Here is a 64267-nt window from a genome sequence, read left to right as displayed (position 1 = left end):
CTTTTATTTTCATTTGCATTGGACTCAAAAAGAAAAGCCTGGGGAAACGAGACGTATTTTCTAGTCTGGAGTGGGAGTGAACTACAGTGCAGAGGGGCGTCGCTCGAAATTTGGTGACGTCAGTGCTGTTTTCTACCAGGGAGGGGAGGAGAGGGGTCAGGCACTCAGATCGGTGAACCAATAAGATCCAACGCCGTGATCCTGCCACCACCCGCCCCTCTATACCAGAAATCACCGTGGCTGCATGGCCAGGCTAGCCTACTAGTAGCCTGGGCAGAATTCCATTTCGTGTTTTTGATCCGGTCTGGAGCGGATGGTAACTTTCGTCATGTTGTAGTCAATGATTTGTAGTCATCTGGCAGGAAACCACAAGGACTATGAATGGGTACTTTCTTAGTCCGCCTTGTGGTTTCCTGCCTGATGACTACAAATCTGACTACATCATGACGTAAATTACCATCCGCTCCAGACCGGTTCACACAGCGATTTTGGAACACAGACCAGGCTTTCCTCCGAGGTGGAAAGCCTGGTGATGCAATACATTTCAGACCCTATACGGTCCATTTGGTTCCATTTGTACACTCTCAGTGTGACAGAGCTGTTATGGTCATTCAGGACTATCTGTGTTTCTGGTTAAATGTAATTTTGACAAAAATGTCCACTAAAAGTCAACATGACGATGACCCTTGGTCAAGGCCGATATGGAAGTGATTCTCAAACACGATCATGCAATGTCAAGGACATTGTTAATGTATTTTACCACGGACCCCCATCTGAAATTATTATGTGCCAGAGGGAACGCCATGAGATCAGAAGTGTGTTGTTAAAAAAATCAAACAATCTACAAGCTCACAATGCATTGCATCACAATGAGTTGTGAGCTTGTGGATTGGCTATTTTCAAATAGCCGAAGTATATAGGGTTAAAGTGGTTGAACTGATTTACGATGCTAGCCTGTATTAGGTCATTTTGCTGGGGACCCCCTGGAACCTCATTAAGGACCAGCTGGGGGTCCACGGACCGGACTTTGAGAACCACTATAGAACACATAGCTACTACTTGAAATCATGACACATCAACTGCCAAATCTCTGACCATATATATGTTTTAACACTTATTAGGCCTATACATCTTTCAAATAAATAATGCCAAAATAAATTTCATTAATTTAATACTGGTTCGGGGTATTCTGCGATGCACAATGGGCGTGGTAGGCTACACTACACACAGTAAAGGTATACCCATCAATTATGTCGCATAACTTCAGCACCTCGCCTGTTTATTGGACGCTTGGCATCACCCAATGACATTTAAAATGCATATTTCGCATACATCATCAGCAAGCGAAAGGTTGCCTCCAGTATAAATTTCAATATCAGACGTATGCGTATCATCATCACAAAATGCTGTCTGGTCACTGTCAGACTCAGAACAGAACACATCTGGCTTCTTATCGCTCGATCGGCGGCTGACATAATAAACCCACACATTGGTGTAGTGTGTATAGACTAATTAATGAAATTCTTCAATCAGTCAAAATGTCTACCAATTAACCGAGATGAGAGCACGCTGACAGGCAGCTCAGCAGTGCTTTAATGCAATGATACATTTGTGACACGCTGTGCCTTGACTTGACTTGACTGAAAGCAACATAAACAATGCAGAAATTGAATTGTGGTTTCATTCAACGGATGATGTAGCTATATAGCCTAGCCTAGAATATATCATCAATTCTATTTCTATATGTCTGTTAGAGTCCTGACCAAGCAACAAAGATGAGGGTGATGATGGTAAATGAAGGTGGTTTATAGCCCAGCTGCTAGCTATAGCGGCAGACAGACAGCAGTGATTTCAATGAGCTCGCCTCTCAACATCTCAAGTCACCGCAGCAGGATGATCGGATTCGGGATGATGATGGTGCATGGTGGTGGTGATGATGAGAGAAGCCATCGGTATTATAATACCCACCATCGCTACGTTTGATCTCCACATAGATGCCGGTGAGGATTTTCCCAAAAATAGCAGCGGCCATGGTCTGTCGGACACTGATGTATCGTCACGTTTATACGTGCAATAAAAATGAAAAAGAAAAGAAAAAAGAAAAAGTGGTAAATCTCAGGGTGGGCGGAGGTTGTGTGATTATATTTTCCCTCACAATTGTTCCAAGTTGCAGCCGCAGAAAGGGATAGGTCAGAGGGAGAGAGAGACATAGATTGTCTATGGATGGAGAGGGAGAGAGAGGGGGGGGCTGGGCTGGGTGTAGTGTAGTCTAGTGCGTCTGCGCAGAAGACTCGCCCTTTATGCTGCTGCTTTCTCTTATAGCTATTACTTCGTCGTACGACGGGGTCGCGGGCCGAAAATGGCAGATCTACAAGCTCACAACGCGGGGCGGTGGCGATGCATTGTGAGCTTGTAGATCTGCTATTTTCGACCAGATCAAGCCTCGACCCCGTCCTCTCCTAACTGTCCTGTGTGTGAGAACTAATCATCATCCCCAGACACTGAGACAGTGACATTAATTATACTGTCATTGGCTACACACTGTATGCTGATGTGTTAGAATTAGATCATAGCTGTCATTCTCAGACCACTTCTAAGAGTTTTATTTCACTGATTTGTGTCTGTTAGTTGCTTCTCATTTACAGTAGGCCTACTGTATGTTGCATCATAGATAAAGTTTGTTCCCATGCAGTTGCCAAAATGCCAACAGAAGTTTTATTTTTTCATAGTGATTTCTCAAGTAGGTTTAAGTAATGTAACAGTATAACAGAAGGTGGTGGTAACCGTGGTAATGGATGCCAAGTTGCCAACTGTCCATGGAACTCAAAAATCTGAAGTGATGCATGACCCACAGCCATGAAATAGAGAGTTACAACACTTCCATAGACTTCATAATTCAAACAACCAACTTTACAGTTGATTTGGAATTTGTTTCGGTGTGCTCCGAGATAAGACAATAATACTGCAGAATCTGCTATTATGAACATAGTCGATCTACAAGAAAGATCACAACTAGCACAAATAACTATAGCCTATTTGTAGATCTGCTATTTTCTAAATGATTTCGCCTATAATGACAGTAGGGATGCCAGGGTTACTGTGGTAAATGGGTGCACCGTGCAAGCCAATTAAGGTGCATGAAGCACACAGCCTACAGGTCAAGACACCATTCCCGGAAACATCCCACTTCTCCCGCGTCGCCAGTCTAGCCAGATATCTAATCCCCCAATTTAAACCCAGGTGGTTGGCGTTTGGTCTTCAGGCAGAGACTCTGCCATTCTGCACTTGCTACAGCATCATGATCACATTTTTTTAAACAATATAATTATTGCATTTTCTTTCTTTCTTTCTTTTTACAAACAAACAACAGAACAATACATAAGACATCAGACAATACAATTACTTAAAAAAACAAAAAACAAAATAGTAGTACATACATAAATACAGTATAATAAGGGCACTTAGACTGGTAACAACAACCACATAATCCTTATGGCCATGATCACATAATTACGGCGATATTGCCATAACTGTCTGTCAATGATTGTTCAGTGCAAGTGCACAGGGGTGAATGTGATGCATGCTGGAGGGGCGGGCAAGTAATTAAGGAAGTGAAACATGAAGAAGCAAACCCGTTACAAATGTTTCCCACTGTGGAAAGCTTTGTGATGCGAAGTTGGTTAATAGCTTAGTGACTCGTAGTGGATTAGTGTACGACAATGTACTGATGATGTACGCTCTGACTTCGGTGCGCTCCAGGGGCATGCACAGATACACAAGGTATAGTGCTAGAGCATCTGCCCTTTTGCCCTCTGGACAGCAATGTGCCTTTTGAAAGTTAGTTTTTTGTACTGTTTGTTCATTATTATTTTTTGTACAGTGTACACTGTACAGTATATGTGGCCCATCATGGTGACATCGACCAATTCTGGATTAAAAGCTGCTAATATATTATTTATGCCCCAAAATCTATAAATCTCACAAAGGCAGCCGGCGGTGGGCTTTATTCACTTGAGCACCTACCACTCAAGATGTCTGTGCACTGGCGCTATCCTCTTAGATCGACATCACATCATATAAACAAAGGTCTCACACACAATTGCAAGAGTGAGTTTTAACTCTTTTTATCAGTGTGACACACTGATGAAAGCTGGATATCCGAAACGTTTGTCATTTATATGTAAAAAAACGAGAAAATAAAAAGAGTGAAAACTCACTCTTGCCATTGTGTGTGACCCTACCTTTGTTTATATGATGTCGATCTACAAGCTCACAACACATTGTGACATCTTTTGAGCTTGTAGATATTCTATTTTCAGAAAATGTACTTTTGAAAGTAAGTTTTCACACATAATGACATGCCCAAAATAGGGACACCGGGTTGAAATAAGTTAACAGGTTGATGTTTTACTAACAGCTTAGAGATTCAACATATACTGTATGTGTTTCTCTTAACTGTGCATTTTCACTGAGTATGTTTAACCAATAAAATAACACGTCCATTCTACCAAGTAACCCATTCCATGATTTTCTTTCATTTCGCTGAACCAAGCAGATGGAATCTACCACAGAACTCCTGCACACTGCCAGGGAGAGGCATGGGACAGGGCCGTACCTTCATCAGGAAAAAGGGAGAGACATCCTGAAAACCCTGGATTTTTTTTTAAATGAAGAATTTGAACGTTTCCAGTGGCATCTCTCTAGGAATGTGATGTCCGAGTTTGAAGCAATTCCAAAGAGCCACCTGGAGAACAAGAGCCGGTATGAAACGGCGGATGTGATGGTGGCTTTTCACACTGATGACACAGCTGTGAAAGTTGTAGTGGAGATCCTGAAGAAGTTGAGTCAACATGATGAAATATACTGTCAAACATGACATGTCATCCTGTGCATCTCTACCACAGACCTCCTCCTGTGCAGCCTGGAGGAGTTGGGAGGTGAAGATTTTGAACGTTTCCGGCAGCAGCTCTCAGATTTTTTCTTTTTGTTTTTTACAAATATAGATGTAAATTGAGAAACAAATACAAAAAACTAAAACACACAAAACACAAACTCCAAATCAAGACAAAGCAAAGACAAAATAATAAAAACAATATATAAAATATATATATAAAAAATAAAAAACTCCAATATTGTCAATATACGCTCTCTCCGAAATTGTTGATCGTTTTTATTATATCTTTATTATGCTATAAAAAATGTTCTTCCCAAATAGTGGGCTACAATAAATAAGAAATAACAATGAATAACATGCATTTTGTATTCTGTGATCATATAGCTTTTATGTTATCGATTTGAATAAGGTTAACAACAATAAATGGGGCCATAAAAATGTGTCCACGACCCACAAATGGGTACCGACCCACTGTTTGAGAAACAGTGGAGTTAATACTACTGCCACAGCAAAGCGGTAGGTGGCAGTAATTCACCTCAATCAATCTCCGTCAAGAGGGGAGAGAGAAGAAGTAGTGTGACTTGTCTTGTAGTCAGAGAGGCGTGCTCATTCTCCAACTATCACAAGTACTCTTCATTTAATTAATAACAACGCTTACCCGAACGGGAAAGTTCTATTCGTGTGGTGAGAGGCACGCGTCTTCCTTATAAACACAGTGCTTTTCGAGAGGTGGGTATCTGGGCAATTGTTATGTTTCTTTTTGATGAATACAAATGATTATGTTGTGTGCTAGCTAGCTAGGATAATGCTGTGTGTGTGTTGCTAACGTAACGTTTAACTGTCAGCTTAACTAATGAATGAATTATGAATGAATGAAGCCATGAAATCACACTCTGACCAAGGCGTCAACACAGTACGGATGGTGTTAATATAAATACAATGACTCTGCGTGGCAATCCCTTGAATTAAGGCAGCTATGACCGCATGTGTTAGCTGTATGGTGCTATAATATGAAGCCTAAAACAGTGTTCCCTGCAGTAGTAGCATATGGCATATTTTCACATGGCTTTGTGGTTTCACAGTAAAATCCCAGGTGTTCCTTTTAACTACTGAGTGTACAAGCCCGAAGGGGTCATTTTGTACAGTCGATATGAGTCAAGAGTAACAATGACTAAGAAAGGAGGTGATGTCTAAAATGTCATTGTCAAGGAATAAATGGAAGCAGGCAACGTCATGATTGTGCATAGGCCTTTGGTTTGGGGCAATCAAGATAAATAAATGCCATCATGCTGCCATAACTGCTGAATAAGATGTGAAATATATGGAAATTGTATCTGAGCAAACTAGACTGGTTGATCACAATGACACAAATGTCACACCTGCCCAGCGTCCATATATGGAGCTGGTCTGTTCTGACCTCACAACACTCCATATTTGGGCATGCCTGACACAGAACTCCACAAGCTGGCCTGTCCTGTCATCCCAACACTCCATATTTGGGCATGGCTGACACAGAACTCCATATATAGGAATAAAGGGACACAGAGACAGACACATACAGAAATCTGACATCATTCTGACGTTAAAAGGAACACAGACATAATATCTAAGTGGGGCATGGATTTCCAACTTGCATCATTCCTAGTAGGCCAGTGCCCAACGAGCATCGCCTTAGAGGCCCCGCGGGCACCTCTCTAGTTAATTAAATTAGAAAAACTGTTACCATCTTTGAAATAGGCTGCCCATTTGATTTGTATATGGACCCTTGTTTTACATCCAAACTTATGAAATTGGTGGAACGTAATATGGCCTATTGGCCTTGGGATATAATTGTCAACTCATTGTCCTTGTATTTGGGAGTCTGGGCCATGTTCACAAACTTGTGCTCAGGGGCCTGCAATTGGCAGGATTGCAAATGCAAAAAAAGGTTGGCTAAATACTGTTCTGTCTCGGCTATTATGGGATATAGAGATTATGGGCTTGCTGGAAAAGCTGGAAAAGTTTGTTCAAAAAACAAACAAACTAAATCTGTCTAGTGTGAAGTAGCAGTTTTGTCATCAATGAGCTATCTTTTTTTCCTCTGAGCATGTGCAGCAGTTGACTACCGTAATAGCCTTCTGATCAGTGTTTGGATCTAATGTGCAGAGCCTTTTGTGCAGATCTAAATAAAGGTTTGTGTGTGTGTGTGTGTGTGTGTGTGTGACAGTTCTTATGGCTGCTACTGAGATGGAGTCGAGTAATCCAGAAAACAAAGCAGACCACCATCACCACCAACCCCATCGAGATGATTCCAAGTATCCATTGAAAGTTCTGTACTGTGGAGGTAATGATAATAATGCTTTCACACAATACAGCCTCTGGCCAAATTATTTATTGCACGTTTCAACAACCTTATGATCAATACGTATCATGATACAATATGTATCACGATACGTGTTGATTTAGAATAATGACCGTGTGTCCTTCTAAATTTACCTTTGCAGAGTCCTAGACCACCGATTGCTGATGGTTTGACAAATATATTGTCACTTTCCAAATCAATTTGAAAAAAAAAAACTTTGTTTAACATTTAAACAAAAAGCAAGGACAAATACATGTTTTGATGGATAAATGCAAAAACATTATAATCATGTATATCGTAACTGTCGGGCAGCAACTGATGCTGATGTTAAAGCTGTGTCACACAGCATTTCCTGCCGTATTGATATGGTACGACTACGATATGATTATCGTGCAGGAATACGATGAGATTAATTGAACCCACCCCTAGTTTCTGCCTACTTATGAACATTTTCACTGGATCTGTTTACTGTCATGTGTTTAATCATGATATTTTCTGCCCCTTTTCTAGTGTGCTCCTTGCCTACGGAGGTACGTTTCCAACTTGTAACCGATTTTAATGGGTTAAATTATTACTCTTTTGCAGTGGTTGTGTAAACACAAATATTCAATGCCATTGACAATGAATGGCCAGTTTTGAGTGTTTATGCAAACTCAAACATTCAATGCCTTGACAATGAAATGCCAGTTTTGAGTGTTTGTGTAAACACAATAATTTACATTGTGCGAAGACAAAAGTGAGGACACAAATTGTGATTGGCTGGAATGAGATGATAATGGGTTTTTTTTTAATGTATTTTATTTCCAAGTTGTTTATACACATTTCTATCCCCTATGTTGAATTTAATCACTTGACTAAGGGAGGAGTGATCAGTTCCTCTCCCTTTGGTCTGCTGAAAGGCGGATTTTCAGGCCTGTTTTAAGGGATGCCAGTGATTTGCATTTTTTAGGGATGCCACCAGATGTATCGGTAGGTGGACATCTCCAATAATCTGGTGACGAGAGGGACTACCTGGCTGTATGTAACGTTTACCTTTTCTGCTCTGTCTCCAGTACTGTGAGTACATGCCCGAACCTGCCAAATGTAGGCAGTGGCTTGAGAAGAACTTCCCAGATGTATTCGCTAGGATGAGTGTAGGTGAGTTGAGCTCTGTTCGATATTCTATCCACATATTAAAAGAGCCATGGAAACCTAGTCCGGTTTTCTAGTTTGTTTTATGCTTCATGTTAAAAGCTACAGATGGGTAAAACATGGTAGTTTTATAGCACACGGGCCCCTTTTCCACCTTGGCTGAACCTGTTCGGTTCTTTTTCCCCACCTAATATTGAACCAGTTCAGAGTATTTCCACTGAAAATTAACCCCATTTTGGGGTTCTGTACAAGTGTACAGTATTCAAAAATTGAAAAACTTTGATACTGCTATATAAATATTTGAAGTTTTTCAGAAAACTTAGGTCAGGCTTTAGAATGCCTTTTTAGAATCAGCCTCAGGCCTAAATGGGTTCTAAAGTTGGTTCGGAACTGGAACCAAAGCATTAAGTTTCCAAAAATCTAGAACGGAATAGTTCTAGAACCAAAGTTATTTTGGTGGAAAAGGGGCCTCTGTGTTGTAAGCAATGCAGGTCTAACTGGTGATTTAGGGGTGTCAGTACTTCTGTAGTTTGTAACCTAAACAGGAATACTGTACAAAGTACAACATCAGACTTTCATGCTCCTTCATTCCCCCCCCCCCCCCCCCCCCCACAATATTTTCTAAAGAAAACTTTTTTGTATTGATATTTTTATTAGAAGTTAGGCATCAGTATATATATACCTCATATATATATACAATATTGCTATTTAGAATACATGAAATGACAGCCTTTTATAACAATTCCGATTAAATTGCCTTGCCACTCCCTTACATTTTCAATTTTTTAAATCCATAAATAAACAAACAAACATAGGCATCAGAAAGTAATAAAATACAAAGTGCAGAAAGAACATACAAATATATATTTTTTGAAATAAATAAATAAAAACATAAAAAAATAAGAACGCAAAGAGAAGAAAGAGGGGAATGTACTGTATAGATGGAAGGGTAGAGGGGGGAGAGAGAAGAGGGGGGGGGGCAATCACTCAATGAGTAGGGATTAGTTGGTGATTAAAGAATAACAATAAAGGATCCCATTTCTTTTGGAACGTAGAGAGATTACCTCTGGTAGAATATCTGATTTTCTCCAATTTAAAAAAAATGACATTACTTCTCTCAGCCATTGGGTACTAGAGGGTGGTCTAGTAGTTTTCTCTAGTTTTTGTGTGGCTGCAGCAATAATGCAGTAGATGGCGCTGTAGTGACCCCTCGTTGCATGTTGTATTCTGTCCTACTGGCCCTGAAGGAAACGCACCCAAGCAGGAAACTGCTAGTGGAGAGGTTCCCCCTGCTGGCGAAGAGGAAGAGAAGAAGAAACAGAAAAGAGGTCTGTTGCCCTAAATCTGTTTTCAGATTTGTTTAGGTTTTAAAACAATGTATCAATGTTATGTGTTAAAATGTACCCCTTAAGCACTTAACCACTTAAAGGACAACTTAGTTTTTTTTTTCAACCAAGGTTCATGTTTTAGGCTGTTAATAAAGTAAAAGATTAGTGTTAATATGTTTTCATTTGCTGCTTTCTCTCGTTTTAGCGATTTTAGCTATTTTTGACAGGGTGGCGAGGGCATTCGAACAAGTGGCTAAATTTGTATTGTTTTACAAATAATGACTTTTCTTATTTACTATAGTTCTACTAGACCACAAAAGATCATGGGATCTACTGAATCTGAAGGGGGAGGTGACTAACTGACATATTGAGTCTACAACACACAGTATGGCACGCCCCTACTACCTCCCCCTTCACATTCAGTAGATCCCGGATTCTTTTGTTGCCAGATGTAGTAGGACTATAGTAAATAATAATAAAGAAATCTCTATTCAATTTAGTAAAAAGATACATATGTAGCCACTTGTACAATTGCCCCAGCCATCTATGAAAAATTGCTAAAATTTGTGTGACACAAGGCATGTTTCCATAAAGCCCTGGTTTTGTGCAATAAGGCTAAAGAATCCTGAATGGCTGGCTGTTGGAAAAAACACACTTTATTATAGGCTATTATTTAATATTGCTGTGTTCAGGCGATCCCAATAATCTGGGTAGAATCCTGTAGCGTGTGATGCTATCAGATCAAGTAGTGTTTTACCACCTTAACAGAACGCCAAACTTCATGAACTTATTTTAAATCTCCCAAGAAGTGCATTTTATCAGTGGATGGAAGCGGAGGACAATGTGCTTTTCTTTTTTCGACTTCGTCTTAATGGAAACATACCTACAGTCGTAAAATTGTGCTTATTATGGTTAATATTTGTCCTAAATGTATTCTCAAAGGAATAATAAAATGAGTTTGGTATGAAGCTGCCTTTTGTCACTATTATAATAATTAACGTAGTAATATTTAGTAGCCTAACAGTCGGTGTTCTCTGTCCTTCAGGAGGCAGAGGCCAGATTAAACAGAAAAAGAAGACCGTGCCTCAAAAAGTTTCAATAGCGAAAATCCCAAGAGCCAAGAAGAAATATGTCACACGGGTCTGTGGTTTGAATACATTTGGTAAGTGTGAACTTTAGTGGCTTTGGATGTTCTCTCTGTATTTTATGTCCGTCATCAGCCGTTATCATGACGATGACGACATTGTCCGGTGTGGCGTAGGCCACGTTGTCTGACTATTACTATCTTAACGGCTAAATCTAACCTCAGTCTTAACCGGCCATGTAAGTTTCACGACGTTTTAGCTTCAGCAGCAGTAATTTCACTTCCACATTTCCTAGTTGCCTATTCACTCGCGGTAGGAAGTATGTGGAACTGCCTACTGGCTGCATTCAATGGTCTTGATAAGGACATACTGGTGATTATCGCTTGATAACATTTGATGCAGGTGGTAGACAGCCACTGAGTAAAGTCAATATTATTATTATTGTAATGTTTTTCTTTTTGCACATCAGATATTGACCTTAAAGAGGCGCAGAGATTCTTTGCCCAGAAGTTCTCATGTGGTGCCTCAGTCACAGCGGAGGATGAAATCATTATTCAGGGAGACTTTACAGATGACATTATTGATGTCATTCAAGAGAAGTGGCCGGAGGTATGTTATTTGTGAAATAATGTTCAAAGTAAGGTAAAAAACTCTTCTATTGCAGTGGTTCTCAACCTGTGGGTTGGGACCCCCAGGAGGTCCTGATTTTTGGAGGGTCCCCAGATAAAGAAAGACCATTGCTGCCTCAAAAGTAACCAACAAACTATTGCTATACTATAAAAACTGGTCAAACTTAAGAAAGATATTATATGGATATTATAAGATATAAGAAATATGTTGCGAGGTGTTGTGAGCTTGTAGATCAGCTATTTTCAGATTTTTCTACCATTCCAAGTGCTTGTCAGGGTCGTGGGGTCCCCAGTTCAAATATAATTATTTGGGAGGTCGACCGCCTGAAAAGTTTGAGAACCACTGTTCTATTGTATCGACTAGCTTTATTGTCTGCATGTAGGGCATTATGGAACAACAAGTATCCAATGAGTAACTATCTGGCCTTCCACATTGAATGCACATTAGCGGCAATTTGCATTCAGCTTGTGCAAACAGAGAGCCAAGCGGCAAAAACAATATACCTGTATATTGCAGATATTCAAGCAATTGTATACCAGCCATTTATATATAGTATCTACTACGAACAGCCGATAGCCTAAGCCTACATTGTTATAGTGTAATGAGAGTTTTACACAAAAACACAAAAGTAGACTTGCAATAATCAGATAAACTGCTTTACTGTGCTGCAGTAGTGAAACTAAAAAGTTTGCTTTGTACAAATCTCTTCTTTGATGGAGGAGACATTCTTGTTGCGTGCAGAACACCACAGAAGCAGTTAGTAGACTAATGGAGCCATACTGCTAGCTGTGTTGCTTAGGTGCGTCTTCTCTGCTATCTAGAGGTGCCTTTTATAAATCTAGGGGGACACGTTCTAGCGTGCATGCGCGTGCACCATTCAGTACCTGCGTGTGCACATCAAAAACAATTTGGTACCACGGCGTGATATCAAAGGCACTTGCCGCTAGTGTGCAAGTAGGTTTCACATTCGCTATTTGTTATGACAAAGTAAATTTATATAGGCACATACTGTGGCTAAACTGAATTAAATAATGGAAAATGTAGGTATTTACTGTAAAACCTTATTTTATCACACTTTTGTGTATACAATTTCAACAAAGGTTTAAAATTATATACACAGGAACATAACACAATATACTGATATGTCTTTCTCTTAGGTGGATGATGAAAGCATTGATGATTTGGGAGAAGTCAAGAAGTGAAGACAACTATGCACTTTTACTGAAAAAAATGATTTGACATGTAACAGCAACAACTTGGCCAAATGCACACACATCAATGTTAAAAGTTGTTTTATATCTATTTTATTTACTGTATATAAAACTGTGGATGTGGCCACGTACTTGGCATTTTAGTTATTGGTGGCTGCTTTCTCTCTCATTTGCCAAAGGTGTGGTGATGTGAATTCCTCTCAAACGCTGTTCAATAAAGTTGACTGTAGCCTAATAAATTTAATTCTCCTTCACCAGTTAATGCAAATCCCTTTTTCCTAGTCTTTTTTCTTTTATGCACACATTTATTTTTCACTGAATCTAGAGGGATTTTCTGAGCAGTTGCTACAGATTTGTTTTTTCAGCACTAAGTATTATTTCATCTCATCTGAGTCACTTTTTTGACCCAGCAAGTTAATAGTTTTTTCAGTGACTCCTCCATCCCACTCTATACCTGTGTATTCCCAAACACAATATTGTTGCTGTCAAACAGAAACTGCTTATTTCCCTATTTAACTCTTCATGCCCCCTTCCCTTAAATTAATCATACTACAGTGTCACACACAAATAGATCATCTGGCTCAAAACGGGTGCAGTACTTAGTTTAGACAGTTTTTGGTTTAGACTAGTCATTGGTTAGACCAGTCATTAGTCCTACAACTACAACCCATCTCAAACCCTCACCCTAAACCTAACCTCCCATGGGGCAGCACACCTAAACTTAACCTTAACCAATGACTAGTCTAAACTAAGTATGCACCCCCTCAAAACGTCTCCTTGGCCTTGCAACTCGTTTTAAGCTTGCAGATCTATTTTTATTTTATTTGAATCCTGAAAATGGCTTGAATGTGATGTTTCCACTGACTCGACAGTAACAATATTCTATAATGAAGGCACTGAACATCTGAATTTTTGAAGAATGAAAAAACATTGCATGGATGTATCCTCAATGATGTATCCCACGGTCATCAGGGTTTCGGCTCTTGCAACATCATATCCCGCACTCAGGTGACACAGCCGGGGTGGTTGGGTAGTCCTGATTTACGTCCCAGTAGCTACTGTACCCACGATCAGTCCCATAAGGGAAAGACAGGGCTACACAGTCCGCCGCTCCTGAACTACTCTGCCGGGACTGGGAGGTCTGGCACGAGGCTCTGGGTTGACTCCTGTCCGGGCCGATCCTACGTCTCACCAGGTGCAGCCAGGACCTGTGTGTTGCACCAGACTCCCAGTACCAGACACTTCATTCAGGAGTGGTGGATTATTGAGCCACAATGGTTCCGCAGGCTCCAGGGGCCGACGGTGGTGCTGCAGGCTCTGCTTGCGGCGTGAATGGCCCTCCTAAAGGCCTGTTTGGGCTGTTGGGCCTCCTCCTCACGGAAGACACCGTCTGGGCACCAATCCAGACTACCCGGTTGTCAACTTGTTACATAGTCTATTCCTATAGAGTCACTAAATGGAACAATTAAGAACGAAAAAACATTGCATGGATGCACCTGGTCCTCAGTGATGTATCCCAAGGTCATCGGGGTTTCGGGTCTCGCAACATCATACCCCTCATTCAGGTGACCCAGCCGGGCGATCAAGTCCCGACTTACATCCCAGTAAGATAAGATAGTTCTGTCTTTAGAAGGTAAAATAGGCTACCTGTTTTTATATTCATTGTTGATAAAAATGTACATGTATTCTAAATGTTTGTAGACGTCTGCATATATCAATCTGTACACTCACTCATTGATATAGGCTAATATAATATATATTCATATATTGACTAATGTATAGCGATGCCATGGATGTACATTCATATATTCATGTGTTAATAGCATTGTATGTAGTCATAGCATACAATGGGGGGACCATAGAGAAGATGGCCAAAGACAGATGCAAGTGGAGGAACTTTGTTGCTGCCCTATGCGCCAGCTGGCGTAATGGGGATAAGTAATGTAGTCATATCACGTCATAGTACATATGTATAGCATAGTAGTATATATGTATAGTTTCATTATATGGATATTCCACTGTTACTTTCTTAGCTTACGCATGTTTCATGATAAATGCTTTTATGTGATTTTTTGATCTTGCTTAACGTAAATCGCTCTGGATTAAGAGCGTCTGCTAAATGCCTAAATTGTAAATTGTTAATATTTATTGATAGATTGTACATTTCACTCATAGGCCTATACCGTATGCACTTGGATATCTGATCCAGTGCATACGGTATAGGCCTATCTATAGGATCAGCATTTCAGTATTTTATTTGTATCTTTATTTGTTCTTTATGTTGGTTTGGATCTTGACTTTTACATGTTACCTCTGCTGTGTTTCACTGCTGATGTTGCTATGATGATCATCAATAGGTTTAGAGTAAATCAGCTCTTTTAACACTTAAAAACGGTTGACCTGTAGCCTAACTGGCTATAAAGCACTGGTTCCCAAACACTGTTATACAGGCCTGTAACTCTCCAGAGCCCTTGTATATGTGTCCATTTGGTTCCGTTTTTGTAGCATTACCCACAGTACTACAAATTCGATTGATGTTATTGGTCATGGTCAATTTCCATCTGCTTGTGTGTTTGAATTGAAAGAAAACATGACCAATTTAATTTGTCAATATAATTTTGCGCGTGTGGGGAGAGCCAGAGCCATAGAAGTATGACAGGGAGAGCGTCTCTCCCGAAACGACACAGAAACGACGTAGTAAATACCACCTACGTCACGGTCAGCATGACGTCATGGTTCTGTCATGTCAGACAGTCTAGCAGCCAGGGCTGGGCAGCGCGAGGGCTGGAGGAGGCTATACAGTGTTGTCATCTGTTCTACTTCTGTCTGTCTGGTAAAAGATGCAAAGCTCACCGCGACCGCCGTCACATCATCCACCGCGTCGATAACCAACCGAAGAATCAGACATCTTCCCTAAACCAAGTAAGAGACTAATGGGTTTAGTTCACCTTGTCCTGTGGTTCGTCATGTAACTCTACATTCTTTAACATCAGCTATATGCTATCTCTGCTAATCTCTAGCTAGCGGTCTGTCTGTATTGATATAAACAGGTACTTGTCTTGGACCAAACATTTGTAGACTTTTTGGACAGCTAGAAATCAATTCAACATCAAATTCAGATATGGCAGTAACATCCCTTAATTATGTGTGATACACTCATTTAGAGGTTTGTTTTTGCAGTCAATAGCTAAACGCCCAGTCTGCTGAGAAAGGGCAATCTCATCTGTTATATCAGCCACATTTAAGTAAAAAATAACAGCACAAACACAGCTTTATTTCCCAGTCGGTGATGTGTTATGTGGTGGTGCATGTTGTGACAGCTCGAGCTCAGGGTGTTTGTTTTGGTCTGGCTGGGTGGAGAGGAGAGGGGAGGTGAGCACTCACAGCTGACAAAACATCTTACATTCAAATCACGGGTAAAACGAACCTATAAGTGTTGATCTGTGAAAATAATAAATATAATTGTGTGCTGCAATTTCTATGTGCTGGATATAGTTTGTTTTCCACCTGCAGACAAGTATTTCTTCCTTCTGTTCTGTATAGTGCCACCTATCCATGGCATTTATTTCCTTATGTGTATTGGTATTTGTGTATCGTTGCTGTCGGGTAGAAACCTTGTATCTCTATATTTCAGATGTGATTGTTCTTTTGTAAATAATTATAATGCCTTATTACTTCAGTGGTTTTCAACCAGTGGTCCTTGAGGGGGTTCCAGGTGGTCCCCAGCTAAGTGATGGAGAGTTGGTAACCAAATGGATGCTTATGGATCTCTTGAGAGCGTAACATTCTTTTTACACTCAAGAGTTGAATTATTGTTAAACCTCTGCATTACTTCATTTACATTCATTACAAGTCTACACAATTGGAGCACGTAGAATAATTGTTTTTTGATCAACGTTTACCTGCTATCTCTCCAATGACATGACACCACACATCAATACAGCATAGCATTGTGTCTTTAGTTTTGGGTCTGAGAGGCAAAATCTCATGAAATGGTCGCCCGTGGCTCAAATGCCGAATAATAATGGACCTTGATATGTAAATAGTTGAAAACCACTGCCCTACTTCATCGTATGTTGTAAATCAATCGGCTATTTTCACAATTTTAAAGTAGCTGTTTCCACCCGACAGCTACGATATTTGATTTGACTGTGCGTGTGTGTGTGTGTTATTTGACCTGGTCTGTGTTCCTTTCCTCTCTATACGTATTCTTTCTTCCACATTCTAACTTATGTTGAGAGCTTGCACCATAAATCATTTCACTCACCCTTTCACACCTGTAATCATGTGGTGTGACAATAAAGTTGATTCTGATTCTAATCTCACTGCGAGAGTGTACAAAATGTAAACCAAATGGACTCTCGGAGTGAGATTAACACAGGATTTTACTGTGTGTGGAGGCTTAGCTATCTATCTAACAGAGCGTCATGCAATATGTAGACCGACATACTGTATCCTGCAGCTATGTCTTTAAGCACAGTATTGAAACACATGTAAATGTACAGTACATCCAGTGAAATCATAATTAGCAGGCTTGAGATCAGTGCTCTGTAGTTCCCGTGACCTAAAAGAGAGAATTGATGGCCCCCGACCCCGGGACCCAAACTAGTTAAAATAGCAGATCTAGAAGCTCACAACGCGTCGCTTCGTAGCGTGTTGTGCTTTGTGAGCTTGTGGATTGGCTATTTCTTTTTTTACTACTAATTAAACATTTGTTTTCTAATTTATAGAATTTCTTCATGAAATGTGTTTTGGAAATGTTTTTGAAATAATAAAAACATTGTAGGAAACCAAAAATAAAGGGAACCATAAAAATGTGAACCACAAATGGGTCCCGAACCCAGTGTTTGGAAACCATGTGCTTTTCTCGCTTTTTAGCCAGTTCAGAAGTACAGGATAATGAAATATGATGAATATGAAATAAATGAATAATATATATTGTGGTGGTATTAAGTATGAATAGGACAAAGTATAGGTTCACTGACAGACAATGTTGTGGATTTAGGGTAGAGGAATCCATCCTCATATTTAGAGCTTTGGTAAATCTACCCACTCTTCCAGTTCCAGCCACAACTGGGTCAAGGGTTGGGAACTTGGGGTTAAGTTCCTATGTGTACCATTGCATCATGTCCAGGGGGTGTACTTGTCTTGTACATCGAGCTGCCTCACCCAACGAAAACAGGAAACAGGATACGGGCTCCTGACCATGAGGCTACTTACCTGGCATAGGAATTTAGGAAAATGACACTAATCTAAAAAAGAGTGCACACATGCAAATACATTTTCCATTGCGTTTGTATTGTTTAGTCTATAGTCTGTACAGCTGGGTTGACATTAACTAAACGAAACAAGTTCAAACTTGTTATCATCGATTCATATTGTATGAATGAATAATTCATTTTCCTTTTCTCTCTGTCGATCCACTGTCATTTGGAGTTTTCACAGCTGTTGTGTGTACAGAATAAAGTAATACTGTAAACTAATACTGTAATCCCTTAGCTACCTTCCATCAAGCTGGGGCACTGTCTGGAAGTGGGGAAGACTTTAGGTCCCCCACATTGAGGAGGTTGTACCCCCCGGAGTGCCCCACCACCCCGCCTGCACAGGAGGACCAACCATGAGTGTTACAGCCAAGCCCAGTGGACTCAAACCCCCCAGCAAGATAGGACGCCCTGCTGTGGCGCCCGCAAGAACATCCCCCTCGTCTGGTAAGGACGAGATAGGACGCCCTGCTGTGGCGCCCGCAAGAACATCCCCCTCCTCTGGTAAGCAGCACAACTTATTACAATAAATAACAGCATCTTTATTTGTATGGTCTTGCTTATGTAACAATATAATAATACACATGTACTGAGTTTTAATTGAACTCTGATAGGGTGCAAATTTAACCAAATGAATCCTATGGGTCGCTGTAGCTTGTAGATGTAGCTTTTTTCATGAATAGGCACATGAAAACAGTGGAACGTTATGCAACTTTTAAAGGTGCAATCTTGCCCAGGCGGTAGCGTAACCGTCTGGGCACCCGACTGGTAATCCAGTCGCAGTGTGCCGCGGGTTCGACTCCCGAGCCCGACACGGCCTTTACTGCATGTCTTCCCCCATCTCTCTCCCGTTTCTTGTCAGCCTACTGTCTGTCCCTTAAAAAAAACAATAAAAGGCGTAAGCCGCAAAAAAAAAAAAAGGTGCAATCTGGATCAATAAAATCAATACAATAGTATGTTAATCTGTATGGTAAGAGTATGTTAATACAATATAACTAGCACCTCTGCAATGGTTGATACCGGTCTCCCTACTCTTCTGTTGAGACATTTAGACCCTGTTGTCAGGTAAGATACCTAGAAGAAATAATATTCTGAAGTCTAAAGCACAATATCTGCACTGTGCAAGCAGGGATTGCCGCTTAGGTGAGTGACAGATGTCAGGTCTCCCATGTGGGGGATCAGAGTTTGAACCCTGCTGGGTAGAACATAAAGCGTACGACGAGGAAAAGGGCCAACATTGTATCCTGGTGTTACTCGACACTTAATTTAAATAATACATTATTAAAGGAGGTAGAAGTGATATTCGCTTGTTAAAAATATGTGGTAAATAGCTCTATATTCAGATGGTAATCATGTTTGTTCAGTATATCATGTGTCTCCTCTTATGTCGAGCTCTTTTAGTAAACAAAAAATAAATGTTCATGTCACGAATCAGGATAGCAATTGTATTAATTCAGGAGAGACTGAGAGACCCCTGTTACTGAACAACACTCCGAGTCTATAACAATGGTTGCTATTAGAATATAGAGCTTAGACATTGACCTTGCTTATAATTAAAGCTTAATTATATATATATATATATACAGTATATATATATATATATAATTATTTTTTTAATACACTTACATTTATACTATACATAATGTTTCTTCAGGTACTCCAAAGCCAGTCCCTCCTGACAAGCCCTCAGAGGGGTCGTCGTCTCCCACCACCCAGGACGGAACGGGGGACTTCCAAGCGGGAGAGAGGGTGTGGGTCAACGGCAACAAGCCCGGGTACGTTCAGTTCGTCGGCGGCACGCAGTTCGCCCCCGGGCAGTGGGCGGGCATCGTGTTGGACGAGGCCATCGGGAAGAACGATGGCTCGGTGGCCGGGGTCCGCTATTTCCAGTGCGAGGACGGGAGGGGCATATTCACGAGACCCTCCAAACTGACGAGGAGCGAGCTTCCGGAGAAGGAGGCGAACGGGGAACAGGCGAGTCCGCCCAAAGCAGACACAGCACCACCTCCTCCTGAGTCTACACCTGCTGCACCTGCCTCCACTGGTAAATGTAAATTATCAACTTGTATTGCACGCTAACCTCAAAATAAAGATTAAAGGGGGTGGAAGAAGTGATGTATTGATGTTAATCACATGAAACCTACACAGTAGTATTTCATAGGGCGTGCAAGATAGATTTCAGCCGTCACATTTATTGACGTCGGAACGAAATTAAGGAAGGATCAGCTGTTTGCGATCACTTTATAAATGCCGTGGCGACGTGGGTGTACTACGAAACCTACACTCGAATTTGGGGCAGATTTTACACTCAATTGATAAATGAGGGCCAATGTCCCTGGTATCACCCTTAGATTTCCATATACTGTATGGAGCTGACCTGCTCTGACATTCCATATGTTGATCTGACCTCATCAAACCCTGTACACTCAAGACATGGTCCTTATATGGCCAGTGAATTCATTCCATGTTGTCCTGACTCCCCATGCCAAAGCGCCAGCGCTCGCCCGGCAGTCTGCCATCAACGAGGCGGATGCGTGAATGCGACGCTTCTCGCCCTCAGGCATCTTACTGGTATATCATATAAATAATTAAATATTATTATGTTTCAAAGGATCAGAATCAAAGGTTTTATGATCATGATTCACCAGGACCCTGGATGGCTTGATTCTAGGCTTAGAATAATTGATATCAATAGTTTTTAAATCTTGCACTGGAGATTTTTCAGTGGAAGTAGAAAACCACGCCCACTGCTATGCCCTATTGTAATGGAGTAAAGTACAATATTTGCCTCTGAGATGTAGTGGAGTAGAAGTAAAAGTACAGACAATTGGAAATACTCCAGTAAAGTAAAAGTACCTCAAAATGTTACGCAAGTACAGTACTTACTAGTGTAATTAGTTAGTTAGTTTTCACCACTGCTAAACAGTACTGTATATGTGCAGCCAGGTACAGTATATTAAGGTTGTATTCTTGCTTCAGCACAGGGTGGTACTGGCATCAAGACGAGTGGCACACTTACCAGAACCCTCACAGCCAGTGAGTCAGTGTCCAACCTTTCCGAGACGGACTCGGCCAAGAAGAACCGACGCGAGTTGAAGCTTGGAGACCGTGTTCTGGTAAGGGTTGTGTTAAGGATCTGCTAAGTGTCATTGTTTACACCTGTTATTAATCACAGGTGGGGATGAAGCTGCTGAATTTGGAGCATCACATCACTGAAAGCGCAACTGTACTTACTACTTGCTGCATCAGTGTATGATGTAAAGTTTGTCAGCAGCTCATGTCCACAGGGATATCTGCATGCATCAAGATTGTATGACTGATCATACTTTACACAGTGACTGCATGCACTAGAAAATGTAGCTAGATACTTAGTTTGAGGTGGGATTGAGATATCTGTCACTACCTGCTGCATTATATTAATGTGACAAATAATTTATACAAGAAGTGATGTTTGCTACCACTTGACTCCCAGCTTCCCTATTCAGGGTGCGAACATTCGGTAAAAATTGCAGTTCTAAAAGCTTGTACATCTGCAATTTTATGTAAATTAGAGGGAAAAAACAGAGGGGATCTGGGGGACCCCGGTCAACTCTGTATATACAGGGGTAAAGGGGAAAACAGGAATGCACAGAAATAATTTATGCAAAATAGAGTAAAACTAGGACGGAAGAACTCTTGTCACAATGGCCTCTTTCTTACCACGGTACAAGTCCTTCAATTGTGTGCAAGAAGGTCATTAGATTATACCTTGTATTGAGTACATCCTGAGTTGCTGTGGCTCTCGAGCATGTGTGCATCTGCAGAGTGCAGACACAAACAGACTCTTGCGCCTACTCAGACTCGGCAAGTATAATCAAGCCTTTATACATTGCTTCTGGTTCATAGAGCTGCAGTAATTTTTGAGTGGTGCAACCACTCCTATAGACAGCTATGTGTGTCTCTGGCTGGGTGGCTGGCTGTGTCACTGTTGCGCAGCCTAACACACACACACACACACACACACACATTTTTACTGTATATACTGTATGATGATTTGGGGTGTACAGTACAGTACAGTAGAGGGCCCACCTGGGGACCCCCACGCGGTATCTCTGTCATTTCTTAAACATTTCGGACGCATGGCGGCTCGGGGAGTCTGGATGTTCCAGGGACCCCCCGGGGACCCCCACACAGAGTTGCACCACTCACTTCACACGGGTGTGATTTTATTTGACATATAGTTTCTCTCTCTCTCTTTCTCTCTCTGCATGTGTAGGTGGGCGGCACCAAGGCAGGTGTGGTACGGTTTCTGGGTGAGACAGACTTCGCTAAGGGAGACTGGTGCGGAGTGGAGCTGGATGAACCCCTTGGCAAGAACGATGGAGCTGTAGCAGGGACCAGGTAAGACATGAACCTCTGCCTCCGATCTGAAGTATACACAGTAAAGGTGGTTGCACACTGGTGCGTTCCTTCGCTGCGTTTTGCAGATCCGAAAGTAGTAGCTATCACTAGCTTTCAGCTTGTAACCAACACCCCACTAGACAGCTGCGGTAAACGGATAAAATTGACCCCGGTCCAAAAACTTCATACGGACGAAAAAACGCACTAGTGTGAAAACAGCCTTAAATCCCAGTGTTGTATCTGCAATCAATGAGATTCATGTCCAGGGTGATAACCAACATTTGGTCCCATTTGGACCATTTGTTTCCTATTTGGAAACAAATAGTCCCGTTAGAGTCCCATTTGGTCCCATTTGTACACTCTTCAGAGTTAAAATAACATGAAGGATTTTACAAATGGCATCCACTCAATTCTGGAACTGGTGTAAAGTACAAAGCTCCTAAACTAGCAGCTGGTTAGTTTGATTTGAAGTACAGAGACTAGAGCAGTGGTTCCCAAACCTTTTAGCTCAAGACCTAAAAGAGAAATGAGACTTTTGCTTGGGACCCAAACTAGTGAAAATAGCAGATCTACAAGCTTTCGCTTTGCGCTGCATTGTGAGCTTGTAGATCAGCTATTTTCACTACTTTTGAATTATATATTTTTAATTTATGGAATTTCTTAGATTTGTTTGTTTGTGTTTGTTCTTTCATTTAAAAAATGGGTCCCGATCCACTGTTTGGGAACCCTAACCCTTACCCCTGGACTACAGAGTGTCCTGTTGGTTTCCTCCTCCTCAGGTACTTCCAGTGTCTACCTCGGTATGGACTGTTCGCTCCGGTGCACAAGGTGACGCGCATCGGCTTCCCGTGCACCACCCCCACCAAGACCAAGAGCTCCTCCCGACGGAGGTCTGCGCTGAGGAGGAGCCCCAGCGCCTCCTCCATGAGCTCCATCAGCTCCGTCACCTCGTCTGTCGGCGGAAAACCCAGCCGAGCCGGCCTGGTGAGACACAGTCTAGTGTTGATTTTAACTAGGGGTGGGACGATTCACTTACCTCCCAAGTTGATACCATATACATTTACATATAAATAAATACAAATCGATTCTGAACTTTGCGATTCGATTTTAATATCATGGCATTAAAAATGTTATGTATATTGATGTTTTTGTTGCTGTGGGCTTTAAAAATCACATCATAATGTGCACAGTTGTTGAATTACTAGAATTTTCGACCTCTGGGTCTAACGCAAAAATACATAAATAGAAAATGGCATTAGTGTTACACTAAAAACTCAGTTTCCCAGGCCATCATGCACCTGTAACCCAACGTACACCTTTGTAATAGTTCAACAGCGGCACTTAAGTTGAAGTAGGTCACCCAGCTGTTCGTACTGCAAACATTCATACGGAGATTACGGACACACGCGACCAGTCATTGGAGCTGTTGGCATCAAAGACGGTTGTCAGGGAATGAGTAAATTATGGAAGGAGGTCACAGTTGTGTGTGTGTGTGCACGTGTGTCCAGCTGACGGAGACGTCTGCACGCTACGCCCGTAAGATCTCGGGCACCACGGCACTGCAGGAGGCGCTGAAGGAGAAGCAGCAGCACATCGAGCAGCTGCTGGCCGAGAGGGACCAGGAGCGCCACGAGGTGGCCAAGGCCAACAGCCACGTGGGGGAGGTGACGCAGGAGCTGGCCCTGCTCAGGACGGGACAGGACCAGGTGAGTGAGAAGAACGCATGCATTTAGTAAAGCAGTGGTTTTCACGGACCACCAGTTGATGAGATTTAGCCTCGCAGACCCAAAACTAGAAAAAGTGCCCCTCGGGGCACAGGTCTCCACCAGGCCAGGTCAGGTTGTGGCCTCCTGGTGGCGCTATAATAGGCCAATGTGAAAATATTTTATATTGTGTGTGTGTGTGTGTGTGTGTGTGTGTGTGTGTCTGTGTGTCTGTGTGTGTGTGTGTGTCAGTATGCCATAGATATGGAGGCCAAGCTGGATCAGCTGCGTGTTCTGGTGGAGACCGCAGACCGAGACAAGGTGGAGCTACTCAACCAGCTGGAGGAGGAGAAGAGGTGGGTGGTGTTGGTATTATTTTAAGCTGAACAAATGAAACCATACAGTATGTACAAGTAAGACGCGCAAACGCGTGAAGCAAACGCAGCTTGTGTGTGTGTGGTTGTGTGTGCGTGTGTGTGTGTGTGTGTGTGTGTGTGCGCGTGTGCGTGTGTGTGTGTGTGTGTGTGTGTGTGTGTGTGTGTGTGTGTGTGTGCTACAGCTGCGCCCTGTGTGTGTGTGTGCTACAGCTGCGCCCTCTGGTGGCGGGCGGGTGGTGTAACAGTGGGACAGACACACACACAGACACACACACAGACATTCAGCCCTTGCTGTCATAGTAAGTGGCTCACTGCGTTCGCAATTACGAGATACCATATGACAGCTAACAGCTAACATGATTATTGTCTCCACCAGGCCGAAGGCATGTGGGGAGAGTATGTTTTGCACTCCGTCCGTCCGTGTGTCCGTCCGTGTGTCCGTCCGTCCGTCCGTGTGTCCGTGAGCAGCTAATTAACCCGGTCGATGCCAAATTTTGCACACACACTCCCTGGATGCCAACGATGAACCTCTGCCCCAAACTTTCCAGAACGGCCTGTTATAGCGCCACCAGGAGGCCGCTTTGTGCAAAACAAGTTTTTGCACAGTACACCTACAGATTTTGTCCAAACATCACGCAAATTGGTACACAGTCTCTCTAGAGCCATTCAACGAAACCGGTCTTTCAGATTTCTCACACTCCATCCTGATTGGTTAAGATTGGCTTCCAAAGTTCACAGGAGTGCTCAGTTTCAAATAAAATGCTGCAAATCATCAACACATCGCGTGATTTCCGTGAAATTGTGCACCCACATTCCCACTAGGCCGAGGACGAAATGCCACATGAACAATTTCAACTCAGACTCAAGGTGGCGCTATAACTGGCCGAAAAGTGTTTTACCTCTAACTGCACGGATCTGTGGATAACTTTGTATGCCAACTCCCTAGAGGCCAAGGAAAAACCTTTGCCTGGAATTTTTCACATCTGCTCTTTATAGCGCCACCAGGAGGCCGACATATGTAAAACACATTTTCTATTATTACTCCTTCAGATTTTATCCAAATTTCACGCAAATCGGTATACACTATCTCCATAGTCATGTGATCAACACGGAGCAGCACCATTTCCCATCTTCCATCCTGATTGGCTAAGATTGGCTTCCAAAGCTCACACGATTCGTCCATTTCGAAAAAAGGCCACAAATCACAAACACAGTGTGCAATTTCCGTTAAATTATACACGCACATTTTCACTAGGCCGAGGACGACATGCCACAATTTTTTCCTCAAAATCAGCCTCACGGTGGCGCTATAACAGGCCAATTCCTGTTTTTAGCTATAACTGCATCGATCTGTATACAACTTATGTATGCACACATGGAAAAACATTGTACCTGCATCCCTCCAACACGAACCTCCGGCCCAAATCTTCCTCAACAGCCTGTTATAGCGCCACCATGAGGCCACAACCTGACCTGCCCTGGTGGAGACCTGTGCCGATTGGCACTTTGTCTAGTTTGGTCTGCAGTAGGGATGGGTCCGATTAATCGATTATCGTTGATAGGACCCGAAATCGATTATGAAAATTAATAATCGATAATCGTTTTTTTTTTAATGAAAATCTGTTGGAAAGGCAATATTGTCATCCAAACAGGACAGGGCTATAGGCCTACCAAAGTGTGCCTGGGATGTGTCTGTGTAGCTGCATGCGAGGAGTGTGAGTGGAGATTGATTCCAATCAATATACAGGTTTGGAGGATTTAGCAGGTGTTGGGAATTTACCTAATCAGGCCTAGGCTGGGGTTGCTATGGTGATCAATTGGATCAACAGTGGTCCAGGGACCACCAGTGGTCCCATTTAAAAGATGGAGTTAGTAACCAAATGGACCCTTATTAACTCTCAAGAGTTACAATTATTGTTAATCAACTACATCAGGGGCTCCCAAACTTTTTTGACTTAGGTACCCCTTGGGGGGAAGATTTCTTTTATTTGTAGGGTTCATTAAAAAAAAAAAAAAAAGAAAAAAGAAAAAAAAAAAAGTTAAAAAAAATCCCCCCCCCCCCAAACGATTAATCGATTAATCGTTAATATTGAATTATACAAATCGATTTTCATTTTGGACACATTTACACATCCCTAGTCTGCAGTTGTCTGTGCTTTGTCATAAAAAATGTAATGAGAAAAAAACGAAAAAAACAAACATTATCTTTTGGGGGTCCGTAGCAGAATGGATGGCATCCATGGCCAAATACATACAAATGTGGGGGTCCTTCTTGGCACGGAAAGGTTTGAGAACCACCAATATAGCATGTTCGTATGGCTTTTCTACGTGCTCCCGGTGAATCTCCTCCATGTCAGGTGAAAGAAGCGGCCAGACAGTGACTTCATACTGTATGTATCGGTGTAGAGTCTGTAGACACATGCTCACCCACAGCCTCCTTCATGACAAACTGTAGGGGTCAGCGGTGACAGGGACTACAAGTGTGTGGGGCAACTTATAACAACTAAGGGCAAAAAAATAACTTATTTCCCAAATAGATGACAATTAAACAGATTTATATGGACCTACTGTAAAGGTGATTGCACACGTGTTTTTGGAAAACCGACGGAAAAACGCAGCTAAAAATCCAAAAACGCGTCAAGTGTGCAGGGACCTTAAGTGATTATGTTTGGGTTAATCCTGACCTAAGTTTTCTGAGAAAATATTTATTCCAAAATTTCAAAAAATATATGTTGTTGTACATAGCAACAAGAACCCCAAAAGGGGTTCACGTCTTGAAAGGTAAAAACCCCAAAAGGGCTTCCTGTCCTAAATGGGCTAAATCTAAAAGTATTTTGTTAATGTTAAAACGCTACATTATGATGGTAACAATTGTTCAGTAACAGTCTCCTGACTGGAGAGACAGGAAGACCCCTCTTACTGGACAAACACTCCATAGCAATGATCGCTATTTGTATTTAACACTTATTTCAACAAAAGACGTGCTCACTGCACCTTTTTTCACAGGAAAGTGGAGGACCTGCAGTTCCGTGTGGAAGAGGCTTGCATCACCAAAGGTGACCTTGAGGTAACCAATGTTATATTCTTATTTTTTAGTCTCTCTCTCTCTCCCGTAATCTCTCTCATCTCTCTCTCTCTCTCTCCCTCCCGCTGGTTTCTCTCTTCGTCTAAAATAGTAGTGACTTGACATCACGTCGGCTCCCTGTTATCTGTCTCTCTCTCTCGCTCTCTCTCCTTCTGCAGGCTGCTTTGAAATGTTAACTGGCTCCTACTGCTGCTGTTCATAATCGTAGCACACTGATTATGCCTTATCATAAATAATGATAATGATGACGACCTTTTTTTTTAACTTACTTCTTAACTCATTCCTGAGAGCTAAGGCTTTATCGAAATACCGTATGCTGGTCAAGCTTTTAGTATCTCCTGCGATTGCTATGTTTATAAAGCGATCCTTAATTAAGCCCGATTTATACTTTGACGTACAACTATGGCGTGTGCCGAAAATAGCCCACTTGTGAGCTTAAAGATCGGTTATTTTCGGCACGGGATGGTGTCGCACGACAGGGTATAAATTAGGAGACTCTCAATAGCACTGTCATTCATTCTCAGGCCATCTGGTTGTCCCCTCGCATTTCCACTACACTGCCTCAAGTGTTTGTATGCTTTTTATCTCATCCTCCCTGTCTGTGCTGTTTGTGTCACCCTGACCTGTCACCCTTTTTAAATACTTTAAATACTGCTGTTGTATCATCCATCTGTGGCTACCCCTTCCGGCATTGGAATAGAAGATAATTGACAGTTTAACGATTTAGGGAATTAGCCAGAGTGTGATATCTGAGTAAATGACTTGAACCCTAATCAGTGAACGACAGGGTCCCATAAGTAAGAAAACAATGTACGTAGCGCTTCAAAGAAACTAGAATACCAGGTAAACATCCAACTTAGCAGCATCTGTCTTAACCAGTGGTTTTCAACCCTTTTCGTATCCATTATTTATTTGGCATTTGAGCAACGGACCACCATTTGATGAGATTTAGCCTCTCAGACCCAAAACTTTGAATATTTTCGCCAAGACTTTGCCATAGGAGAGAGATAATGTTGATCAAAATAACAATTCTTCTACATTATCTAATTGTGTAGACTTCTTGTAAATTAAGAAATGCAGATGTTTAACAACAATTTAACTCTTCCAAATGGACCTGTAATGGTTACGTGTCCATTTGGTTTCATTTTACACCCTCAAGAGTTAAATATCTTATCTACTGTATAAGGGTCCATTTGGTTACCACATCTCCATCATTTAGCTGGGGACCACCTGGGAATCCCTCAAGCCTCATGGACCACTCGTTGAAAGCCACTGCTCAAATCATCTAAATAAGCAAACAATAATCTAAATAACATGACATATTTGAACAAGTTACCAACATACAATATATCTTTGGGGCCCTCCCAAGGGCTCATCATGACCAGCTCAGTTGGCAGTTGCCAGCAGCTGGGTGAAGCTGAAACATTAACATCTATCAAAGAAGGAGAAAATGAATGTCAATAAGACAGACAATGATGTAATTGTAATTGAAGGCCGTAAAATGGAGAGAATTGTGAGCCGAAAAGTGAAATGATAAAGAAAAAGCAGCTACAAAGAGTCACCAGACTAAGTAATACTACCGTGAATAACTTTAGAATGAGTTTGGTTTGGATTGGGCCTCTTGTAGGGTTTAATTAATACTCATCCCTATTCCACTGTCCCCGGATAACAGTGCCACTACACAGTACAACATACAGTTCATTACATATGCAATACATACATTATGTCTGTTTCCATACTTCCTCATCTTCTATCTTACATTGACCACATTCACATGGCGGCTATTTTTCTCTTACGTCATACAGGGGGGTGGTGCGTGTGTCTTTCCCACCCCTTGAGTCTTGCTAAGGATATTAAATTTTCAAACATGGTTGAACGTGTACTAACTACTACTTGTGTGCCCTCCAGACAGTTTTTAAGGTGCTTGGTTCAGTATTTAGATATTTGATATTCATTTGTTCAGACAAGCTCCCTTCCTACGTAACGTCAAACTTCATTTTAATCATGTTAGATTCATTGAAAGCACTCGTCCTTGGTTCTGGACTGGTGGATGATATTGTCCTTCTAATTCGTGATGGGGCTGTGTTTTTTCTATTCCATTACAATTCCATTGTAGAAGGAGGTAGGGCACACCATTATTTTGGTAAAGAATTACTTTATTGAATAAACGACAACATTTCGATCTTAGTAGATCTTCGCCAGGTCAGTAAACTACGTAACAACCATTGTAACACAGTTTCAGTGGGTTTGTATAGGAAGGGTGCGTGTCTGATAAATTCTATGTCAAATACTGAATCAATTCAAGCAACTTAAACACTGTCTGGTGTGCACGCAAAAGTAGATGAAAAAAATCACCCCAAACGTGTTTGAAAGTGAAATATACCTTTTGAAGTTATACTCTCTGAGTTGCATACCGAAAATAGCTGTTCTACAAGCTCGCATAGCTTGTAGATCGGCTATTTTCGCACAAATCGGTCTCGTGACGTAACATAAAAATGGGCGTCGTGTGAATTAAAGCGCCATTCACATTGAGCACTATAGCTAGCTATAAAGATAACTATATCATTCACCATTGCATTTTTGTGCCGTGAACTCTGCCATCCACTCAGGGGTCATCACCATCTTGGCTTGTGGTGGACATTTATGTCAAAATATATATATATATATATTCTTTTGCCATGGACATACAAAATGAGTGTATAAAAATATCACCAGAAACACTAAGAAAGCTATCCCTGCATGACCATAACAGGTCTGTAAGTCTGAGAGTGTACAAATGGAATCCCATGAACCCTTACAGGTCAATTTGGTTCCATTTGTACTCTCAGAATTAAGGGGGTCCTTGCAAATAAAACATTTGAGAACCACAAGTACTAGTTGGACTTCTAATGTGCCATAAGGTCATAGTAAATCAGTGTCAAACTGTACATATTCTGAAGACAACATGGAGACATTCTGTCATTGGTTCTTACGATCAAAATAATAACGTGGTCAGTAAAACAGAAAATCGAAAATGTTCCTGTCTCTCCAAACTTGCCACGGACAAGACCAAGTCTTTGCCACGGACACGACCAAGTCTTTGCCACGGACACATTAGTCTGTGTACGGAGCTACGGACATATTGATGACCGTTTGATGCACTTGATTTTTAAAACTATATTTGTATAGTTATAGTGCTCAGGGTGAATGGCCCTTAACAGTCAATGATGTGTTGTTGTCCTCGATCTTTCTGTGTGCGGCACAAAGCTAGCATGTCGCTGTGGCCTCGCCTCGGCGAGCGCGCGAGTGTGTTCTTCTGCTGTTTTCTACTTCTTCTCGCTCTCTTCCTTCACTAACAGACGCAGATCAAACTGGAGCATGGCACAGTAAAGGAGCTCGAGCAGAGCCTGCTCTTTGAAAAGACCAAAGCAGACAAACTCCAGAGGGACTTAGAGGACACTAGGGTAATACTTAATAATATCTGAACCAACCCCGCCCGCCCTCTTCCCCCGAGCCACAGAAGCACCGTCTGTCAGGATGATTCACACTGTAGGCTTATTGCAGGCTGTCCATCCATATTCTTGGGGGGGGGGGGGGGGGGGGGGGGTTAGACAAAAATACCAGATCTACAAGCTTGCCATGCATCATGCTGTGGCGCATTGTGAGCTTGTAGATCTAGCTATTTTTAGCCGAAGAGATTTGGTGTAGACGGAAAAAAGCGGTTTCTTGTACAAAGCCAAGTGATTGCTAGTTTGATTGGCCATGGGACCTCCATTTGATAGGAACCCAATATAAGAACATGTTTTATTGTTAAACATGATGTTATCCGAAATGGTCTGTCATTTGGTTCCATGATCCCCCCACCCCCCATTTAACTAGTAATCATTTAGCTGGGACCTGGGGACCCTCCCCCAAGGACCCTTGGGGCAGGGGGGATATTATCACATTTAGGCCATCACATGTACAATACATAAGGGGCTTCCGCTCTGCTATATTTGGACATTGTGTGAAAGTATGAGACAGGATGTGCGATTTGCACCCTGACCCTCAATGTTATTCAGGTTTTAGAAGAGGTAATTGGAGTCAGTCTACACACAAGCTCTCTGTCCAAATTGTTTTATTGGAACAACAGAACTTACAGGTCTGCTCAGTACTAGGTATGGTAAGGTTCTGTAAGCATCGAAACCTTGTTGATAGGGGGATGCACCAATTGAGTTAAGTCAACCATACCAGCCCTGATAAAAAAGGATAGTCATTTTTTTAAACCAGATGCCAAATGCAATATCGGTATCGAAACAATATCAAAATAATATATCATTATCAATATATTATTGTTGTTATAGTGAAGCTGAAAAGGCCTTTTGTGTTGTTGAAGGCTGCAGATTCAATCTGTGTTTTTCTGGATCAACACGTTGGGGAAAAAAACCTAATACTACATTTACTTTAATATGTAAATGTACTGTTAAGAACAAGAATGCACTTTTATTATAACTCTGCATCTGCATTCTGCACCCAGAATCACAGTTACTGTATTACAGGTGTATATTTATTCCTGTGTGTGGACTCTAGTCTATTCCTTTCCTCAACCCTAGCAGAAGAGGTTATAGCAGGTTGGAGTCAATCAATTCACCTATTGGGAAGAGCGATACACAAATATAGCAAGCCACATTTTGACTTTTTGAGTACTGCAATTGTCTTCATCCATTGGAGAGGGCTGCTTGAACGAGGCCACCAAAGACAGGTGTTAAAAAGGTAAATCTCTACATTCTGACAGTAATCAATAATCATTGCTATATGCAGTAGTGTTCGGTAACAAGAGACCTGTGTTACTGAACAAACACTATAGCGACGATCAGAATATACAGCTATTTCACACTTATTTAACAAAACAAATCTCGTTTAATACCCTGCAATTTATCACATACCCTGCAATTTATCACAGTGTCGTATCATGCCGAAAATAGACTATCTGCAAGCTATGGTCGCAATGCGATGGTTGTAGATCTGCTATTTTCGAGGATAAAGCACGTCTATTAACCTCTTGAACCCTGGTATCCCAATGTGTTGGGCATACTGTAGGAGAAAATAAAAGATGAATGAAAACTAGCCTATATCTGCAAGCTCACAATGTAGGGAGTTTGTAGATCAGCTATTTTATAAACCATTTTGAATAATTTTGTGGTTAAGCTATTTAAACCCAGCTCTGTGGTACAGTACAGTGTGTTGCTCTCTGTGCCTCTTCTCGTGGGTTGTCCCTCCTCCACCTTGTCGTTGACGCGTCTCGCCCCTCGTCCCGTCCTGTCCTGTCCTGTCCCGTCCCGCCGCAGGTTGCCACGGTGTCGGAGCGCTCCAGGATCATGGAGCTGGAGCGGGAGGTGGCCGACATGCAGCTGAGGCTCCGGGCGTCCCAGAGGACGGAGGACGCCATGTCCCTGTCCCAGCAGCAGCTCAGTAGCCTCAAGAGCCAGGCCACGTCCCAGGAGAAAAGGGTCGGTGGTGGACATTTGTTATTTTTTATTTGTTAATGCGTTCACATGAACATATAGGTCAGCTTGGGTTGTACAGTGCATTTTAATATATAACACAACTTGAATGTCTTCAACACGTAATTATATTATGGACCACATTTGAGATGGCCGAGTCTGCCATTCCTTCGCGGCGTGAAAACAATTCAGCTTACCATTGAAATTGCATTAAATACACACATTTTATGGGTTTTTTATGGGTTATTTTGTCATCGAGCAAGATATGGTGAAGTATTGTAGTGCAGGTGATTGCAACAACCAAAAAATTTAAACGGGAACGCCTAATTTTCTGAGATTCTGCCAATAATCCTTTTCTTTGAGATACACATCTGAGATTTTGCCGGGTCAAACAAAGAATTACGTGACGTTGATCCGCTGTCCCTATTCGCTCATACTAGGACATGACTTATGTGTAGCCAGAAGAATTAGTCCAAAACTCAGCCGAAAAAGAAAGCAGAGTGGGTTTCCACAGGAAAATGATAGAATTTTACAAAGTTCTCAGTCCGCTTCTCTATAAACAGATTTTGTACCTTTTATGTTCTTATACTTATACAGTAGTTTAGTCGGTCACTTTTTGTCATGGCGGAAAGTTTCCGTAAACCATTTAAATGCATTACATTTGTGGTGTGACTGTGCTCCTGTGACATTACAGATTTATCTGCACAAGCCTGACACAGTCTGAGATCATTGATCATGATGATCGATAATTTGACAAAATTATCAATAAAATAATTGATCCCTATATTGGGCATGTCACTAAAGTCTCTAGAAATATCTTAAAATAATTTAAAATAGTGAAAAGTGATGATCTGCAAGCTCACAACATGTTGGTGCGTTGTGAGCCCTGCTATTTTTGCAAGACATGGTTGTGTGACAAAGTATAAATTAGTTGTTAATTTAGTTATTTAATTAATTTGAATTATCTAAAAAGTAATGGATATCATTTTTGCTAATAAAGTAATGGATAGTTAGAGCCCTGATTGTGTTTGTACTTTCCTGCAGATTAGTGAGCTGAGTGTGGATCTGGAGAGCAAACAGAAAGAACTGCAGTCTGTCCAACAAGATAAGAGTTCTCTGGAAACACAACTTACTGATCTGGTGAGACGCACGCACACACATACTGTACGCACGTCGCACGCACACGCAGGGGCGTACTTACCACTAGGCAACTTAGGTGATTGCCTGTGGACTCAACAGTCAGGGTTCCTCATGAGATTTCCCCAAATTATTTAAATATACAGTATAGAAATGAACAGTTGTTCATTCCAATTGAGGACCCTCAAAAGGAAGGAGTAAAATGTATTTGTTCATACCGGTACATAAACTTCCGAACAAACAAACTTTCCTTTCAATTATGCTGCCGTACCTGGGGCCTATTTCACGAAACTTGGTTTAGGGATTAATCCAGGATTTAACAGATATCCTGGTTTAATATATCCTGGATCAGCGATTAACCGGTTTCACGAAAGCTGGTTAATCTTGCAAGATTAAGTTAGCCAGTTAACCTGAATATGTTGAGGATTGATTCAGAACTCATTTTGCTGGGGACCCCCTGGAGCCCCCTCCAAGAACCACTTTGAGAACCACTGACTTAAATAAAATCTACCCCCTTATGAGCCACAGACGGGGGGCCTCCAGCACTAAGTCTGCCGCTGCGTACATGCGCGCGCCACACACACACACACACACACACACACACACACACACACACACACATAGACACATGGACAGTGATTTTATCTCTGCCATTGTTGGCGATCTACAAGCTTTCAGATCTGCTATTTTTGGTGCACGACACAGCAGCACACAACTCGATATAAATCAGGCGTGAATCCAAACCTAACCTAATTTAACCAATTAAATCAACCTGAATCTTTTCCTAATTGTAAGCCTAACGCCCTAATTAACCCTAAAACAACCACTTCTCTAGTGGGGACCAGGAAACCTTTCCTCACAATGTCTGTTTCTCAAATGCTACTATACTTGTTGTGGGGACATTTGTACCTCACAAGTACATGCATGCATGCACACACAGTTGCGCGCAGCGCGCGCGCGCGCGCACACACACACACACACAGAGAGAGGACTGCGTAATCGATTTGTTAACTATCACAAGACACCATAAGTTATTGATTTGCAGTTACTGTAAGTGTTCGAACTGATGAGCTGTCTGTTCTGCAGTGTAGGCGCACTACTGTAGTGTTTAACCTCTTTCCAGCTGGCGACAGCCCCATTTTCTGCCCTTTTGGGCAATTTCCACTGTCAAAAACAGTGAAAATAGCATAGCTATAAGATAACATTCCGCCGTAGATTGTAGATCAGCTATTTCCGCAGTATAAAATCCTGGAGTCCAGACACAGACAGTGGATTATTTTCTTTTTTTTCTCTGTCTTCCTATTATGTGAAAGGAGCGGTTTCAGTCACCCAGGCACTGAAGATTTTGATTGGTCTGTGAGCGGGGTGGGACCAGAGCGATCCAATGTAAAATTCAAGTCACTTCCCTTCCTACTGGGATTGGTTGAGCACTAACCAATCAGCAATGATGTGCCTAGTGCCTACAGTTAATGTTTGGAAATCAGACTGAGAGAAAAAATAAGTAAACTTTGAGTGTAGCGAGCCAGTCTGGATTCCAGGCTAATAAAATAGGGCTTATGTGCTTAAAAGTTGGATCATTTAGACCTGCTTGGCAATTCCCATTTTCATTAAATGAACATGTCTAGTCTTGGCTTCTTTACACTGACCCAGTTTAGAGATGCGTTTATTTTCTGTGGATGTGCGTATGTACGTCAGTGCAGATGTACAGTAGTTGATGCTTCCCAACTCAGAGAAGGAGACAGCAGGTTACTCACTATGTAGTAGGAAGTGTGTACTGTAGCTGCCTGGTGTTCACGCAGCTGTTTCATGGTTTCAGAGACAGAAGGTTGACACGGCTGAGGAGGAAAACCGAAGATCAGCAAAGGTCACGGCAGGTAATTGATTATTGGAGCCGTGGGTTCCCAAACCTTTTAGCTCAAACTAGTGAAATGACTGAGCAGATCTACAAGTTTGTGGATCTGCTATTTTCTACTTTATTTATTTATTCATGGGAATTATTAGATTTTTCATTTTATTTAATACTTGAAGTTGTGATTTTGTTTTTGTTTAAGCCTAATATCATCATCATACTATCATCATCATCATACTATAATTCTAACAATGTCTGTCCGTGTGTCTGTGTGTCAGAAACACTGCCGTAGCTCCTCATTGGCATTGACCATATGAATATGGAGGGCGTAATGAAGCCCTTTTTTTGATTTGACACATTAATGATTATTAATGAATTTATTAGTGAATTAAAAACGCACCAGGCGCAGTACCCCCCACGGGGGGGGGGGGGGGAAATATCTCACAACGGGTAAGGGCTAGTATATATAATGAAGGAAACTAAACTATTTACTCCCGAGTCACGACCCATGAAGAATTTGTGTGCGACCCATACATGGGTCTCGACGCAGTGTTTGGGAAACAGTGGATTTAGAATCCCCAATATTTTTTGTTATATATTTTGTTTTTCATTATTATTATTATTATTATTATTATTATTATTATTATTTCACAACATTAAAAAATAACATTCCCCAAAAATGGGAATTACAATTAATTAATTAAAAACAAATAAAGATAAATCAAAGAATTTCCATAAATTAGAAAACAAATGTTTAAAATAGCCGATCTACAAGCTCACAATGTGGCACGAAGCGACACGTTTCGAGCTTTTAGATCTGCTTTTTTTTTTTACTAGTTTGGGTCTAATTTATCTTTTGGGTCCTGAGTTAAAAAAAGATGATGTTCTTTTATGCCACTGAGTGCAATATGAAGTTATTCATTTATGGATTCATCCCATTATGTTATGTTATGTTATGTTCTCTCAGAGCTGGAGAAGAGGATGGAGCAGGCGATTAAGGACAACCAAACCCAGACCGCAGAGAGCCAGAGCAGAGAGGGAGAGCTTCAAGACCAGTTGAAACAAGTAGGTTTTACTCTATTTATTACTGTATAGACAACCAAACCCAGAGTGCAGAGAGCCGGGAGAAGGAGAGAGAGAGAGATCCAAGACCAGTTAAAACAAGTAGGTTTTATAGTGACTACAGTGAGGTTTTGTCTACAAGCTCACAACATTACATGAGCTTGTATATCAGATATTTTCACTACTTTCGCGACAGGTAGGGCCCACAAATGTAAAAGTAAATACTGTAATACTGTAAATACTGTAATTAATACTGTAAATGTAAATACTGAGATACGAAGTTTCTGCCCGACAACAATGATTTAGAACGCCACCCCGTTCCGAACGTTTCACCTCTGTCTGATCGGAGATCAGATCTTTAAATCCAGTAGTTTGTCATACAGTTCCAGGATCAGACCCAGAATTTCAAAACAATTCAGAATAGCATCACCCCGTTACCAGATGCTGAATATCAGAGCTTTAATCCTTGCTATTGCCATCTACTGTAGTCTAGTGGATATTATGAAGAACAACATACAGTAAGGAACACAATTTAGAGGCGTTTTGTGAGGATATTATTGATTGATTGAATACTTGTTTGGCCTGTTCTCATGTAATACTCCTTCATTATATTTTCCAACTGCATAACACTTATGTTATATAGGTTATATACACAGTACACACTCTTCATTTCTTCATTGTTGTTCTGTGAAAATGTAACTGTTGAATGAAACATTTGGTGGAGTTTGGTCATAAGAGTCTTCAGGAATCCAAAGAGTTGTGAATGTGTAATGTTAACTTTGAGATGTGTCTGTCCATGGTTCCTTAGGCCACTGAGACGTCGCAGAGACTGACCAACGACCAGCACACGCTGGAGAGTCAGGTGAGGAAGAGCATTAATGGGGATCTGAATAATACTTTATGAATAATACTTTGTCATGTGCTCGTTTCTATGAGCATGAATGTTACACTTCATATCAAGGTCTCTCTGGTTCTTTGGAATGGCAAGAGTGAGTTAACTTTTTATTATTTCTTGTCTTTAGGCTACAAATGACATGATCATAGCTGAAACATGGTTGTTAACTCACTCTTGATATTCTGAGTGTGACCCGTCACTTTTGTAATATGATATTTGTCTAGGATATCGCACCAGAGGAGTCCGAGCGAGGTGGTAACAAAATGTTTATCTCTCTGATTCTTTCCCATTTTTATGGACATGTTGGTTTAGGGTTTATCTCTTTGAATATTTCAGCCCTGCTGTGAGTGTTATGTAAATAGTATGGCTACACTACAGTCTATTATATGCATGGTTGCATTTCTGTACCAATGCACATTTGTATGCCTATGCATAAGGATAACCTCCCAGGTTACTATGCATTTCATTTAATCACGCAGGCTGAGTATGACTTAGATTTATTTTGTCACACTGAGTCAGTCTGGCGTGAATGGCTGCAGGGGCTGGTGTCCTTTCTCATCCTCTTCTTCTTCCTCCCGCTTTCATTTCTTATGTTTCACCTTTAATCTTTTTTTTCTTTTTTTATCCCAGGATTTTTGTAACCCTTTTTTCAACCAGTGTCAATTGTCCAATGTAATCCTGGGCGCTACACTCCCCCAGCCAACCTGGGGAGAGCAACGGACTGACCTCATGCTTCCTTCAATGCATGAGGAGTCCAAGTCGGGAACACAATCACTTGATTAATCATAAGATGCTCCAATGCGCCATTTCTGTAGTGTGAATCTACGGAATGTCATCTATATATTTGAATCTCTCTGCCCTCCAAATCCACTCAGAACCGCCCGCTCCCTCCCGGTGGCTGTGTGGGATCCAGATGGTCAGTCTCATGACAGCCATGCAAATGGGAGATTAGAGACATACATACTGTACACTACAGACATCATCATCATCGGTTTAAAGTCTGCTTTCCAGGCTCCGCTGGCTTACATACATACATACAGACAACACTAACTACGGTATATATACTGTCTGTGTACACTGCACACACACGCACACACGCACACATGCACACATGCACGCAAACACGCGCGCGCGCGCGCGCGCGCACACACACACGTGCAGTTGTGCACACGCAGTGTAAACTGTGAGGGACACGCATTATGCATTTCAGGCTGTTTGTTAATACATGTGTTCTGTATAACTTTTTCATTATTCCATTCCATTTCATTATTTATTTGCATAGAGCATTCCTGTCATGATGACGCTTGTTTTGATTTGTATTCAAAACATTAACGTACAGCCAGCAATAAAAGAGAAGTTCCTCTGAATATGGCTGGAGCTATATTAGTGGACAATATGCAATTCAACTAACTAACTAATAATTAATAGTAGTAGTTAGTAACGGTTTGGACATACAAGGTTTTCCACTCGACAGCAGGGACATGTTGTAGTGGCACATGCTGCATGTGCAGGGATGCTCTTATGTCTGTGTGTAGGCATTTAGCCGTAGGCTGTGATGTAATCATGTACATGACAAGTGAACTGTAGAGTGGCGTGCGTGCGTGCGTGCGTGCGAGAGAGAGAGAGAGAGAGAGAGAGAGAGAGAGAGAGAGAGAGAGAGAGAGAGAGAGGGGGGGGGGGGGGGGGGGGGAGAGAGAGAGAGAGGTGGATGCCTGGCTGGGCAGAACATTGCTTTATTGACTGTGGACATGAAACTCTCCTGGGCTATTTTGTGGCATTTTCTATTTATTATAAATACCACACAATAAACATTCTGATCGGAGATATGGACACTGAAGAAAGGTGTTCCTCATTTACAAACCTCAAAGTATTTAATTTGAATATAACTTTTTGACAAAGTCGATCACACTTTTATTATTTTGATTATTTCTGTAATTTTTCCAACCAGAGAGATAAATGATTGGAATAAGTGTTTACATGTTGATCTGGATATTTAAACCGCCCCTCTCAACCAGAATGAGAGAATTCCTTCCGATCGGACCTGATTGGACTATTCTCTTCCAACTGATGTGGCATTTATATTCTGATTGAGCTGTCATTCTGAATATTAGTGGAATATTCAGATAATTTATTCTGATTGAGCTGTCATTCTGAATATTATATGGAATATTCTGGTCCACATAAACGCTGTCAATGTGGTAGTGCAGACGGAGATGATGATGTGACCACTTTCAAACTGGCCTCCCTCTTTTTGGGGCATGCCATTATAGGCGAAAATCATCAAATGTTTCGAATACATGCGGGCTGAGCTTGTAGATCTGCTGTTTTTATTTTATTTATTTTTAATAGATCTTAAGTGGTTAAATCTGGTGTTTGATGGCAGGATCAATTTGCGTATATGGTGGTGAGCGATAGTGAATGAAGGACGGCGCACGTTTGTTTGTGGCGCACGTGCCATGCGGGTGTGTGCATATGTCTCACACACAGCTGCAGGGGGGGGGGGGAGTGTAGGAGGAGCTTATCGGGCTGGGGGACTTACATAATCAAAGAGCGTTGCCTCTTTAATGCAATGGGGGAGAGAGCGCTCAAAGGCAAACATGCTCCCTCTCTCTCCCTCCATCTCTCTCTCTCTCTCTCTCTCTCTCGGGCGCCGTGCATGACTGGGGATGATGAGGGCTGATGGTTTATTGATGCCAGGCTTGCGTTAGTCACTTTGCGTGTGTGTTGTTATAGATGGAGGAACAGTGGTTACAACACACTTGTTTTTTGGTGCAGTGATTGATGAAAAAAAGAAAGAATGTGGAGAACAGTTTGTTGAGGTTGGGGAGCAGAGTCCGTAGGATAGGATGGACGTCAGGGATTCTCACCTCAGTACCAGGTACAATTCAATGTTGTTTCTACTGTCTTCAGCTTATCGGGAACCCCATTCAGGGCTGTCCCGATTGCACATTTAAGTTGACAATTAATTGTCACACAAATAATCACGATTTAATTGTTTTTTAAATTGGAACAGTATAGAAATTACATTTATGTTTGCCTTTTAGGCTTCGTAATGAAAAAATGCACAGGGCAGATATGACAAATAACTGAAATATACCAAGAAATTACTGCAATGTTTATACATTTTATATGTTAAAAGTAGCTTACAACACGTCACGAAGTGACACGTTTTAAACGTGTAGATCTGCTATTTCTGCTTTGTTATCGTGTCCATTTTTCAACATGGACACGATTATGACAAAATAGTTGTGATTATCTCAAATAATTGCTATTAGACCTTTATGTAATACTTGTGGCAACTCTAAACCCATTTAATTATGATAAAATTAAAAGAGCTTTATGACAGACATGTATGTAAGTTTCTGGAATGCAGTCAGTGCACCATGCCACTTTATATAGTTCGTATTTGTGTGCTTGTAACTCTCATAAGATGAATTCAATTGAATTCAATTGCACGTCATACATATAGATGATCTACAAGCTCAAAACATGTCATGTTGCAACGCTTTGTGAGCTTGTAGATTGGGCTATTTTGAGAGCATGTAATGACTTTCCCAGTCTAATTTGTGTGAGGCTGCATTCAGTAGAGAGTAGACTACTTTTGGCTGAGGTGCTAGACGGTAACCTACAGTACTAACCTTGACCAAAAACAGCAGAAAGATCAGTCATTGTGCATGTTTAGTATGTTAATGTTATAGCCTATTGCAAACTGCATGTCTAGTTTAATTATGAATTAATTTTATATTATGTATTTAGTTCAACTCACTCTTTCTCTTTCTCTGTGCATGATACATTGTTAGGAACATGTTTAGTATGTTCATGTGACATAGACGTCTGTCCTATCCACACATTGGATGCTGTGTCAGTTTATTAAAATGACACGTTAAGGACCCAACTAGGAATACAAAGCTTTATTGTTGCTGACCATGGAATGTAATGTTAACGAGGTTTGAATGAGCGAAACATATTGTTAGTTGGAGATTTACCCAGACCAGTCTGACAATCAGTGGTGGAAAGTAACTAAGTACATTTGCTTAAGTACTGTACTTAAGTACAATGTTGAGGTACTTGTACGTGAGTATTTCCAATTTCCAATACTTTTACTTCTTCTACTCCACTACATCTCAGAGGCAAATATTGTACCTCCACTCCACTACAATTATTTGAAAACTTTAGTTACTAGTTACTTTGATTATGATTACAAAATATACATTAAACACTTCAACAATTTGAAAATAGCCGATCTACAAGCTCGCAATGCGACACATTGTGATCTTGTACATCTGCTATTTTCTAAATAATTTGACATTCTGTATGAAGAGTACTTTCTACTTTTGGTACTTTAAGTACAATTTGATACCAATACTTTTGTGCTTTTACTCAAGTACATTTTTATTTTTTCATTTTTAATTGTAGTATTGATACTGTACATTGATAAACTACAAAATGTGAATAGTTTTTACACCACTGCTGACAATACAACTGAACACGGAGAAGGACTTCTCCAGACAGAGCATAACTGTTAATGTACAATGCAAAAATAAAGGCATGTGACCTACAGTATATGTTGGATTTTGGTACATGTGGATTATTATTATTTTAACCCCATTCCATCTACAAAGAAGGCGATGATTTGGAATCTATAATTTATTCTTAGTCTTACATTAATTATTGTCCCTTGTTGGCTCTACGTTAGAGCTGGTGAGATCATAGATCTTCATGTGTCTATGAAACAGTCGGCAGTTGGAACAGACACGTGAAGACTCTGCTGCTTGCATTATTCACCACTTTATTATTTATAAATGGAGAGGTACAGTAGCCTATATTGAATACATCTTGATGTCTCAAATTTCTTTGTCTGCTTTGCCAAACAGAAGCTGTTTGGAAAACTGTTAATTAAACCCTATATGGTTGATCCGGAGTTCTTCAGGGCTCTCTTTTCAGTTTTTGCTCTACATTAAAATGTGACCTACTGTACTTGTACTTGTACTGCGAGAGTTTTCCCCAGAATTCAGACACTGTCTGAGGTTTAAATGGTTAAACCCACAGTTGACAGGATTCTTATGTTATTGTTGTTGTTATTCTTATGCTGAAACAACGTGTTTTTCAATAAGTGTTCCCCACAGAAATGTGACGCTAGGTTTCAGTGCTTAAGAGCTTATAAATAATTGGCGCTGCCTCGCGGTTATAATAACGCTTTTGATTACTTTTAAAGTGATGATCACCAGATTAGTTATGGCCGATTATGGGGTGGATTTCAGGGTTTTCAAAATAAATGATGCCTTTTCTACGGCCGGCAGTAAGGGACATTTGACTGAATCGCGGGTTGGCAGTAAGATGGCGGCATGATATTATTGACAATTTGTGCGGAGGTGATAAAAGGACAAAATCATTATTATTATTACAAATGAGAAGTTTTGTAACAGCATATTATGGTGGTAATTTGCTAAACAAATAGATTGTAACCTACAGTATTCTTTTCCTTTCTGCTTTTCCCTTCAGGGGTTCGCCACCTCAAATCATCTGCCTCCATCTCACCCTGTCTCTCTGTCCTCCTCTTCTCTCATACCAACTAACTTCATGTCCTCTTTCAGTACATCCATAAATCCCCTCTTTGGTCTTCCTCTATAAGCCTCCTGCCTGGCACTTCCAACCTCAGCATCCTTCTACCGATGTACTCACTATCCCTCTTATGTACGTTTCCAAATCATCTCAGTCTTATTTCCCAAACTTCTGATGCTGTGCTGTCCCTCTGATGTACTCATTCCTGATCCTATCCATCCTTGTTATTCCCAGATGCCCCTTTTCCACCGGGTTTGAACCGGTTCAGTTATTTTTTCAAGGCCAGTAAGTAGTTTTCTGCCACTCAGTAGGCGTTCCTGCATAACTTCCGGCTATGATGATGATGTCACACACATACTATACCCTCTGTTCAGTATCTTAAAAGTTCGGAACTGGAACCAAAAAATGGATGCCGGGTTACATGAAAGCACCAAGGTTCCAAGAATCTAGAACGGAACCAGTTCTTGAACCAAAGTTCTTTTGGTGGAAAAGGGGCCAGAGAGAACCTCAACTTTTTAGTCTCTGCTACCTCCAGCTCCGCTTCCTGTCTTTTTATCAGTGTGACTGGCTCTAAACCTACAGTGTGTATCCAATTTCAATACAGCGAGGGTTTGTGTTAATGAGATATTTATCCTCCAGGGATTTGTTTTGTTTTGTTTTGTATTTTATTTGTTTGTAACATTTTGTGATCTCTCTTTTTCATCTGTGACATCTGCAGCTTGATGTTCTGAAGCAACAGAACTCTAAACATCAGGAGGAGCTCAGTCTCTCTGAGGAACGCAACCTTTCAGAAAACCAGCGTGTTGGAATTCTCTGCAAGGAAATGTAAGTTACAATGAACAATATTTAAGTTATAATGACTCATATTGTTAGTTTTGTTCTTGTTTTTGAGTTTTGAGTTAGTGAAACATAATGTGAGGGATATTAGCCAAATAATCTTATGTTTTTAATTATATGAAAACTCAAGTTCAATTGTTTATAAAGTTATTCCTATGTTTGCCTTGAGGGGGGTGGACTTGCAAGGTGCACCATTGCTCCAAACCACACCAAAACTTGGCACAAACACTGGTATAAGAATAGTCAGTCAGTCAGTCACTAATAGTTTGTCAATAGTTGTTCTGATCAGCACAATATGGAATTAGGTTTGAAAATGTGTCCTGTTTTTAACCCATCCAAGCTAATTGGATCAGTGGGCGAGTGCCTTTAGGCGCCCGTTTATCTCACCAGTACTGTATTTCATTCATACATTAAGTCTAGTCTAGGGACGAGAGACAGTAAATGCATTTTATATATGTTTAATAGAGAACCAAACAAATACCTATGAGGATGTGTTATTATTAACATTTTTATTATTCTTCAAAATACACGTATTTAAGAGCAAGAAAGCAATAAACATTCATTTCTTATTAGCTCACTGGTTGCCATAACATTGTCATTCTTGGCGAGCTACGTCTTGCTCATTAAAATGTTTGATCTGTCAGATGGCTGGCACAAACTAACCAGGTGCGTTATTATGGTGGAAGAAAAAGAAGAAAACACACACACACACACACACACACATACTCATTGTGCTCCAGAGTCATTTATTTGACTACGTTTCGAGCCAAAACTCGTCCTGACTGTGCCATCATGAAAGCTGGTGTTACACAGGCAGAACAGTTTTACTTTTTATGATTTCACTTAAATTAATGCCCTACTTCGTCATACTACAGTGTCACATGAAAGTACCAAAAATAGCCAATCTATCGATGACCCTGATGTATTTGTAATCAAGTCTGCTTTTTCTGGTTTTATCCTCAGTGGTTTTTGTATTGACCTGTACTTTCTTTGAAATGTTCTACAAACTGTTAATACAATTTTCATTCAATCAATCAAGTAACTGTTGAACATCTAACAGCAATGATTTAGTAGTAATCATTTCATACCTATCTTTGGAACACAGAATCAAAACTATATTGGATCCACACTTTTTTCCATTTCCTGAAAAGTAACGGTTTTGGACATACAGGTTTTCCTAGGCACATTTCTTAGTGTCAAGGATGCCCAAATTAAGTCTTGAGACTTTTTTGTTGAGAACTTGTAGAACTTTAGTTACTGTAGTTACTTTGTAGATTTTGGTTATTATTTCAAAATATTCATGGAACCACTTCAGCCCTATTTCGGCCATTCGAAAATAGACGCTCCACAAGCTCACAATGTCTCTAGATGTGACGCACTGTGAGCTTGTAGATCTGCTATTTTCTTCTTTTTTTTAAGATATTTTTTTGCGGCTTACGCCTTTTATTGATTTTTGTAAGGGACAGATAGTAGGCTGACAGGAAACGGGAGAGAGATGGGGGATGACATGCGGTAAAGGCCGTGTCGGGTCCGGGAGTCGAACCCGCGGCACACCGCGACTGGATCACCAGTCCGGTGCCCAGACCGTTACGCTACGGCCTGGGCCAGATCTGCTATTTTCAAAAGATTATTATACATTTGAAAAACTTGTCAAATGGGACCTTCAGCACAACGAGTCATCATCACCTTTATTTATACTCGGAAGTACAATTGAGTGCAAGCCCTCATTTTCAATGTAGCCGAGGTTAATATAGTACAAGTACAATTAATAATACATCCAAAACACAATACATTATAAATCAGGGTAAATTACAAAGGAACTATGCAGGGCAACCAGTCAAACAAACAAACTGTACAAACAAAAATAACTCTGTTGAAACGGGAGCAATCAAGTTTTGTTTTGAAGCATTCCTTTGAACTGATGGCAGGGAGCTCAGTTTTAAATAATATTGGAGTTCATTCCAGGATGTTGGAGTACTTTCTACTTTAAGTACATTTTGATACCAATACTTTTGTACTTTTACTCAAGTACATTTTGAACTCCTGTACCTTTACTTGTAATACTGCAATTTCCACATTGCCGTATTGATACTTTTTCTTAAGTAAACAATGTGAGTACTTTTTCCTCCACTGCCAGGTTGAAAGAGGCTAACGGGGCTGCAGAGACACAGCTTGGTTCTACTTTTCTTCCTTCTGTTTGACAATGTGTTCCTCTTGTCTTCTGAGGCTCTGAGTCTCTTTCCTCAGCCTCCTCCCGGGAGGGAAGCTTATGTAATGCCTCAGCTTTTCATAGAACCGCCTGGCTCCGACACTGCCACTCCTCTCATTGTGACCTCACTGCGTGCGTGCGTGCGTGTGTGTGTGTGCGTGTGCGTGCGCGTGCGTGTGTGTGTGGCTTTCTACATCTGAGAGAACAGCTGTAAACACTGCTGTGCTGTTCGCTCTCAGTGCTTCCATCCTCGTCAGATATGGGATTATCCATCTCGTTTATTTATTTTTAATCCATTTACCAACGTTTGTAATCCAGGACGCTTAACGTCCCAAATCACTGTGTTTTCACAGACATCTTCTTCAAACATTTTTCTGCTATGCTCTTGTTTTCAAGTAAGGAACAGTACAGTATAGTTTCCGTATAATGGAGAAATGGCATACACCACCTTTGACCACCCTGTTTACATTTTTGACCTGGCATTTCTTTGGCCTAAAGGTTCAAGAGATATAGGCCAAAACGTAAAGCAGCCTGTTATAGCACAGCCACAAAGCCCATTTGATCTTTGGCCTACCGCGACTGTGCTTGCAAAGTTTTACTCCGGAGATTAGTATTCACAGACACACGGACGACGGACAGGAGCAGGTTGGCCTGCCGTAGACGACTTATTGATCATGTAGGATTGATTTATCACAATGTGAACATTTCATCATGAACATTGAACATATGTTAAATGTCACTATTCCTTTTATTCTCTTCACTTTTCCCAGTGAGGAGCTAAAACTGGCTTCCGAGAAGTTTCAGCACCTCAACGAGGTACAGAATAGTTTTGCACACAAATATTACATTTGGCTTAAAATCCTCCTTGACCTCTTATAGATCTTGGTTTGTTGGCCCAGAATCAATTATTTAATGTTTTCATGTTTTCCTTGTTGTTTCCATCAGGCAGATTGGTTATGATAAAAAAATAAAATGTCACTCAATGTTGAGCTTCAGCTTAATGTTATACCACTGTGTGCAGCTGTCACTCACGTACAGATTTATATTGCAGTATAAAGCATTTAAACACCTCACCGTTTTGACACGGTGACACTGAGTCACTGACACGTCAGGTAGAATTGCATGAATGTTGTTTTCAGATAATCCACGACTTAACATAGTATTAATGAAATTGTGATACAAGGCATTACACGGAAACATTCTCTCTGTGTTTATTTAACTCTGAAATGGAACCACGGGTCTATTTGGTTACATTTGTACTCTCAGTGTTATAAATGGATACATTGACACAGATCATTTAACCGTGTTGGCACTCGTTCTCTTATGTTATTGCTAATTTACTTAATTTGCATTAATTGGACGATCTGACAACACCACAGTCCGTTAACGCTTTTGAAAAGGGGATTATAAACCCTTTATTTCATCAGTATTTGCCTAGATGTACTTTTATGTGTTTTTAATTTAAACTTGAAACTTTTGTTCATTTCATTGTTTTTTTATGCTTTTTAGCTCTTTGAGATTTGTTTCAAATATAAAGTGTTACAAATTAATGTATTATTATTATTGCAAATGAAGGTTGCAGTTAACTATAGAATCGCGCATTTCCTGTCAGTGTGTCGGGCACCAGTGTCTGTCGGGCACCATATGGTGCCCAGGTCTCGTGACATCATGTGACATCATCACTGTTGGAGATGTGGAGACCTTGATGTCTCACAAACAACTGTTGCTGTTCACATTCTGCTATATAATGTAATGCTGCTGATAAAATCAACACTGAAATCATAAGTGAAAATGTGTTTTATCATAACAAATCGGCATGATAGAAACAACTATGGAAATGTAAATTAACGTTTACTATAAGGAATACTGCAGGCTTGGTGCTTTGACTGAACTTGAGTGTGACACACACGGTTGTAACTGCCTCTGTGTTTGTTTGTGTGTCTTAGAACCACGGAGAACGCAGGAGTCAACAGCTAGACATGATAGACAGGTAAGAGTCTGTAGCCGGCCAAACCTGAACCAAATTTTGCCTGTTCTGGTGTTGTGCATCAGGGCTTTAGGCTACAGCAGAGGTTCTCAGTGTCGAGGACCCCCATCTCAAAACATCTGTTTCCAGGGACCTCCAGAAGAGAAAATTCACATTTGTTCAGTATTTTTTTCCCAAAATAGCTTGATAACGATTTGCTATTTATCATATAGTCAAAGTATAAAATAATAAGGCTTAAATTGGCTAAATCAGGCATCCAGAGCATCTGGGGAACTGTGAAGCCACCCTGCCCTACTGGCCAAAGCTGGAACTGCAGGTGGGCTAAATATATGCACGAGAAAAAGCGCGCAGCATGGGGTTTAACACGGAGTGCTGGTTCATGAATCGATTCAGGCGCGTTCACGTAGGTTAGCACTTCCGAATATTGGACACCAATTGTGGTGCCCAAATCAAGAAAAATAATTGGATCAAGAAATGAATAGCTGGAGGCGGGGCAGTCCGCCCTCTAGTTTATATATAATAACTAAGGACCAACTGATGGTGATGCTACATTAACTAATTTAGCTGGTCCCCTTCAAGGACCCCTGGGTGGCCCCCGGACCCCAATTTGAGAACCACTGCTTTACAGAATGCTTTCAAATGGTTTTGCTATCTCTCTCTTTCTCTCTCTCTCTCTCTCTCTCTCTCTCTCACACTCACACTCTCTCACACAAACACACTCACACCACACACTTCTTACAGTATGTATGTGATTATGTCTCTAACTAATGTTTACAGGGAGACCATTTCTAACCAGAAAACGGGATCCACTGGAGCCTTAATATCAGAGAAGGACCAGGAACTGGAAACTCTCAGGAATGAGGTACACACTACACGCACGCACACATGCACGTACGCACGCACACACACAGTTGAACTAAATGCTTGCATTGTGCATTGTAGGAATTAACCATCTTACTGTAATTTCTTCTTTCTTTGAATTATAAATAGCAAAAATAGACTAGCTACCAAAGCTTCGCAATGCTACACTTTGTGTGCTTGTACAACAGCAATATTTTTCTACTTAAAAATAAAATAAGTATATTTTTGGAAATTTGCCCAAAAGAGCCAAAATAGCCAAGTTTAATGCAGTTACTTGAGTCGTGCGATCTCTCGGGAGCAGCAATAAGTCAAACAGGCTAGGTTTTGATGATTCGGCGGTTTGGTGCAGATCGCAGTGCTGCGGGGCGAGAACGCCATGGCCAAGACCCTGCAGACGGCCGTGGAGACCCTGGAGCGAGACAAGGCCCAGCTGCAGAGCCGCGTCCAAGGCCTGGAGCAAAGGCTTCTGGGTAGGCAGGCCTCGGACGGAGGAGACAGTGGAGTTCCGTCCTCAGGTGAGCATGCCGTCCCGCATCACACCTGTCCTCAGTCTCGCCAAAGATGGTTAATTTAGGAAGATACACCATCCCGATGGGATAGATAGACACCATCGGCCACTGGGCCTTAGTGGTGGGAATTCACGTTCATTTCAGTGTTTGAATCATTTCGTTCAAGTTCACGACAATTTAACAAAGTATCTTATATCATATCATAACATAAATACTGAGTCTGACATTTATTAACAAACCGAACCATTATGAAAACCGGTTGGGATTTCAGTGAGGGAGACATCCTTCTTCGATAGACATGCAAAAAACATCCATTAGGAGGCACAGCTTCCCGAACAAATTCACCCACAAAATTACTTTTATTTTTGTCATCAATTACTCACTCCGTGAAGCCTTGATTTCTATGCTTTCGGATTCTCCAAAAGCATACTAGGGTACCTTATGATGTATTTCACCTAAATAATACACAACTAAACTAATAATAATAAAACTTTATTTGTATAGCACCTTTCATGACATGAAATGCAGCTCAAAGTGCTTTACAGAACAATGGAGAATAAAAAATAAAAGCAAGGCAACGACATTAAAAAACAAGCAGTAATGCAATACAGTGAGGACATGAATAACAAAAAATAAAAGATCAATTAAAAGCAATGTTGTATAAGTGGGTCTTGAGCTGAGCTTTAAAAATGTCTACAGAGGCTGCCTGACGAAGGTACAGTGGGAGCTTGTTCCATGCTGACGGCCCGTAGAAGCAAAAAGCTGCTTCCCCGTATTTTTTAGTTGCATTTTTTTAGGCAAAGCGAGCAGGCCAGCAGTGGAAGACCTCAGGGGGCGGTTTGGGACATATTTAGGCAGGCAGTCATGTAGGTAGGAAGGTGCGAGACCATTGAGAGCTTTATACACAAGTAAAATAATTTTAAAATCAATCCTAAAAACTGAACTGTAGTAGAAAGGTCAGAGGCTTTTTCACTCAGCCAGACTTTATTTTTGTGTAGATTAACATCGTAGTAGCACTACAAATGTGCAGAGTACTGGATGTTACGTCAGTGAGTGTCTGTGTGTTTTCTATCCAGGTGATGCAGCTCTGGATCAGCTGAGGGACGAAAAGGAGTTCGCCGAAGGACAGGTATGGATATATTATGACACGAGTCTCCTTCAATTTCACTACGTCTGTCTGGGGTTCAACTGATCGTTTGATTCTTCTTGTGTTCTGTGCCATGTCTCCTGGTTGCCTTTCCTGCCTTGTTTTCTGAATAAGGGAAAAAAAAATTGAATCATGTGGATCCAAATGGGAGTTGCGTCTCTCCAAAGTGGATCTTGGACTTGGTGTGCACTGTGCACCAGCCAAGAGAGAGAGAGAGAGAGAAAGAGAGAGAGAGAGAGGGCAGAGAGAGAGGGTATGTCATACTCGTATCCCCAAATGGGTATGGACTAGTTAAAGTTAAGTGTGCACAAGAACTTTGGCGCTGCCCCCCCAGGTTGGCAGAAGAAGTGTAGCACCCAGAATTACATTAGATAATTGACACTGGGTGAAAAAATGGGTTGCAAAATCGTGGCATAAAACGTTATTAAAAAAAAAGAAACGTTGGCATTGATCAGTCCAGCGGTTTGCGAGATTACTTCCAGACGCAGACGAAGACAGACAGACACGCAGATACACTGGTGGACCCTGTGTATCGAAAGCTTTTCACGTCGTAAAAAGCTTTTGTCGATGTTGCTCTTTGTCGCACATGAATATATTCTGTGTTCCCCTCTATAATTTAAGCCTCTGCTATGCCATTTAAAGCTACATAAGGGTCTGATTGTCCCTCTCTGCTCGTCTCAGATCAACTTCCTGAACAGTGTGATCGTGGACCTCCAGCGGAAGAACGAGGAACTCAAGGTCAAGCTGAAGAAGATGGCTCTCGCCGAGTTCAACGGCAATGACGGTACAGACGGGTAAGACACGCACGCACGCACGCACGCACACACACACACACACACACGCACACACACACACACACACACACACACACACACACACACACACACACACACACACACACACACACACACACACACACACACACACACACACACACACACACACACACACACACACACACACACACAGATGAGATGAGATATACTTTATTAATCCCCAAGGGGAAATTGAAGTGTTACAACAGCATAAAGTGCATAGAAACTAAAAAGCTAAAAACTACTGGACAGACAGAGCAACACAGAACAGACACAAATGACATATCACACAAGACCAGACAACCAAGGACCATATGCCATTTTGGGGGGGCAGTTCTTATGCCTTTGCATTAAAAAGTCTGATGGCAGTTGGCATGAAAGAGAGTCTGTAGCGTTCCGTGCGCATCAGGGGGAGTGTGAGGCTTGTGAGCCTACGGCTGAAGGTGCTCGTCCTATCCTGCAGCACCTCATTTAAGGGGTGGGAGGGATTTGCCCGCATGGAGTCCAGTTTAGCCCCGATCCTCCTCTCCGCGGCTCTCCATTCGGAGGCCAACAACAGAGCTGGCCTTCTTTATAATTTTATTGAGCCTGTTGAGCTCACCCGCCTTGATGCCCCCTCCCCAGCATACCACTGCATAGAAGAGCACGCTGGCCACAACAGACTGGTAGAACATCACCAGTAGTCTGCTACACACCCCAAAGGACTTGAGCCTCCTCAGGAGGTACAGTCTGCTCTGTCCCTTCTTGTAGACAGCCTCTGTGTTGTCTCTCCAGTCCAGGTCCTTGTTCAGGTGGACACCCAGAAACTTGTAGGAGTCCACAATCTCTACCTCCTCTCCCTGGATGGTGATGGGTACTGGGGTCCTCCTCTTGCTCCGCCTGGCGTCGAACACCAGCAGCAGAGCAGGGTGTACAGTGTTAAAACCAAACAACAATCTCCACCTACCTCACTGTTTCTGTCAGATTGCCACTGAACCATGACTGGAGACGTCCACACACACACACACACACACACACACACACACACACACACACACACACACACACACACTTTCGCTCACAGATTTTCCTCTCTCACTGAAAAGTGTCTGAAACGGCGGGGGTGTAAGATTGACAGGCCCGGCGACAGTTGCTAAGAGGGGCGGGATTTAGCGAAGGACGAATTACAAGTCCCCTTGTGCTGTAGTCCCTTACATATGCCGGATTTATCAAAGATGCTAGATTACATCTGCAGGCCCCGCACAAAACAAATCAGGCAGACAGTGAAGCTAACCCATCTCTCCCTCTTCCCCCTAGTCTGGAGGAAGGAGCGTCGAAGCGAGAGAAGAAAGCGCCACCGCGTCTGTTCTGCGACATCTGCGACTGCTTCGACCTCCACGATACAGAGGACTGTCCCACGCAGGCGCAGAGCCCTGACTCCGTCCCACACTCAGCCCACCGCGGCAACCCGGCCGACGAGAGGCCCTACTGCGATATCTGCGAGGCCTTCGGGCACGCCACGGACACGTGCAACGATGATCAAACCTTCTAGAGCTTTTCCACAGCGATCCTCTACCCTTAAACAGTTAAACACACAATCCCCTACCCTTAAACAGTTATATTTAACACACAATCCCCTACCCTTTAAACAGTTATATTTAACACACAATCCCCTACCATTTAAACAGTTATATTTAACACACAATCCCCTACCCTTTAAACAGTTATATTTAACACACAATCCCCTACCCTTTAAACAGTTATGTTTAACACACTGTCTTAAACCCTCTAGTCTTAGGGCCGATTCATACTCCTATTTTACCGCTGTTTCGGCGCTGTAGTGCCGAAATGATTTCTGTTCGTCAGAAATTTTCAGTAGCACCGAAGAGCCGACTTTAGGACGGTACCCGCCCCCCCGAACCTCAAATGACGTCAAATTGTAGGCTCTACAGCGCCGGACCGACTTTTATTCGGCTCTAAAATAGGAGTATGAATCGACCCTTAGAACACAACTTTCGTTACAACTTTGTTCCGTCTACACCAAATCTCTTTGCCAAAAACAGCCGATCTACAAGCTCAAATGCATGGCAAAGTGACGCATTTTGAGCTTGTAGATTTTCTATTTTTGAGTAGTCATGCTGGGGTTCAAGTGGTTTAACAATTCCTTTTTTCTCTCCTTCTAATTATAGTTCTGACACTAGGTCCTGCAGAGCCAAACAACAGATTTTTCCATATATATATTTTTTATACTTGTATTTATATATATATATATAATATATATATATTATAGTATATAACGTAATGTAATGTTGCGAGGTGTTTTGAATTCTTCACTCCACAAAAAGACTCTTTAAAACGTTTAACATAATAAGCTAAAGTGATCTGAATGCAATGCATAATAATGCTTATCCAAATATGCTGCTGTAGTGCAATATTAATGTGTGGTAAGAAATAAGCAACACATACTCTGCACTTGCCGTTTAATTTATAATGTCGCATGACATGTCGTGTCGCGTGTCAAAATGTTGCTGATCTACAAGCTGACGCGCAACAAGGTATAAATCAGGCTTTTGTTTTTTAACGTGTGATCTTTTTGCATTGTATTGTGTTTTTTTTAGAAATACTGCATTTGGGCTGACGTTTGACCTCAGTTCCTGTTGTGTTTTATGAGTCGTTGATATTAGAGAAAAACAGGGAAAGGATGCACAGAAACAAACGAAAGGAGCGTTGTAGCGCTAAACTGCCTCTGCCTTGCTACTAGCTTCCTGCCGTCCGTGTCACATTCCATTGTCTGAGGCTAAAATATAATCATACAAAAATATGACTGCCATTTTCAAATGTAATTGGGCAACAGCCATGGCCTTTCACAGTGTATTAACTTAGTTATTAACCCATGGGAAGCTATTTTAAAACTGCAACCTGAACTTATTTTAATTATTAAAATGTTATTTTAATCAGCCTATATGGAAGCACACGTTAAAGCTGCAGTCCATAACTTTTTTGTGTGTGAAACGCAATTGTACAGAACAAAATCTTTGGTAGAACATGACAGGAGATATTGCATGAAGCTCAACATGTAATATCTCGACACTAATAGTATCACTATCATTACAATGCGAGTACTTCTTCCATCACTACCCTGGCGTCTGGTAAGCCACCTACTGGCTGACAAGTAGTACTGCCTGAAGCTCGCATACACAATATCTCCCCCTGGCCAAGTGGGGAGTCAATATCTGGTCAAAATCGGTGAAAATAATCAGGATTATTTTGAGACTGGTTCGATACCGATATGGCATTTTTATGGCCGATTTCGATACGCTACCGATTATATCGTGTATCTCTAATTAGGTATGTATGTTTTGTTTTTTCTACTTTTTTTTACTGAGATGTAAATTGATAGGAAGGGAATGAAGGGAGTATTGTGGCGTCCCCGTGGGAGGGCCGCCATGGGGCACGTGACTTTTCTGCATTTAGCCAGCAGATGGACGATGCTCAGATGACAACTCAGAGTTGAGCTGTCATAGGGGGTTAAGTGTCTTGCTCGGTGCACTTCATAGATTGGTGAGCCAGGCAGGGACGCTGCTGACCATAGATTGGTGAGCCAGGCAGGGACGCTGCTGACCATAGATTGGTGAGCCAGGCAGGGAAGCTGCTGACCATTAATTTTGGTTGCCCTCCCATGCAGATCGGCTACTTTCACCGTTTGATTTGTCCTAATGTTGCTGCTTCAGCTCTGAGCAGATCCACAACATCACGCATGCAACTTGAGGACGCACGCACTGGTGCTCGTTATTAAGCCGCAGAGTCGCAGAGAAAACTAGAAAAAGTGCCCTACTGGGCACAGGTCTCCACCAGGATGAGCAGATGTGAAGAATTCCAGGCAAAGGTTTTTCCTTGGCCTCTAGGGAGTTGGCATAGAAAGTTATCCACAGATCCGTGCAGTTAGAGGTAAAAACACTTTTGGGCCAGTTATAGCGCCACCTTGAGGCTGAGTTGAAATTGTTCATGTGGCATTTCGTCCTCGGCCTAGTGGGAATGTGGGTGCACAATTTCAGGGAAATCACGCGATGTGTTCATGATTTGCAGCATTTTGTTTGAAACTGAGCACTCCTGTGAATTTTGGAAGCCAATCTTAACCAATCAGGATGGAGTCTGAGAAATCTGAAAGACCGGTTTGGTTGAATGGCTCTAGAGAGACTGTGTACCAATTTGCGTGATGTTTGGACAAAATCTGTAGGTGTACTGTGCAAAAACTTGTTTTGCACAAAGCGGCCTCCTGGTGGCGCTATAACAGGCCGTTCTGGAAAGTTTGGGGCAGAGGTTCATGGTTGGCATCCAGGGAGTGTGTGTGCAAAATTTGGCATCGACCAGGTTAACGGTGGCTGAGATTAGCTGGTCACGGACGGACGGACACACGGACACACGGACGGACGGACGGAGTGCAAAACATACTCTCCCCATGCCTTCGGCTGGTGGAGACAAATATGAGGATCGGCTTGGCACATTTTGTTTTCCCCCTCGGCGAGTTGCCCTACACACAGTGTGTACTGTGCGTATGCCTAGCGGTGGTACTGCAGTGGAGCCGGGGGACAAATTATCACAGATTGATTGGCTACAGCCTCTGAAATAACAGGCAGAGGAAAATGTTTCCATCTAGCAGGGTGCACATCATTTAGGTCAACGAGAGCGTGTGCAGTTAAATCACTACACAGTCAACATCTGCAGAACATTCTCATTATTGTGTGTGTGTGTGTGTGTGTGTGTGTGTGTGTGTGTGTGTGTGTGTGTCTGTGTGTGTGTGTACTCATAGCACTTTTACAATTTTGTCATTTAGCAGATGCCCTTAATCCAGAGCGATTTACAGTAAGCAAGAACAACACAAGGTAAATACACCAAATGCACAGAAATAGTCATCTAGGATCATACATGTAATTAAACTAAGGACCTATCATCCATCTAACGGTAGAATATCCGTATTGAAACGATTTAACACTATAGGCTGCTATAGAATGCCAGATCAATAATGACCCTGCATCTGTCTTAAATGACATATTTGAGCCTTTGCAAGGTGGTCGAGGCTAGGGCAAGTGCTATTGGGCTAACGTGGAGTCTGAAGAGGTGAGTTTTCCTTTGCAACCGGTCGACGCTAGGGCAAGTGCTATTGGGCTAACGTGGAGTCTGAAGAGGTGAGTTTTCAGACTACGGCAGAAGATTGGGAGTGAGTCTGCAGTTGTGCAGTTGTTTTCTAAACTGATTACACCTACAATACAAATCAAATCCGTTACAGAGGATTTGATTTAGATTGTGTTATGTCATGAGAGGCATCTAGACTAGAGCAGGCTGGTGTGGGAACTAAATAAGGTTTAATTTAGCCACAGATAATTTACTTAGACAGGCCAACATGAGGGCAATTTGCAAAGACAAGATAAGAAGTCGCAAAGGGAGAATAATTAGTAGGTCATCGGTTCGCCTCTGGGTTCCCGCCCAATGTCTACATGTTGAAGTGTCCTTGAGCAAGACATTTTTCCCCTAACAGCTCCCCTCCCCCCGAGCGCTCATCGTGACCATCTGACTGAGCTGCCATCAGCTGGCTGAAACTGAAAGTAAATTTTCCCCTAGGGATTAACAAAGTTCTACCGTACACGTACGGTCCTACAGGTTCCACAAACTGAGATAAAGACTATTTTAGTGTGTATTAGTATTAGTGTGTTCTATAGTAGCAAAGACCAGTGGTGGAAAAAGTACTCAAAAGTTTACTCTGTTACAGGTAAAAATCCGGAATTCAACATTTACTCGAGTACTTTTAGTACCAACGTATTGACTTCAAAATGTACTTAAAGTACCGAAAGTAAAAGTAGGCTACTAATTGTGCAGATCTACAAGCTCACAATGTGTCGCGATGGCCGAAAATGTATATAGGGCTAAAGGGGTTAATGTATGTTTTCAATCAAAATCTACAAAGTAACTAAAGTTTTCAAATAATTGTATTGGAGTAAAGTATTGTACTTTTACTCCAATACCTCAGAGATGTAGTGGGGTAGAACTTAGTAAAAGTAAATTGGAATCACTCAAAGTACAAATACCTCACTAACCCTAACCTAGTTACTTTCTGCCGCTGGTAAAGACTACAGAACATACCCAGACCTCTAGCAATGTGCACTGTTCACTTTAAAAGTCAATATCCAGAATTCAAGACACATGTATAAACCATAAACCGCTGTTGTGATTTCTATAAGGGTCAATGCAGATGACGTGTACTGTTCAAATCACTTATAGACAGTGGTTTAGATTGGCTATTTTCAAATGTGCTGAAGTGGTTAATGTATGTTTTGTAATAATAATCAAAAACTAGTGACTAAAGTGACTATTTGTAGTGGAGTAAGACTCAAGAGTACAATATTTCTCTCTGAGATGTAGTGGAGTAGAAGTAAAAAATTGGAATTACACAAGTAAAGTACAAATTCCTTACAATTGTACTTAAGTAAATGTATTTTACACCACTGCTTATAGACTTCATCCTTCAATAATTGTACCTGTATAGCAATTTGTATTTGAATCATCCTCTTGTTCTTAAGCACATGTTCATATCAAATTGAATCTTACAATTTAACTATATATATATATATATATATATATATATATATATATATATAACGTATCATTGGCACTCGTCTTTGTAAATATGGATCAGAAATGTCCTGATAAATGTGCACACTGCTTCATGGACCAGAGAAAGATATTTTCTGTATATGATATTTTATTTTTTATGTATGATAATTCACTCCACGAACACATGTATCTATATTAACAACTTAAGCACATTGTGTAATTTGTACTTTGATTCATCTATAATTAGCACAGTTGTTTTCTATATCAACGCTTTCAGGCACCAACTATATACGGTTTAACATTTTAACAGTAAGTGTTGCAAAGCCTTTACAGATGAAGTGTTGTATTATGTTTGTTTTCTATGTATTGTTATACTCCTAATAGTTCATTACAAATGCTATGAAACACATAATTTCTGACTGTTGTTTTCATTATGTTTCTACTAATCAACAAGAGAATACTGCTTAACCTTAGAACACTAAAACCAACTTTTGTCACAGCATCACTAAACTCGGGTATATTTTACGGATATTAAATTAAAGTACTACAGCAATACATGACAATTTCATTTTCTTTAATATATTATTTCAACATGAAACTTCACCCCCCAAAAAATGGAGCTGAACTTCTCCTTTGCTCCACCCATTCCTGGGACATGTGAGAGGTCCAGTGAAAAGAAAAGAGTGAAATTCACCCGAACACCTGCCTGTAGAAAAGAACAGCTGTGGGCAGAGAAACAAACTTACCTTCTATGATGTCACTGAGCATCATGAAGCTACCCAAGGACCCACCCACCTTAGACATGAGCAATATTATGATTTATGAAAATCACATCAACATAATTGTCCCGGTGAAAATCACCCAGGTTTAGTGTTCTAGTAGCTCTGGTCATAGCTCTAATGCCGTTGCATAGCTATGGACCAAAGCTAGTGTTAATATGTCCCAAACTGGGCAACTTATGCTACAGCAGATCATAAATACTATAAAACACAGTAAACATACCGTACGTACATACAGATAATAATAGTGTAACAACAACTGTAGGCTATACGGTGCTGCGTTACTACTTGCCTATCGGGCCATGGCTCTTTAGTCGACTGGTATCGTACTGTGCCTGTGGAATTGGGATCCCGGGTTCGCCTCCCGGCCGAGGCTACATTGGTGGCAGCGGTGGGATATGGGTAACCTCTACGAGTATGTTCCCGGGGTGGCACAGACCTTAGAACGAAAATACATCGCATGGATGCAACTGGGACGTATCCTCAGTGATGTATCCCAAGGTCATCAGGGTTTTGGGTCTCGCGAACATCATACCCCTCACTCAGGTGACTCAGCCGGGGTGATCAAGTCCCGACTTATGTCCCAGTAACTACCCTCGATCAGACCCACTAGGGAAAGACCAGGGCCGCACAATCCGTTGGAACCACTCCGGAACTACTATGCCGGGACTGAGAGGTACAATTCTGGCATGTGGAGGGACTAGCTCTGTGGGTTGCCTCCTGTACGGGCCCCTCCTACGTATCACCAGGTCCACTCCGGCTCTCACCAGACGTACAGCGAGGACCTGTGCGTTGCACCAGACTCCCAGCACCAGACACTTAATTCAGGAGTGGTGGATTCTTGAGCCGCAATGGTTCTGCAGGCTCCACCTGGGCAACGGTAGCACTGCAGGCTCCACTTGCGGCTCGAATGGCCCTCCTAAAGGCCTCATCGAAGGTTTTTGGGCTTCCTCCTCACGGAGGATGCAGGCTGGGGCGCTAACCCATACTGCTCCCGGGATACCCGTCTACATTCCAGCTGTCACCCGTCGACTGGTAACGTGCTGTGCCTTTGGAATGTGGAACCCGGGTTCGCCTCCCGATTGAGGCTACACAACCATCCATTGTGGACAGCAGAAACCACCATATTCCACAATGGGGAAACAAAAGCAAAGGCTGTAATGCTGCTGTAGACTATACTGGTTCTCAAAGTGTGGTCCGGGGACCCTCAGGGGTCCTTGAAGAAGTTGAGGGTGTGTGTTCTCCAGCTAAACTAAATCATTGATAGTTATGAGCCAAATTAATGGACCCTTGCGGCCTTGCCTGAGTACCTCACAGGTCCATTTGGTTCCATTTGCAAGGCCATACAGCAGTTAAACGGTGATTGTTCACACTATAGTATAGTTTCGAGTCGACTATTAAAATAATTATGAAAATCATGCTTTTTGACTACAAGAAAACATAATTAAAACCTGAGAAAAAGAAAAACGTCTAGGTTTCCGAGGCTACATGGACATCGATGTCCAGACCCAGGATATATTTATTCATGTGGCAACAGCTCCACCAGAGTGCTCCAGACTTCCCTCTCCAGAGCAACATTACAGAGCATACATGGACATAGTCAGGAAAAAAAGTCTTAAAGATGGAGTGCCGTGATTTTTGTACTTTTTCTATTTTGCATGTGTCTATGGAGTTAACATTACTCTAATTGACCCCCAGGTGTGGTTATAATATTCAAATATGTCTTCCCTGTGTATTTTTAACATACAACAACAGGTGTGGGTGACGGCCAAGCTACACCAGGCTTTCAGTGCGCGTTACACGAATACGCACAGTCGCACACACATGCGCACACGCAAATGTAGGTCCTGACTCCTGTCCTATTTTAAGTGCGCGTACGCGAGGTTCGCGTTTTAGGTTAAACGCCTGGTGTAGCCCGGCCGAGAGGCTTAAGTTCAGGTAGGTAGGGGGGCGGGGGTCACGGCACTCCATCTTTAAAGAATTTAATACGAGATGTACACACAGTAGGGGAGAACGGGGTAAGATGAACCACTTTTTGCTTAAGTTGTCCTGGAAGCAAGGCAAAATGAGATGGCAGTAAAATCTAATGATCTACCCATATTTCAGGATGTCTTCTATCAATTGAAATGATGAGGAAGCAGCTATGACAAAGGGCCATGAAAATACGACCTTTTAAAAAAAAGTGGTCATGTGGCTCAACTTGCCCTAGGTAAGAGGCAAGTTGATCCAAGTCGAGGGGCAAGTCGAACCACATGATATTTTAATGTTAAAATCTTAAACTTGAACAGATAATGTATTCACTTATCAATAATAATATAATAACAGTTTTCCCTTTTGCAAATAGTCTTATTTATTTGTTTATTTATTATTTAAACACTATTAAGACAATTAAATAAAGTTTGTTATTCAGAACCATATATTTGCAATATTGTTAATACAATATTGCAAACTTCTGTTAAATGAGTATGTACATGCAAATTAAAGGTCATTCAGTATAATTTGAGTAGCAAAGACTTGATAAAAAAATATGAATAGTAATTCCCATTGATTCAATTTACCCCGGGACATTGGCATGGGCGGAGCTTGAGGGGGTTCAGGGGGTGCACTGCACCCCCTGGCAAAAAAAAAAAAGGAGAAAAAAAAGGGTTTTCTTTTTTATTTTTTATTTTTTAACTTAACTTCTGACTGTAGTTTGTAATCATCTCTCTTATCATGATATGATGACTCGCTATATGGCTGTAGTGCATGTGTGTATGTGTGTGAGCTGCTGTACTACCTAAATAACTCATTTTTAGGGGTTAGGGCATTGTAAAAACGCTAAAATAATAAAATAAAGGTCAAAAAAATCGTTGGCCAAGCAGTCGCACCCCCAGGCGTCAAGTTCAAGCTCCGCCTATGGACATTGGTTAATTTTACCCCAGTCACCATTTTAGAAAACAATGACTAGAATAAGCTACTTCAGACAATTTAATTGCTAAATGATTCACATGGTTCTATCCATTGGCAGATCATCAACGTGTATGATATTACATTTTAGACCTAGGTACATTTTGCTTTGTATAGCAGTCATTTTACATGATGTGTCGAAATTTTACTTTGACCGACAAAAACAGTTTTTTGTGTAAAATAATGTTTTCTACTTTCTCCATGTGCTTCCCAACTTCACAGCCAGGTGTAAATTATGGATGCTTACTAGATTTAAGGTCACATGGCAACACAGGTTTCTAGTTTTGTAGATAAAGGGGGTGGTTCAACTTAAACACTGGCTCATCTTACCCCGTTCTCCCCTACACACCTTGGCCAGCAGGGGGCGGGGTAAGCATCACACCTCTATGCCATCAACATCACAACTTTGAGATGACCCGGGTTGGGATGAACCGGCCCGGGATGGACACCAATGCACCACTACGTTTGCCAACCGCCATTAAACACGAGAGAAGAAGAAGAGATGACCCGGAAGTTAATTCCATTGTTGACACTACGAGAGCTAACCTTTATAACTCTATGGAGCTCAGCTAACTTTGGATTTGTTCCACTTTTGGAATATAATTCATAATTAATTAACGAATGCTTAAGTGTGACTTACAAACACTGAATGAATGAAGTCCTGAACCAGAGACTCCATGTGGCTGATGAAGAGATGCTTAGGGAGGGGTCTTTAAATGAATTCTAGACGTCTGTGAGGTGAGGTCCGATGTTAGTTATGTCAGTTTGGAACCTCTATCTACGCTGCGTATGCTAGAGTATGTTATGACTGATTGATTGATTGAAATTTGTATTAACAGTTTGTGGAATGGGTACAGTTTAGCCTAAGATTAGACTCGCGTAGATGTATTTTTACTATTTTATCAGATTGAAAAGGTCAGAATTGATAAAATAAATAAAATACATAGGTCTACAAGATGTATGAGTGCCGCCTGTAATTGCAAATTGTTCCGGTTTGCCGACGATTCAGCACTGATATCGGGAGAATAAACAAAACGCAGGTTGAGGATTTTTTTTCTCCAAAAGGGCTCTCAGGACGATAGATAAAGCCTTCATACTGCTCATTTTGACTATGCTTGCACGTCCATGGTTCTCTAACATCTCAATGGCACAGAAAACTAAGCTCCAAACCTCCCAAAACAAACTAATTCGATTTCTTCTAGGCCTGGGACCAATGACCCACATATGCAGAGCATCTGATAGCATAGGCTGGCTTCGGGTAGAAGACAGTCAAACAATAGAAAATGGGTCAACATGCAACTCTGCCCTCCATGCATAAAACAAATATGGTTAAATTCACCTTCCACAGCACTGCTATTCAGGTGTGGAATGCCCTGCCCCCTTCCCTTAAAACAACAAAACAAACAAAACAATCACTGGCTTCCTTTAAACAGGCATTAAAAATCATTCAGCAGGTTAGAGGGAGAGGAGGTGATCGCCTAGCCTCGCAATAGCCAGACACGAATATACCGGTGGCAAAACAAAATTGTAGACAAATTCCATTGTTTTGAGATGTTTAATCGTTGTTGTTGTTGTTGTTTTAGATTATTGTTCATGACATGATGTGTGTGAGTGCATAAGACCCGATTGGAAACAAGGCCGCAAGGTCTTTCTTCGGTGTAATCCTTTGGACCAAAATGCTTGACTGTACATTGTGCTGTTTGCATTTTTTTATATTGTCTAATAAAAATATTCAATCAATCAATCAAGCAAAGGCTAGATATAGTTCAACTTCAAACTATTTAACTTGTTTTGTTGTATATTTTTTCCTACTGGTGATTTCCACAGAGTACCACAGGGAGAGGTCTACAGTATCAAGAGAAACGGACTCCAGAACATATCCAACGTTGTCAGAGAAACAGTGAGAGATGGACCAGGGACGTGGACTGCAAGATGCAGAGCTGACAACTGTCGTAAAGTTGGACAGAACAGGTATGTAGTTTTATTTGTTACTGGTGGTTTCCATTTACTACTACAATTTGAGGTCTGTGTTCAGACTGATTGGTAATTGTTTTTAGATAATAAATGGTCCTTGAGCCACTTGGGTGGTGAAGTTACCAGCCCACCTCTACGGAGTACAGGTGGGTTCAATTAATCGAAAAATCGTATCGTACAATATCGATACGGCAGGAAATGATCATTTACGATATTAAATAT

The 64267-nt window shown here is 41.4% G+C and overlaps 3 protein-coding genes across 6 annotated transcripts in view; 2 read left to right on the top strand and 1 right to left on the bottom strand.

The window, feature by feature from the left end:
* Positions 1-2143, bottom strand: part of LOC310878718 (kinesin-like protein KIF2A) — a 25173-nt gene extending 23030 nt beyond the window's left edge. Inside the window, exon 1 of the mRNA XM_083793089.1 lies at positions 1969-2143. Coding sequence (XP_083649215.1) covers positions 1969-2032 — 64 coding nt within the window. The 5' untranslated portion in view covers positions 2033-2143. The remainder of the gene's footprint in view (positions 1-1968) is intronic.
* Positions 2144-5466: 3323 nt separating this feature from the next.
* Positions 5467-12888, top strand: denr (density-regulated protein). 2 transcript variants are annotated; one of them, XM_083794165.1, is made up of 8 exons: positions 5467-5623; positions 7101-7217; positions 7746-7765; positions 8288-8372; positions 9614-9694; positions 10740-10856; positions 11249-11388; positions 12567-12888. In XM_083794165.1, the coding sequence occupies exons 2-8, from the start codon at positions 7106-7108 to the stop codon at positions 12609-12611; spliced, it is 600 nt and encodes a 199-aa protein (XP_083650291.1). In that variant the 5' UTR covers positions 5467-5623; positions 7101-7105; the 3' UTR covers positions 12612-12888. The 2 variants fall into 2 exon arrangements, with proteins under 2 accessions (XP_083650291.1, XP_083650290.1); XM_083794164.1 differs by having other exon boundaries at positions 8288-8373; positions 9606-9694.
* A 2521-nt stretch (positions 12889-15409) lies between these two features.
* Positions 15410-55551, top strand: clip1b (CAP-GLY domain containing linker protein 1b). Of its 3 annotated transcripts, none has more exons than XM_083793541.1 (24): positions 15410-15542; positions 18120-18385; positions 19536-19925; positions 20861-20997; positions 22137-22261; positions 23041-23245; positions 23770-23967; positions 24217-24320; positions 27348-27408; positions 30765-30869; positions 32733-32894; positions 33933-34028; positions 35842-35899; positions 36842-36939; positions 37745-37798; positions 44112-44218; positions 47210-47255; positions 48386-48429; positions 49204-49288; positions 49637-49802; positions 50873-50925; positions 51625-51737; positions 53055-55307; positions 55378-55551. In XM_083793541.1, the coding sequence occupies exons 2-23, from the start codon at positions 18238-18240 to the stop codon at positions 53287-53289; spliced, it is 2790 nt and encodes a 929-aa protein (XP_083649667.1). In that variant the 5' UTR covers positions 15410-15542; positions 18120-18237; the 3' UTR covers positions 53290-55307; positions 55378-55551. The 3 variants fall into 3 exon arrangements, with proteins under 3 accessions (XP_083649667.1, XP_083649666.1, XP_083649668.1); XM_083793540.1 differs by having other exon boundaries at positions 19536-19931; XM_083793542.1 differs by lacking the exon at positions 30765-30869 and having other exon boundaries at positions 19536-19931.
* The last annotated feature ends 8716 nt before the right edge of the window (positions 55552-64267 follow it).

The sequence above is a fragment of the Protomyctophum parallelum genome, assembly GCF_964188405.1.
Source record: "Protomyctophum parallelum genome assembly, chromosome: 21".
Lineage (NCBI taxonomy): Eukaryota > Metazoa > Chordata > Actinopteri > Myctophiformes > Myctophidae > Protomyctophum > Protomyctophum parallelum.
This window is presented reverse-complemented; position numbering and strand designations above follow the sequence as displayed.

Excerpts from the sequence above, each read along its gene's own strand:
- denr (XM_083794164.1), top strand. The coding sequence starts at position 7,106 with ATGGCTGCTACTGAGATGGAGTCGAGTAATCCAGAAAACAAAGCAGAC. Across the intron at positions 10,857-11,248 it reads CTGTGGTTTGAATACATTTG|ATATTGACCTTAAAGAGGCG; the intron begins GTAAGTGTGAAC and ends TTTGCACATCAG. Across the intron at positions 11,389-12,566 it reads TTCAAGAGAAGTGGCCGGAG|GTGGATGATGAAAGCATTGA; the intron begins GTATGTTATTTG and ends TCTTTCTCTTAG.
- clip1b (XM_083793540.1), top strand. The coding sequence starts at position 18,238 with ATGAGTGTTACAGCCAAGCCCAGTGGACTCAAACCCCCCAGCAAGATA. Across the intron at positions 50,926-51,624 it reads AGGAGTTCGCCGAAGGACAG|ATCAACTTCCTGAACAGTGT; the intron begins GTATGGATATAT and ends TGCTCGTCTCAG. Across the intron at positions 51,738-53,054 it reads GGCAATGACGGTACAGACGG|TCTGGAGGAAGGAGCGTCGA; the intron begins GTAAGACACGCA and ends TCTTCCCCCTAG.